Below are 72,089 nucleotides of genomic sequence, written 5' to 3'. Positions count from 1 at the left end.
AAGTGTGTACATAAAATGTATGAAACATGTCTGTAAAACCACAATGAGGACATGACCTACCAAACAAGTTTTCATGAATCATTGGGTACAGTGTACAAAAAACATCATAGTAATCTGAAATAGGGGCATAATTCATGTTCAAATTTACAACATAACATACATAGGCATTTTATAATTAAGACCTTTAGGAAATTCGAACCCTGCTTGCTATAATGAATGAGTTTAATACACCTGGTATTGGATACGGCTGATAAAAAAACTTGCTAATGTGGAAGGACCACCAGAGGGCAGGCTGGGCTCACGGATGGTAGCCCAACAAGGCATGGGAGACAAGTGAACCAGAGGCAATTAAGCACAGCTGACACTACTAATGAGATATTCTCCTTCCCCTATAAGAGAGAGTATGGAACCAGCAAGAGGGGGAACTATCTCTGGAAGATGGCCACCGAGACAGAGGAGCTATCTAGGAAGAACCATTAAGACGGTGACAATGTCGTGACTTTTTGTTGTAATTTAAAGACAATCGTATTGTGTTCCTGTTTTGCTCTGGAGAAGAAGATATATGTTTTATTCCTTTGGAGAGTTTCATTGATTCTGTTGGAGTGTTTGTGTTGTCCAAATGCCCTCAATATAGAACTTTGTTCAATCAAGAAAACCTACTCCTGACTCGTTTGTTCCACCTTCCCGCTTTAGAGTGACGCCCAATTACTTGGTCCGCTCACATTGGTGGAGAATGTGGGCATTAGGTGGACGAGTGACACAAGGATAAGTGAGTAAATCAAGATTCTTCCAGTAGACCAGGAGGAACCATTCAAGTACGATGGATAACGCCCTACTACAACAATTGATCACGGCACAGCATACAACCATAGAACTCCTGCAACAACAGCTGAGCCGGCGAGAAGAACCTAGAGTTAAGCCAAGAGCGGCTGCTCACGCCATCTTACCTCGTCTCTCCAAGGAGGATGATATTGAGGCCTTCCTCATGACCTTCGAAAGGACGGCCACCTTGGAAGAGTGGCCGCCCACAGAATGGGCGAGCGCATTAGCCCCTCTTTTGACCGGGGTGGCTCAGGAAGCCTATTTTGACCTGGACGCCCGCGAAGCTGCAGACTATGGGCGACTAAAAACCGAGATCCTATCCCGGTACCAGCTGACTGCCAGAGATAGGGCCGTAAAGTTCCATCAATGGACCTACACAGCTGACAAACCCGTCCGTTCCCAGATTTTTGCATTAATACGACTGACGAAACAGTGGCTAGAACCTGAAAAGGGAGTAGGACAGGTGATAGAGACTCTTGTAGTGGACAAGATATTGAGGGAATTACCCAGTGACTTAAAAAGGGTTGTGGGGCAAGCCAACCCGTTGTCAGCCGACGACATAGCACAGGCGGTGGAAACATATCGGTCTACAGGGGAGTTGTTAAGAAGTGACAAGGAGGAACGGAAGGATTCTTCCGATCCCGTACCCCGACTCACGCCGGCGCGTCCGCCACCGAAACTTCCAAACCCCCTCCGGAGGTGGGAGAAATCATCCCCCACACAGCAGGGTCGGTGTTATAAATGTCAGTCTCCCAACCATTATGCCCCACAATGTCCTAGCAAGGACGAGCCCATGGTCACAGAGTCATCACTGCCCACCCCCACACCTCTCGGTTTGAGGGGGCAGGGTCAACACTGTTGGTTAGCAGAAATAGCTCCAGCCCCAGAGATTCCAGTTCAAGTCGAAGGACAAGATGTGGTAGCCATTCTCGACTCGGGAAGTATGGTTACGTTAGTAGAGGAGCGGCTGGTGACCTCCGCAACACTGCTACCAGACAAAGTAGCCGTATCCTGTATCCATGGAGACACCCACTATTACCCCACTGTGAATCTGCCGATTCTCACTCCAAAAGGAAGGTGTACAGTCAGGGCAGGGAAAGTGCCCCAGCTGAAGGTACCATTATTGATCGGGAGAGACTGTCCCTTATATAAGGAGCTTCGGCAGATGACGTTATGCGTGGAAAGAAGGGGGACAGGAAAGAAGAGAAAATCCAAGCCCGAGGTAGTAGTCCTACAAGGAGACGTAGCTACGTCCTCGTCCTCTGCAGCAGAGGAAGAAATAGCAACCCAAAGTTTACGACAGATATTCCAGGAAACCACCGATGAAGACACTTGTGAAGGGTTATACACTACACAGGAAGGAAGGAGCAACCAGACGCTAAGGGATATATTTGAAGCTCCATCCGAGGAGGGAACCTGGAAGGGGTTCTCATCGGTCACCCCTGAGGGGGATGGGGAACATCCTCCACATCCCTCTACCGAGGTTGATCTGCCCCAGGAATTAAAGGGACAGTTCGGCACCTCGCAGCATAGAGACCCAGACCTAAGGGAGGCCATGAGGAAGGTGAAGGTGATCGACGGGAGGAACGTCGACGGATCAGGTGAGCCCCCTCTTCCTTACTATGCAATCAGGCGGGGTCTCTTATACTGGGTCGTACGACGAAGGGGGGAAAACCTGGAATTACTAATGGTGCCTAGACCATACAGGGATACAGTTCTACAGTTAGCCCATTCCCACGTCCTAGGAGGACACCTGGCACGAGACAAGACTATTGACAGAATCATGCAGAGATTCTATTGGCCCCGGGTCACCCGGGATGTGGCCAGGTATTGTAGGACGTGTGATCAATGTCAACGTACAGCTCCACGGCCACACCTGCGTAACCCTTTGATTCCTCTCCCCATCATAGAGACTCCCTTTGAACGCATAGCTATGGACCTCGTAGGACCCCTCCCAAAATCCGCCAGAGGACACGAGTACATCCTAGTGGTCATAGATTACGCTACCAAGTTCCCGGAGGCCATACCCCTGCGTAACATGTCGTCAAAGGGAATTGCCAAGGAATTATTCATGATGTTCTCTCGGGTGGGCCTCCCCAAGACGATCTTAACTGATCAGGGAACCCCATTCATGTCGCGGTTGATGAAGGACTTGTGTCGGTTGTATCAGGTTCAACAGATACGTACAAGCATATTCCACCCTCAAACAGACGGGTTGTGTGAACGCTTGAACAAAACGATTAAAAGCATGTTGAGAAGAGTGGTGTCCCGAGACGGGAAAAACTGGGACATGCTTCTCCCACACTTAATGTTTGCCCTGCGAGAAGTACCCCAAGCATCCACTGGATTCTCTCCGTTTGAATTGCTCTATGGCAGACCCTGTCGAGGGATCCTCGATTTAGCCAAGGAGACCTGGGAGACCCAACCATGCCCCTTTCGATCCACAATAGAACATATTACCCTGATGAGAGACCGCCTGTCAGCAGTGTGGCCCATAGTCAAGGAGCATATGGAGAAGGCACAAAGGACCCAAGGCCGGGCCTATGATAAGTCCGCGACCCCCCGTGAGTTCACCGTGGGAGAGAAAGTGATGGTGCTCGTGCCCACGGCCGAACATCGCTTGCTGGCACAGTGGAGGGGACCCTACGAGGTAATGAAAAGGGTCTCACCGGTCAATTACCTCATCAAGCAACCTGATAGAAGGAAGAAGGTCCAACTCCATCACATAAACCTGTTAAAGCCGTACCATGGAAGAGAGGAGGAGGTGGCTTTGATGGCTATGGAGGGAAAAGGAAAAGAGGAGGCTCTACCACCGGTGCGCCGTGGTCAAACTCTCCTGCCGGAGCAGTCAAGACAGCTAGACAAGCTGATTATGAACTTCGGTCGAATATTCTCTCCATTCCCAGGACAAACAGATGTCCTGTTCCACCATATCCACACTGAACCCGGCCAGAAGGTGCATATCCGCCCTTACAGGATTCCTGAGGCTCGCCGAGTCATCGCTAAGAACGAGGTAAGGGAGATGTTGAGGATGGGTGTGATCGAGCCATCGACGAGTGAGTGGTCCAGTCCCATAGTCCTGGTCCCCAAATCCGATGGTAGTATGAGACTCTGCAACGATTTTAGGGCCGTGAATGCCATCTCTACATTCGATGCGTATCCCATGCCCCGCGTGGATGAACTCTTGGAGCGCTTAGGAAAGGCCAAGTTCATCACCACCCTGGATTTGACGAAGGGATACTGGCAAGTGCCGGTGGCTCCGGAGGATCGCCCAAAGACTGCCTTCGCCACACCAGAGGGGCTTTTCCAGTATGTGAGGATGCCCTTCGGACTGCATGGTGCCGCTGCAACTTTCCAACGCCTCATGGATGCCATTCTACGGCCCCATCAAGAGTATGCAGCGGCGTACATAGACGATGTGGTTATCCACAGCGAGGACTGGGATAGTCACCTCCTGCGATTACGGGCGGTGCTCGTGAGTTTGGAAGCCACAGGGTTGACGGCCAATCCAAATAAATGCTGCCTGGGTCTGTCCGAAGCGGAATACCTGGGGTACACCGTGGGGAATGGGAAAATACGGCCACAGGCAGAGAAGACCAGGGCAATTCGAGACTGGCCGCGACCCCGGACCAAGCGGGACGTTCGGGCCTTCTTAGGGATAACGGGATATTATCGCCGTTTTATCCCGGGATATGCAACCATTGCCAATCCCCTCACAAACCTCATCAAGAAAAACTTGCCAAACCAGGTAGAGTGGAACGACGAGACGGAAGAGGCCTTTCAATCGCTAAAAGATGGCCTGTGTTCTGATCCCGTCCTACAGGCTCCGGACTTCTCACAAGAGTTCATTGTGCAGGTCGACGCCTCGGATACAGGGCTCGGGGCCGTACTAGCTCAGGGTAAAGGCGAAGCAGAGAAGCCGATTCTCTTCATAAGTAGGAAGCTCAGCGATCGGGAACAGAGGTATGCTACCGTAGAGAAAGAGGCCTTAGCCATTAAGTGGGCCCTCGATTATCTCCGGTACTACCTACTGGGTCGGAGGTTTGCTTTAGTTACGGACCATGCGCCCCTCACGTGGATGGCTGGTAAGAGGAACAATAACAACAGAATAGCCAGATGGTTTTTGTCTTTACAGCCGTTCTCTTTCCATGTCATCCACAGGGCCGGATCGAGGAACGGGAATGCAGACGCGCTGTCCCGACGCGACCAAGACGGTGCGTCTGGCGCCCGACCCTCCGGTTCGGTCCTGAGGGGGAAGGTATGTGGAAGGACCACCAGAGGGCAGGCTGGGCTCACGGATGGTAGCCCAACAAGGCATGGGAGACAAGTGAACCAGAGGCAATTAAGCACAGCTGACACTACTAATGAGATATTCTCCTTCCCCTATAAGAGAGAGTATGGAACCAGCAAGAGTGGGAACTATCTCTGGAAGATGGCCACCGAGACAGAGGAGCTATCTAGGAAGAACCATTAAGACGGTGACAATGTCGTGACTTTTTGTTGTAATTTAAAGACAATCGTATTGTGTTCCTGTTTTGCTCTGGAGAAGAAGATATATGTTTTATTCCTTTGGAGAGTTTCATTGATTCTGTTGGAGTGTTTGTGTTGTCCAAATGCCCTCAATATAGAACTTTGTTCAATCAAGAAAACCTACTCCTGACTCGTTTGTTCCACCTTCCCGCTTTAGAGTGACGCCCAATTACTTGGTCCGCTCACACTAAATAGCGATTTTCGTAAATTAAATTAAGCTTATGTCGACGGAAGAATGTTTATAGAGCTGTTCTCTTCCGAATAAACCCTTAAAGACCTGGTAATCTTTTATATAAATAGCAGTCAATTATTAATCGTCACCTTATTCAGTCTCATCTGAACATTGTAAAATTCTTGGTTATCTTCACGAACCCTGGCTAACAAGTTGAATCAGCAATACAATTTTTTTTAAATTATTTATTTACTAAATAATCACAAAGAATTACATATACACAGGATGGATCATACATTGATGACTAATTATGTCATACAAGAAAACGTCCCTAGCGGACAGAACCGATATGACGGCTGGTTACACAAAGAAAGGGGGTTAGTTTTGAATGAAAGCGCTAGAAGACTGAGGAACAAATAATTTGGTCTCTATCGGACCTTATGAAGCTATGCTATCGTATATACAGAATCTTATGCATTCTAAATAACCGGCCATTTGGAAAAGGAAAATGAAAGAAATATTTACTCTGAGCTGCGCTTCGATAGATTGGTCGTAGATGGAAAGCTGGGTTGCCCAGCAGAGATCTCTCTTGTCCTTTGAAGAATATGTCTTGTGGTAGAACGGATACATTGTAGTACCCTGTCTTTCTGACCCAAACAAGGGCACCCAAACAAGGGCACTGCGTTCATCCACCTCTGGCCTGCTCGCCTCCCTACCACTGAGGAAGTACAGTTCCCGCTCAGCCCAGTCAAAACTGTTCGCTGCTCTGGCACCCCAATGGTGGAACAAACTCCCTCACGACGCCAGGACAGCGGAGTCAATCACCACCTTCCGGAGACACCTGAAACCCCACCTCTTCAAGGAATACCTAGGATAAAGCAATCCTTCTGCCCCCCCCCCCCCCCCCCCCCCAAAAAGATTTAGATGCACTATTGTAAAGTGGCTGTTCCACTGGATGTCATTAGGTGAATGCACCAATTTGTAAGTCGCTCTGGATAAGAGCGTCTGCTAAATGACTTAAATGTAATGTAAATGTGAAGATTGTCCGTTCTTTCCTAGCCCACGTTTACAGCTGCTGCTGCTAACTCGGCGTCTAGGATGTATCACTTCTTTAGTGAATAAGAGTTCAAAGTTCATACCAAGTTGCCATACTATAAGCTCATGCTATATTCTGGCTGGTATAGTCGAAATTCATCCTTCCAGCGTGTCGATCGTCACCTCCATGTTGAAATTCGCCCTTCTAAACGTATGGACATCAGTCCTCACATCAGCGGGACACAATGTTAATTTCGTTAGGTTGTAGTCGTTCAACCATTCGCAACAGAGCTCACGCTGAGGTTGGCTTAGTTCTGTAGTCGATATTAGCCCTTTTAAACGTATGGACAGCAGTCCTCACGTCATCGGGAACACAAGGTTGACTTTTCGTCAACGGGCTTTTGTAGTGGTGGAGAGAAGGGCGTGATTCATAGTTCAAAACCAATGTCTGTTCACTTGGGTGGGGCCACTGAGTGAGCAGAGTTTACTTCAATGAAAACAATTCTCTCATTTAGAAGCTAAAATTACATTACATTTTTTCACAAATAGTTTCATATTTAAACATTGAAAATGCACAACAATTCCATGTGAATCTGATAACTAGAATGTGTAGACTTTCCAAGATACAGTTTATGTCATCCTATCATCAGTAATAATGTCTCAGACGACAACTGATCTGACATCATATTCTTTAAGTACCAATGGATATTTTCAACTGGTTGGATTACCGAAATATGGTTCCGTTCCCCACCCTTTTGATGTTACCAGACTCTCTCTATGTTAACAAAGGGCTTTCCAAGAGTCAAATCTGTAGTGTAGAGAGAGGAAAGGGGGAAAGGTATTTATGGGGGTCATAAACCTCACCAACAGGGCAACGTCATGACACTTATAAGAAATCCCCTATGCCCTCCGCCGAACCATCAAACAGGCAAAGCATCAATACAGGTGTCATGTTGGTATAAAGAGATCGGGATACAAGCGCAGGAATGCGTAATAGTTTTTTTTATTTCACCCAAATTACAGCGCGCCGTGTGAAGGCATGGGGACGAAGACCAAACAAACACGTATGCAAAACATAGGGTTAAAACCCAAACAAAAGAGCAAGGAGTACCTCGAATATATAACACCAACGTACAATGATTATCACACGGGACGAGACCGGTAATCATCTGCACAATATACGTGGCACGAAAGCCAAAACAACATAGCACAGGTATTCACACAAACCAACAACATTGGAACAATAATAGACAGGACGATGGTAATCAAAGGGCACACTCATACAATTACTAATCAAAGGGAATGGGGACCAGGTGTGTGTAATGACAGTTCCGTGACAACAGGACTAAGATTGAATCATACTACCATGGCTCCGACGCTCGTCAGATGTGGCAGGGCTTACAAACTATTACAGACTACAAAGGGAAGCACAGCCACGAGCTGCTCAGTGACAAGAAACCACCAGACGAGCTAAATTGCTACTATGCTCGCCTCGAGGCAAGTAACAGTGGAATATTCATGAGAGCACCAGCAGTTCCAGACGACTATGTGATCACGCTCTCCGTAGCCGATGTGAGTAAGACCTTTAAACAGGTCAACATTCACAAGGCCACAGGGCCAGATGGATTACCAGGACGTGTGTTCCGGGCATGTGACCAATTGACAAGTCTTCCCTGACATTTTCAACCTGTCCCTGACTAAGTCTGTAATACCAACATGTTTCAAGCAGACCACGATAGTCCCTGTGCCCAAGAACACTAAGGTAACCTGCCTAAATGACTACCAACCAGTAGCACTCACGTCTGTAGCGATGAAGTGCTTTGAAAGGCTGGTCATGGCTCACATCTACAACATTATCCCAGAAACCCTAGACCCACTCCAATTTGCATACCGCCCTAACAGATCCACAGATGATGCAATCTCTATTGCACTCCACACTGCCCTTTCCCATCTGGATAAAAGGAAGACCTATGTGAGAATGCAATTCATTGACTACAGCTCAGTGCCCTCAAATCTCACCACTGAGCTAAGGACCTTGGGACTAAACACCTCCCTCTGCAACTGGATCCTGGACTACCTGACGGGCCGCCAACAGGTGGTAAGGGTAGGGAACAACACATCTGCCACACTGATCTTCAACACGGGGGCCCCTCAGGGGTGCGTGCTGTCCCCTCCTGTACTCCGTGTTCACTCATGACTGCATGGCCAGGCACGACTCCAACACCATCATCAAGTTTGCCGATGACACAACAGTGGTAGGCCTGATCACCGACAACGATGAGACAGCCTATAGAGAGGAGGTGAGAGACCTGGTCGTGTGGTGCCAGGACAACAACTTCTCCCTCAACGTGATCAAGACAAAGGAGATGATTGTGGACTACAGGAAAAGGAGGACTGAGGACTGAGCACGCCCCCATTCTCATCGACCGGGCTGTAGTGGAACTGGCTTCAAGTTCCTTGGTGTCCACATCACCAACAAACTATCATGGTCCAAACGCACTAAGACAGTCGTGAAGAGGGCAAGACAAAGCCTGTTCCCCCTCAGGAGACTGAAAATATTTGGCATGGGTCCTCAGATCCTCAAAAGGTTCTATAGCTGCACCATCGAGAGCATCCTGACCTGTTACATCACTGCCTGGTATGGCAACTGCTCAGTCTTTGACCGCAAGGCACTACAGAGGGTTGTACCTACAGCCCAATACATCACTGGGGCCAAGCTTCCTGCCATCCAGGACCTCTATATCAGGTTGTGTCAATACTCCAGCCACCCTAGTCATAGACCACATATGTCAGAGTCAAGGCCCGCGGGCCACATCCGGCCCGCGAGAAGGTTTTTTACGGCCCCTGGGATGATCTTGATTTATTATTAGAACCGGCCCGCAGACCGCAGCAAGCCGGCAGCCCGCAGATCTTTTACACGCACCAATACTACATTTCCCACAATGCAACGGTGACGCACCGAGCAGTAGGCTGCTTCATTTCAATATTTATTGGCACAGCAGTCGTCAGCATCACAGTAAAATTAACTTTCAGATACCCATCAAAAATGGCAAAACGGAAGGTGGACACTGAGAACCGGGGGTTTCAAACAAGGTGGGAGTCGGAGTATATGTTCACGGAGGTAGCTGGAAAACCTGTGTGTCTTCTGTGTGGAGAAAGTGTGGCGGTACTGAAAGAGTATAATCTGAGACGACATTATGAAACGAAACACGCGGACAAAAACAAGAATATGGACATGGAACAAAGGCTACAAAAGGCAGAGGAATTAAAACGAGGCCTCAAATCTCGACAGGCTCTGTTCAAAAAAGCCAAATCACAAGGCCAGGCTGCTGTCAAGGCCAGTTTTATTTTGGCAGAAGAGATCGCTAAATCAGCCCGGCCATTTACGGAGGGGGATTTCATCAAAAACTGCATGATTAAAGTTTGTGACGAAGTTTGCCCAGAAAAAAGGCAACTCTTTTTAAATGTGAGTCTGAGCAGAAACACCATTGCCGAGAGAGTAGACCAGTTGTCCATCAATCTAAAAGAGCAGCTTGTGAAAAAGGGAAAAGATTTCATTGCATATTCCTTGGCTGTGGATGAGAGCACCGACATTTCTGACATTGCCCAGTTGTCAATTTTCATCCGCGGAGTGGACTCCAGCCTAAGCGTGACAGAGGAGTTTTTGGCTTTACGTCCTATGCATGGCACAACTACGGGGCATGATTTGTATGAAGAGGTGTCAAGATGTGTAAATGAGATGGAGCTGCCTTGGGAAAAACTCGTGGGTTTGACAACCGACGGAGCACCTGCGATGTGTGGACACAGGAGCGGACTGGTGGCGAAGATACGGGAAAAGATGCAAGAGGAAAACGCGACAGGTGAGCTGACAGCTTATCATTGTATCATACACCAGGAAGCGTTGTGCGGTAAAGCCTTGAAAATGGAGCATGTAATGAGCATCATCACGCGCACAGTTAACTTTATCACAGCCAAAGGTTTGAATCACCGCCAGTTCAAGGCATTTCTGACGGAGTTAGAAACGGAGCATGGTGATTTGCCTTATCACACAGAGGTGCGATGGCTAAGCCAGGGAAAGGTGCTTCAAAGATGTTTCGAGCTTCGTGAGGAGATTTGTCTGTTCTTGGACAGCAAAGGGAAAGACACAACACAACTCCGAGACGAAATGTTTCTGTGTGAAATGGCTTTTCTGTGTGACATTACGAGTCATCTGAATGCAATGAACTTGCAGCTGCAGGGTCGGGATCATGTCATCTCTGATATGTACAGTACAGTGAAGGCATTTAAAACCAAACTGACTCTGTGGGAGACGCAGATGCGGAAAGAAAATTTGCGCCACTTTCCCAGCTGCCAGACCATGAAAGAGAAGCTCTCTACCAGTGCGTTCCCGAGCGCACAGTTGGCTGATAAAATAGGTATGCTTGCCGCTGACTTTCGACGCCGATTTGCTGACTTTGAAGCACAAAAAAGCAGGTTGGAACTGCTCGGTAACCCATTTGCTGTTGACGTGGAAAGCTCACCACCAAACCTCCAAATGGAGTTGATTGACCTCCAATGCAATGATGCACTGAGGGCAAAATATGCGGCAGTGGGTGCTGCGGAGTTCGCCCGTTTCCTCCCCGACACAATGCCCCAGCTGCGCATCCAGGCTGCTCAAACGTTGTCTATGTTTGGCAGCACATACCTGTGTGAACAACTGTTTTCTTTGATGAACCTGAACAAAACATCACACAGAAGTCGACTTACTGCTGAACACCTCCACTCAATTCTGAGGATTTCCTCAGCTCAGAGCCTTACCCCGAACATTGATGAACTTGTGGAAAAGATGGGACACCACCAAGTATCACCCTCAACCTCAAACAAGTGAACATTACTGTGCAATCACATATTTAGAGTTTTTACTCAGTTCAAGTTTAAAAGTTAAAGTTTAATATTTGTTTTCACTGCATGTTACTTCTCCTTAAACAAAGTGTTGTTTTTGATTAATAGATTTTTGCACTTTATTTTATTGTATTTCAATCCAATTATATTTTAAAAATATTTCAGTTGAGTGGATGATAGAAAATTGCTATTATTTTTTTTTTCTTTGAAGTAAATTTAGCCCACTTTTGCTAAAATAGAAAATATAGGCTACTGATGGTGCCTTGAATACCGGTTTCTTTCATTTAATGTTCATGTTATGGGGATTTTTATATAAAGGAAATTTGTCTTTTGTGTCTGTTGAAAATTAAAGATTACTGACAGAGCCATAAGAAAATATTGCTTTATTTATCTGATCATATTGGAATATATTTGTTAGGTTTTCAGTAGGTTCAATTAGGTTCACTAGACTATATGCGTCATTTAAAAATTTTTCAATGAACATTCGAACAGTCCGGCCCTCGGCTTGTAGCTAAATTTTTTATTTGGCCCTCCGTCCATTTGACTTTGACACCCCTGTCATAGACTGTTCTCTCTGCTACCGCACAGCAAGCGGTACCGGAGCGCCAAGTCTCGGTCCAATATGCTTCTTAAAACTTGTTAGGGCTAGGGCCTAGTTTCCTTAATTTCCGCCTGACTGATCTGCCCAAAGTAAACTGCCTGTTACTCAGTCCCAGAAGCCAGGATATGCATATAATTGGTAGTATTGGATACAAAACACTCTGAAGTTTCTACAACTGTGAAAATAATGTCTGAGACTATAACATAATTGATATGGCAGGCAAGAATCCAAAGGAAATCCGACCACAATGTTGTTTTCTTCAGCTCCCAGGCTCTTATTATGGAAATCTTTTGCTTATATATGTCTCTGTCACCCAAATTGCAATTCCCATGGCTTCCACTAGATGTAAACAGTCTTATTCAAGGTTTCAGGCTTCTTTTTTGAAAAACGAACAAGTATTTGGAGTTTTTGTTGTAGGACCACCTGAAGCAAATCAGTCTTTCGGCACGCGCTAACGAATTTTCCTTTCCTATTGAACATAGTACTTTCCGTGTGAAATATTATAGTTTATTTACATTTTAGACTACCTGAGGATTGAATAGACATGTCGTTTGACTTGTCTATTCACTTGTCTATTGATTCATAAACAGTTTATAATAGCAATAAGGCACCTTAGGGTTTGTGATGTATGGCCAATATACCACGGCTTAGGGCTGTGTCCAGGCACTCCGCGTTGCGTCATACAGAAGAACAGCCCTTAGCCGTGGTATATTGACCATATACCACACCCCCTTGGGCCTTATTGCTTAAATATACCACGGCTGTCAGCCAATCAGCATTCAGTGCTCGAACCACCCAGTTTATAATATCATTTTGCAGTGGTGGAAAAGGTAACCAACTATCAGAGTTGAGTAAAAGTAAAGATACCTTAATAAAAAATGACTAAAGTAAAGGTCACCCTGTAAAATTCTACTTGAGTAAAAGTTTGGTAAAAGTATTAATAAAAGTATTTGGTTTAAAATATACTTAAGTATCAAAAGTAAAAGTATAAATAATAAAACAATTCTTATATTAAGCGAACCAGATGGCACAATTTTATAGTTTTTTATTTTATTTAAGGAAAGTCATGGGCACACTCCAACATTCAGACATAATTTACAAACGAAGCATGTGTGTTTAGTGAGTCCGTAGTAGGGATGACCAGGGATGTTCGGTTGATAAGTGCGTGCATTTGACCATTTTCCTGTCCTGCTAAGCGTCCTTGACACTTTTGGGTGTCAAGGAAAATGTATGGAGTAAAAAGTACAATATTTTCTTAAGGAATGTAGTGAAGAAGTAAAAGTAGTCAAAAATATAAATAGCAAAGTAGAGTACAGATAACCCAAAAAACGACTTAAGTTGTACTTTAAAGTATTTTTACTTAAGTACTTTACACCGCTGTAATTTTGTTATTTGACGTGTCTGTTTTGACACGCAAATACCCAAACAGCGTTCCATTTCTAGCCACCTATTGCCACACTCAAGATGGCGTCTTTTTCATTCCACTTTCGACTGCGAGGCGCCTCGCAAGTGTCAAAGTTGTGTTGACAGTAGCTGCAGGAGCTGTCAGGGTGAGGTAGGTAACATACCAGAACTGAATGGAGTAGTTATCTCGTTATAATTCTTGAAAACCAACCCACCACATTCATTATAACACTGTAAACAGTATAAACCTCCAACGAAGCCATGACAGAGGACCCGAGTGCTCAAACTTGGTCCATCAACAAGGACGATTATGTGCTCAACGAGGTGATTGGTGAGTATGCGCTAGACACCTAGCTAGCATGCTAACGTCATAGCTAATATAGCTGGTCAGCTAAACCTACAGCTAACCAACCTTACTTTTGATAGCTAGCAAATATATTGAAGTAACGTTAGACATAGGCCAAACATCTGTTTCTCAGTTGTGCGTTTCTTGAATTACTAGCTAGCTAGGCAGCTAATTAGCGTAGCTAGCTTCCCGAAGCTACTGGAGCTAGCGAACTAGGTAAATCAGGACAAGTGAAGTGCTAGCTAGGGGCAGGATGGAGGTGGGTGGTTCCCTTTCTTCGCTGAAAGAAGGCATGATGGGGCTTAATGAGTCACTCATACCTTGTGTTAGTAAGGAGTTGGTAGCTCCTATATTAGTCAAATCTAATTTTATTGGTCACATACACACGGTTAGCAGATGTTAATGCGAGAGTAGCGAAATGCTTGTGCTTCTAGTTCGACCGTGCAGCAATATCTAACAAGTAGTCTAACAATTTCACAACTACTACCTTATACACACAAGTGTAAAGGAATGAATAAGAATATGTACATATAAATATATGGATGAGCGATGGCCGTGTGGCATAGGCAAGATGCAGTAGATGGTATAGAGCAGAGGTGGGACCAAGTCATTGTTTTACAAGTCTCAAGTCTTAGCACTCAAGTCTCAAGTCCTAAACTTTGAGTTTCGAGTCCTAAACAAGTCATAATGTGCTCTTCACCAAATGTAATACCATTTCATAGTTTTTAACAAGAGTAATAGTTAGTATATTACATTCACGCAAATCATGAATGCTTTAAAAAATATCTATATATTTATTACTTAACAAATAAATGTTATATTTCCTTGGAAATACATGGGTAGCCATGAGAAAGATCCCCCTCTCTCACGGTGACAGCGGGAGAGGCGTGGTAGGCTGGATCGGGCCGTGTGGGGTGGTTGCTCTCCTGTAGATTAATTAAGTAGCAGAGTATCTGCTGGCCATCCAACATGGCAATTCACATAGAAATACATCACCTACAACAGCATTTGCTGTGTAGAATAGAGAATCGAGTACAGATCTATATATTGCATTTCTATCTGGAAAACTGTCTGAATGCGGTGCCTCAGATTAAATAAGCCGCCGTTCTTCATTCATTATCCATGGAGAAAGCTCAAAACTGCGGAGGCCAGCAGAGAGAGGGATGGTGGGATTTGTGTGAAGCATAAACACAGAGGTTCAAGCACTCGCCGTAATCAGCAGGTTAGGAAGAGTACACAACCATTCTAGGAGGCATTCTGGCCACATGTGTTCATTTGATCTTTTCCAGCTCCAAACAGCGCAGTGGTGAGTCAATCTGCAAGTCTAATCTAGGCAAGCAGTGAGGAGGGCACATAACAATACAGGCCCCAGACATCACAAGCCAGCAAAAAGAAACCCATGAAACAAACAAGTTACAAACACTCATAAACACACAACCTCGTGTGATGGATAGCTGTCGGCTATATTAGCCACGACTTACTGTTCTTTGTGCAGCTTCAAATGTCGAACAAAGTTGGAAGTTGTTGCGCCTCCGTCTGTAATTTTCTTCCCGCATGTTTTGCAAGTTGCAATCCGTTTTTTGTTGATGCAACGTCGTCTTTATATCCGCAAATAATTATTTTGGGTATCCTCTTTCCAAGTGCTCCATCTGAATTCACCCGCCGACGTTCCTTTGCACTGCCACGTACAATTTGATTGGCTGCTGTACGATTCAAAATGTAATCCGTTAAATGAAGAGTTGATGCGCTGCATACTTTTTAAATGACATCATTTTTATATATTTGGGCTTGGGGAGGGTATCATGTCGAGTCATAAGGCTCAAGTCCAAGTCAAGTCACGAGTCATTGGTGTTAAAGTCGAGTTGCAAGTCATCATATTTGTGACTCGAGTCCAAGTCATGTGACTCGAGTCCACACCTCTGGTATAGAGTACAGTATATACATAGGAGATGAGTAATGTAGGGTATGTAAACATTATATAAAGTGGCATTGTTTAAGTGACTAGTGATACATTTACTACATCCAATTTATTATTAGTAAAGTGGCTAGAGATTTGAGTCAGTATGTTGGCAGCAGCACTCAATGTCATTGATGGCTGTTTAACAGTCTGATGGCCTTGAGATAGAAGCTGTTTGTTAGTCTCGGTCCCAGCTTTGATGCACCTGCATTGACCTCTCCTTCTGGATGATAGCGGGGTGAACAGGCAGTGGCTCGGGTGGTTGTTGTCCTTGATTATCTTTTTGACCTTCCTGTGACATCGGGTGGTGTAGGTGTCCTGGAGGGCAGGCAGTTTGCCCCCGGTGATGCGTTGTGCAGACCTCACTACTCTCTGGAGAGTCTTACGGTTGTGGGCGGAGCAGTTGCCGTACCAGGCGGTGATACAGCCCGACAGGATGCTCTCGATTGTGCATCTGTAAAAGTTTGTGAGTGTTTTCAGTGACAAGCCACATTTCTTCAGCCTCCTGAGGTTGAAGAGGAGCAACATCTTCACCACGCTGTGTGGGTGGACTATTTCAGTCTGTCCATGACTTGTACGAAGAGGAACTTAAAACTTTCCACCTTCTCCACTACTGTCCCGTCGATGTGGATAGGGGGGTGCTCCCTCTGCTGTTTCCTGAAGTCCACGATCATCTCTTTTTGTTTTGTTGACATTGAGTGTGAGGGTATTTTCCTGACACCATACTCCGAGGGCCCTCACCTCCTCCCTTTAGGCCGTCTCTTTGTTGTTGGTAATCAAGCCTACCACTCTAGTGTCGTCTGCAAACTTGATGATTGAGTTGATGATTGAGCATGGTCAGTTCGTGGCTGCTGGCAGACCTCTGACTCATTCCACTCTCATTCACCCCCACTTCACAGTAGAAGCATCAGACAAAGTTCTAAAGACTGTTGACATCTAGTAGAAGCCTTAGGAAGTGCAACATTACCAATATCCCACTGTATCTTCAATAGGAGCTGAGTTGAAAATCGACCAACCTCAGATTTCCCACTTCCTGGTAGGATTTTTTAATCAGATTTTTGCCTGCCATATGAGTTCTGTTATACACAGACATAATTCAAACAGTTTTAGAAACTGTTTTCTATCCAAATCTACTAATAATATGCATATTCTAGCTTTTATGGTTTTGTAGCAGGCCATTTACTCTGGGCATGCTTTTTATCCGGACGTGAAAATACTGCCTACTACCCCAAAGAAGTTAAGGTTGCAGTGACACATCCATAACTTGATCGGAAACCAGATTGCATACTGAGAGAATACTATAGATATCAAGAAAGTCAATCAGTTGATTTATTGACAAGATTTTCCAACACTTTTGATAAACAGGGCAAAATAGAAATAGGCCTATAACAGTTAGGATCAGCTTGATCTCCCCCTTTTAAATAATGGACAAACCTTTGCTGCCTTCCAAGCAATGGGAACCTTCCCAGAAAGGTGAGACAGGCTTGGCGATGATGGGTGCAGCAACCTTAAAGAAGAAAGGGCCTAAACCATCTGACCCAGATGTTTTTTGGGGATCAAGTTTCAGGAGCTCCTTTAACACCTCTGACTTAGTGACTGCCTGCGGGGAGCAACTTTGTAGCGGGGCAGGGGGAAAAGAGGGAGAAGCCTCAGGGATAGTCGCATTGGAAGTTGTGGGAGATGAGGAAATGTTGGATGGGCAGAGAGGCATTTCTGAGTCAAATAGGAATCCTGACTTAATGAAGTGGTGAATAAAGAGCTCAGCCATGTGCTTCTTGTCAGTAACAGCCACGTCATCAACTTTAAGGGACATGGGCAGCTGTGAGGTGGAGGGTTTATTCTCCAGGTCTTGAACCGTTTCCCAGAACTTCTTGGGGTTAGACCCACAGAGAGAGAACTGCTCCTTAAAGTAACTCACTTTTGCCTTTTGGATAGCCTGAGTCCACTTATTTCTCATTTGCCTGAACAGAGCCAGTCAGCCTGAGTATGGGTGTGCTGAGCCTTTCGCCAAATGCAATTCTTGAGGTGGAGTAGCTCTGCAAGATCACGGTCGAACCAGGGGCTGAACCTGTTTTTAATTCTCATTTTCTTTGTGGGTGCGTGTTCATTAACAATACCACTGAAAATTTCAAAAAATAAGTTCCAAGCATCTTTGACAGAGGGGATCAAGCTGATTTTATACCAATTTACAGAGGCCAGGTCATGAAGGAATGCTTGCTCATTAAAGTTTTTTTAGCAAGCGTCTATGACAAATCAGGACAGGTCGTTCAACTGAGCAGCCTTTACGAACACAGGCTGTAAAACAGTGATCACTAAGGTCATTACAGAAAACACCAGACTGGTACCTATCAGGATTATTTGTGAGGATAACATCAAGAAGAGTAGCCTTTTCTGGGTGTTTGGAGTTATACCTTGTGGGATTGGTAATAATCTGAGAGATTTATGGAGTCCCATTGCTTTAGGACTTGGTCAGGTGGTTTAAGCATGTCCCAGTTTAGGTCACCTAGCAGAACAAATTCAGACTTGGTGTAAGGGGCCGGGAGAGTGCTTAGGGCAGGTAGGGTACAGGCCGGTGCTGATGGAGGACGAAAGCACCCATTAACAGTCAACAAAGAGCTATTTGAAAGTTTTTAATACTTAAAACCAGCAAATCAAATTGTTTGGGGACAGACTTGGTGGAGACAACTGAGCACTGAGGGTGATCATTGGTAAAGATTGCCACTCCCCCACCTTTGGAAAATCTGTCTTGCCGAAAAAGGTTAGAACCAGAAAGGTTAACATCAGTATTCAAAACACTCTTCCTCAACCACATCTCAATGATGACCAACACATCTGGATTGGAGCTCTGAACCCACACTTTCAAAAAACATACTTCTAGTGTTAACGTGCAGAAAACCTAGGCTTTTACGGGAGCAGAAATCAATGACGCAGATATCAGAGCAAAAGTCAGAATTGGGGCTATCAACAGTAGATGGGCCAGCGTGTACATGCACTTTTCCAGATATCATCAACAGTAATACAATCAAGGCACGGCAGAGGACAGGGAGAGCTCTGCAGTGATGATTTATGACATCTGAATGTGCATCAGATGGCAACAAGATCACATTGTACAGCAATTTCATCCGGTAACATGAATAAAAAGCCGGCGAGAGGTGGTTAGAATGGGATGGGAGGCCAAAAGTCTGTGTAACCAATAGAGTCAAAGTCCCGAGCATGGGAACAAACAGTCTGTCCCACGGTTGGGTAAAGAAAGTTCGGTGTCAACAAAGCATGCAGGAGTTGTAGCCATAGTTTTTATTAGTTCGAGGCTTATTAGTAGTTGTACAACATTATTATGCTGTTAATGTATATACAGTACCAGTCAAAAGTTTGGACACACCTACTCATTCCAGTTTTTTTTTTTCTTTCATTTTGACTATTTTCCACATTATAGAATAATAGTGAAGACATCAAAACTGTGAAATAACACTTGTAGTAACCAAAGTGTTAAACAAATCTAAAAATATATTTATATTTTAGATTCTTCAAAGTAGCCAACCTTTGTCTTGATGACACCTTTGCACACTCTTGGCATTCTCTCAACCAGCTTCAGCTGGAATGCTTTTCCAACAGTGTTGGAGTTCCCACACATGCTCAGCACTTTTTGGCTGCTTTACCTTCACTCTCCGGCAGTCTTTCCTTTGGAAAATGTGTTGTTGGGGGGTCCGTAGTCCAGGAAACTTCCCCCAGAAAACAAAATATGTTTAAGTACTGAAAAGCTTGGTTCTGGTGACTTTTTAAAAGTGGAAAAACTCAAATAAACCATCTAAAGTATAATTTCCACCCCCAGAAATGAACTCTATAATGTATTGATACAATTATTATAGTATAAAGGATGCAATAACAGAAATGATAATAATTGAAGGGAGAGGGACAAAGAGGATCCTCTTTCACGTTTATATGTTCTTACTCGCTTCATTGCAGAGAAGTCCCTCTCACATATAACGGAAGACACTGTTGTAGTCTGTTCGATTGCTGCCAGCTGGCTAAGGCAGGAGTAGAGCTGTTCCCACTCATCAAACTGCGAGGCCAGCTTTGTCATTGTTGTCAGCTGGTCCACCCCCGAAATACATGAAAAACCAAAAGATGTAAAACATTAAAGAAGAACCAACAGAGTACCTTGAATGCTCCAACTAGCACATGTTGCTTGGAAAGCGGGCCACTCTTGCAACACAGAAGAATTGGCTGGAGAGGAGGGTCAGGTTAAAGGTGTTTATCCTCTCACTAGAGAACGCCCAACACACTGAGGTCCCAATACACTGAAGGCCCCCCAGAATCTCCAGGTGTTGGAACCTCCTGTCTCGGAGGCCAGCAAGTTAAGGATCTATGACCTAATTACAGCACAAAAAATAAATAAGTTATTAATATCTTTTTGTATAACATTGGTTTCATAACAGCATTTGAAAACAGATGTTTTTACCTTCTCTCTGAACCGAGCCCAGAAATCAAATCAAATTTTATTTGTCACATGCGCCGAATAGACCTTACTGTGAAATGCTTACTTACAAGCTCTTAATTAGGACCTCACTCAATGAGCTGTATACGGCCATAAGCAAAAAGAAAAACCTTCATCGAGAGGCGGGGCTCCTAGTGGCTGGGGACTTTAATGCAGGGAAACTTAAATCAGTTTTACCAGATTTCTACCAGCATGTTAAATGTGCAACCAGAGGGGGAAAAACAGACATAGCATCAATACAGGACAAAGATTGAATCGTACTACACTGGCTCCGACGCTTGTCAGATGTGGCAGGGCCTGCAAACTATTACAAACTACAAAGGCAAGCATAGCCACGAGCTGCCCAGTGACACAAGCCTACCAGACGAGCTAAATTGCTTCTATGCTCGCTTCAAGGCAAGTAACACTGAAACTTGCATGAGAGCATCAGGCGTCTTTGACAATTTTTGGGGCTTTCCTCTGACACCGCCTAGTATATAGGTCCTGGATGGCAGGAAGCTTGGCCCCAGTGATGTACTGGGCCTTACGCTCTACCCTCTGTAGCGCCTTATGGTCAGATGCCGAGCAGTTGCCATACCAGGCGGTGATGCAACCAGTCATGATGCTCTTGATGGTGCAGCTGTAGAACTATTTGAGGTTCTGGGGACTACTGCCAAATCTTTTCATGCTCCTGGGGGGGAAAAGGTGTTGTCGTGCCCTCTTCACAACTGTCTTGGTGTGTTTGGACCATTATAGTTAGTTGGTGGACACCAAGGAACTTAATTCTCAACCCGCCTGTAGTCCACTATCAGCTCCTTTGTCTTGCTCACATTGAGGGAGACGTTGTTGTCCTGGCACCACACTGCCAGGTCTCTGACCTCCTCCCTATTGGCTGTCTCGTTGTTGGTGATCAGGCCTACCGCTGTTGTGCCATCAACTTAATGATGGTGTTGGAGTTGTTTGGCCACGCAGTCGTGGGTGAACAGGGAGTACAGGAGGGGACTAAGCATACACCCCTGAGGGGCCCCAGTGTTGAGGATCAGCGTAGCTGATGTTTTGTTGCCTAACCTTGCCACCTGGGGGCAGCCCGTCAGGAAGTCCAATGATCTAGTTGCAGAGGGAGGTGTTTAGTCCCAGGGTCCTTAGCTTAGTGATGAGCTTTATGGGTACTATGGTGTTGAACGTTGTAGTCAACGGTTAATATAGTCCAACTGATGAATCTGGGCCCCTATTTCAATAAAAGGGCGCTTTGACACACCCCTTAGCAGCCTGCCTATGTTGACGGTACAGGCGGCAGAACATTCCTAGACGGGATATAGAGTGTAGTTTAGTGGAATTACTGGTGGCTTGGGCAATACCTATAGCTGCAGATAGCAAGCATTACAACACTTCACATAATGCTGTGGACTAGTACAGACTAAATTTGCACAAACATTTTTACCCCTAGCCTAATTTGACTGACCATGTGGCGTATTATATAGCCGCAGCTTCAGTCTGTACATTTTCAGCCACTTTGGGTCTCACCCGGATTGAAGGTGGTGCACACTTGGCCTTACTCCTCTCTCTTCTTCCACCACTCTCCTTTTATCTACTCTTTCTTCTTCTCTTTGCTCTCCTCTCATTTTCTCCTCCCATCTCCCCTCCTGGCTCTCTCCCCTCAGCTGCATTCTGTCCTTCATGCATTCCTACCTCACTCCTGGGATTCTGCCTCTTCTCTGGCCTCCACAATCACCCGACCTCAACCCAATTGAGATGGTTCGAGATTAGTTGGACCACATAGCAGTGTTTCCTCTGCGTAAAGTAAGCCATACACTTGTTATAAAATGATAGCTTAAGCTTTTAAAGAGTTAGCTAACTAAAGAAAGTTTTATTTAATTCCGGCTGATTTGACGATAGTTAGCTAAGGTGACGTTACCTGACACTCTTGACCCTGCTCCCCCTTTCTCTTTTGATGCTGTGGCTGGAAATACTTCAATAAACTCATCTGGGGGAAAAAATATCTAATCTTGCTTGCACTTGATACATTTCCAAACAAAGTAGCTAGCTAACTTGCTAGACTAGTAATGTTAACCATGTTTCTATCCTCAACATACTTGTGGATATTGGATAGCTTATTGCAGTTACAATTGTGGCAGCAATATTATAGATCTAAATTATGTTTGTTTTTATGTGATAGCTAGCTTGTGTAGTTAGCTAAACATGCAAGCTAACTGCAGTTTCTCACGAAGGTGCACTCTGAGGTGATTCAAGTGAATTGTGTTTCGCGCCGCAGAGTGTCTATCGAACACTGGTCACTCGCGCACTGTGTTTCTTGAGTTGCAGGCTACCTCACAGAGCTAAAAAGCAAATGTGCTTTACGGAACTTTATTGAAGCTATGTTTGGTAGACATAGGATGTTTCTTTTCGTGTGGCGGCATGATTCTGCCGCGGCGCAGCGCCACACTTACGCAGAGGAAACACTACTCTGCAGTCCAACTCATACCGAACCATCTCAATTGGGTTGAGGTCGGGTGATTGTGGAGGCCAGGTCATCTAATGCAGTACTCCATCACTCTCCGACTTGGTCAAATAGCCCTTACACAGCCTGGAGGTGTGTTGGGGTCATTGTCCTGTTGAAAAACAAATGATAGTCCCACTAAGAGCAAACCAGATGGGATGGCGTGTCGCTGCAGAATGCTGTGGTAGTCATGCTGGTTAAGTGCGCCTTGAATTATAAATAAATGACCGACAGTGTCACCAGCAAAGCACCATCACATCACCACCTCCATGCTTTACTGTGGGAACCACACATGTGGCGATCATCCGTTCACCTACTCTGCGTCTCTCAAAGACATGGTGGTTGGAACCAAAAATCTCAAATTTGGACTCATCAGACCAAAGGACAGATTTCCACCAGTCTGATGTTCATTGCTCGTGTTTCTTGGCCCAAGCAAGTCTCTTCTTCTTATTGGTGTCCCTTAGTAGTGGTTTCTTTCCAACAATTCGACCTTGAAGGCCTGATTCACGCAGTTTCCTCTGAACAGTTGATGTTGAGATGTGTCTGTTACTTGAACTCTGTGAAGCTTTTATTTGGGCTGCAATTTCTGAGGCTGGTAACTCTAATGAACTTATCCTCTGCAGCAGAGGTAACTCTGGGTCTTCCTTTCCTGTGGCGGTCCGCATTAGAGCCAGTTTCATCATAGCACTTGATGGTTTTTGCGACTGCACTTGAAGAAACTTTAAAAGTTCTTGAAATTGTCCATATTGACGGACCTTCATGTCTTAAAGTAATGATGGACTGTCATTTCTCATTGCTAATTTGAGCAGTTCTTGACATAATATGGACTTAGCCCTCTTTGGTAAAAAATAATCTTCTGTATATCACCCCTACCGTGTCACAACAAAACTGATTAGCTCAAATGCATGAAGAAGGAAAGAAATTCCACAAATTAACTTTTAACAAGGCACACCTGTTAATTGAAATGCATTCCATACCTCATGAAGCTGGTTGAGAGAATGCCAAGAGGGTGCAAAGCTGTCATCAAGGCAAAGGGTGGCTACTTTGAAGAATCTCAAATATAAAATATATTTTGATTTGTTTAACACTTTTTTGCTTACAACATGATTCCATATGTGTTATTTCATAGCTTTGGTGTCTTCCCTATTATTCTACAATGTCGAAAATAGTAAAAATGAAGAGAAACCCTGGCTTGAGTAGGTGTGTCAACTGTTGACTAGTACTGTATATTTGTATTATTATTTAATTGTTATTATTATTAGATGGTTGCCTTTTGCTCTTATTACTAATTGTTTAGATTTTTTTATTTTATTTGGACACCTCGATTTTTATCCTGCAAAATGTAAAATAATAAATATTTATTTGTAGTAAATGCAGCGGTGTTATAGTGACTTGTTGAGTATTGAAACATTACTGTAGCTAGCTAGTTTTCCTGTAAATGTGCAACTTCCCCAACTGACTTCTTATTGGCTTTTGTTGTAGTTGTCGGGTCAATTACTGTAATTTGAGCCCTATCTATGACTAAAAAGAGAAGACTAATTTACAATTGGAGTTCTTTATATCTCTTTGTTGTCAAACACTGGAGTTAAATGATTAGCTACTGTAATTTGAACCCTCATGGTTTACCTATGTGTGTTACATTCTTCCCCCTCTGTCTTCCTCTTGGTTTTGTTGAAGTTGTCTGGTAACAAAACATTACAATTAGTTAAACACTTATGTGTTCCCAACAGTGTGTGTGTTATGCTCAACCCCCTCCCCCCCTTGGTGTGTCCCAAGTAATGGTGCCACTGGCTTCCCTCTGGATGTGTGTTACATTCTAATTCTTCCTCCTACGTTTCCTCTTCAGGGAGTGGTGCCACGGCTGTGGTGCAGGCGGCCTACTGTGAGCCCAGGAAGGAGAGGGTGGCCATTAAACGCATCAACCTGGAGAAGTGTCAGACCAGTATGGACGAGCTCCTGGTAACACACACACACAGACACAGACACAGACAGATGCATACCACAGATACGCTCCCACACATGCATGCAAACAAACAGACAGGTATGCACGCACTCACATGTTTAGAGCACAATGTCTTTCAGGAGTTGACAGTATAGGAATCAATACTATCTAATAAATACTAGATAATAATTTGATAGCAAGCCCTCTTAAAGGGATAGTGTGATATTTTAGCAATGAAGCCCTTTATCTATTTACCCACAGTCAAAATGAATTGTCAAAATCTCACAATATGGCCTCTGGTATTGGCTAGCTGTAGAGGAGGGGCTGGACAAGGTGAGAGTGCAGCAGCAGACACACATACACACCACACGCACACACACACACACAAAATCAGAGGGAAAGACGTTATGACTGCATTGCTGAGACTGATACAGTCCTCTCAGATTCTCTCTCGCTCCCTTTCTCTTCCTTTTTTTTGCAGAAAGAGATCCAGGCTATGTCCCAGTGCCACCACCCCAACATCGTGTCCTACTACACATCCTTCGTCGTGAAGGACGAGCTGTGGCTGGTGATGAGGCTACTCAGTGGTGGTAAGTACTAATGTTGGAACACATTTACTAATGGCTGCCCCTGCACTGGCCTTTCAAACTGTCTGGGATGACATGTAATTGAGATTGATATCAGGTTGTTGCCAGCTCGACTGTTAATTGAGTGTTGATAATAGTAATGAAATTGTATTTGAAATGGAAGTTTGTTCTTGAACTACCAGACCCCATCTCCATCCCAGGTGCTTGCGTACCAGGCTATTTTGGCCACAGAGCAGCAGCTTTTCTCCAGCTGTGGCCTTGACTCTCAGCCTAGTACTGTCCATCCTCCTGGCATCTCAGCCTAGACTCTCCCTGCTGCCTGTTATGGACACCTCCTTTTTATCTTTATATATTCTGTGCTCTACCTTTGCTTGTAATGAAACGTGTGTGTGATAGCTATTTCTGTCCACAAAATCTAAATAACAAGACCTTTGAAGTTGAGTACAATTGACCTAAAAGGACTTGACCAAGAAATTCATGATTATACTGTTCACCCTCCTATGGCGCATGTTGAATCCTACAGCTAACTGATAGTAACCTCTCATTGCTTCCGTCTCTCTCTCTCTCTCTCTCTCTCTCTCTCTCTCTCTCTCTCTCTCTATCTCTCTATCTCTCTATCTCTCTATCTCTCTATCTCTCTATCTCTCTATCTCTCTATCTCTCTATCTCTCTATCTCTCTATCTCTCTATCTCTCTCTCTATCTCTCTCTCTCTCTATCTATCTATCTATCTATCTATCTATCTATTTTTTTCTTTCTCAGGCTCAGTACTAGACATCATTAAACACATCATATCTCGTGGGGAGCATAAGTCTGGGGTGCTGGATGAGTCGTCCATAGCCACCATCCTTAAAGAGGTCCTGGAAGGACTGGAGTACCTGCATAAGAATGGGCAGATTCACAGGTGCAGTTGCATGTTTTTCTGTTTTTGACCTAAACTTGATTTTGAACTTGAAATATTTAGCATGGACATTAACCTGTGTTTTGTTCTCTGACCAAAGTCAAATTAAAGGTGCATTTTGCAGAGTTGTGACATTCAAGAGCCAGTCAAAGAAATTGGCACACATCCCATTTAATTCTTAACTTCCTCCCTTCATGTAAACTCCCTCATTCATTCAGTCTTTCATTATTTTATTCATTCAACAGCTTCTCCCCAGGAACACACAGTGATTTGTCATCCAGCTGAAACACCACAGTGCCATACAGCTAAAACAGGCCCTAGACACACAGGATAATGACAACATTTTAGTAGTATGCCCTGATCAGCATGTTTGGCTCAGATTGATGGAGTGCATTTATCAGGAGCAAATAAATATTGTTTTTTTCTGTTCACAGGGATCTGAAGGCTGGTAATATTCTTCTCGGGGACGATGGCTCAGTGCAAATCGCAGGTATGGTCATGTGTCCCAAAACCTCAACTCCCTTATGCTTATTTATGCTGGAAAAGTATTATGTTTTTTTCCCTTCTGTTTTTTACCAATACAAATTATACAAAACTTTCTAGCATTTACTCCTCTGGAACAAGTCTATTGGTTGGTTGCCTATCTCTCTGATCTTTCTATCTACCAACTCTCACCTCTCTCCTCCCTTCTGTGTATCCCAGACTTTGGTGTGAGTGCCTTCTTAGCAGCGGGAGGAGATATGACCAGAACTAAGGTCAGAAAGACATTTGTTGGAACGCCATGTTGGATGGCCCCTGAGGTCATGGAGCAGGTGGGTGGCAATCCTCTTTCTGTTTTTCTTTCTTTCTCTCTCTGTTGCTCTCTCTCTCTCTCTCTCTCTCCATCTCTTGCTTTCGCTATCACTCTCCTTATCTTCTATTTCTATCTAACTTCTAGATGAAAACTAATTCACCTCCAAAGAGCGTAGTGGAGACATACACAATTTCCTCTTGCTTCAGATCTTTTGAGAAGTTACAAGCACTTTATCTGTCGCGATTGTTTGTCAGCTACCATTTTATCTGTCTAGCTGTTAGAACAGCTGCTCTTAGAAGATATTTGAAAACATATCTTACAATTATTCTTCCTCTCTCCTCAGGTCAGAGGTTATGACTACAAAGCAGATATCTGGAGTTTTGGGATCACAGCCATCGAGCTGGCTACAGGCGCTGCCCCATATCATAAATATCCACCCATGAAGGTGATTTATACACATTTACTTAGAAAGATGTGGAAGCAGTGTCATCTTTATCCCCCTGAAAATAAGTTTCGGAGACTATCCTGGCTAAATTATATATGAATTAAATTGCCAACTGATGTTGTCTTACATCTTGTGTGTGTAATAACCTGGTCATGACCTGGTGTTGTGTGGGTAGTAACCTTGTGTGTGTGTGTGTGTGTGTGTGTGTGTAGGTGCTAATGTTGACCCTGCAGAATGACCCTCCCTGCTTGGAGACGGGGATCCAGGACAAGGAGATGGTGAAGAAGTACGGCAAGTCCTTCAGGAAGATGCTATCTCTGTGTCTACAGAAGGAGCCTGAGAAAAGGTGACTATCCCAAACTCTCATAATAGAATGTATGCCATTTAACAGATGCTTTTATCCAAAGTGGCTTACAATACAGTAGTTCCATACATTTTAGTATATGGCCCCAGTGGGAATTGAACCTACTACCCCGACGTTGCAGGGGCCACGGTCTAACCGACTGAGTCACATCGGACCACTGACTATGTAACTGACCTGAGAGGGGGTATTTCTGGAGAGCTTCCCCCTTCAGGCTTTTGCTTCAACCCTAACCTAACAAATGTGATTCTAGTAATCAGATGTTTTACAACCAGGTTGGCTCCCTAATTCCACTGACACAATTTCTCCAAGTTAGCGTTGTCCTTTGTATGGCACACCAGAAAGCGGCTATTATTATTATTATTCACCTAGTCGTCTTATTCTGCGTTACAACTTTTCTTCATCCCGTTTGTTGTTGAGTGGATTCTCTTCCCTCATCTGATTTTCCTGCCATGGTGCGTTTAAGGTCCTGCGGAGTAGTAAAGAACTGTCTCACTCTGTCTTTCAGACCAACTGCTGCTGAGCTGCTGAAGCATAAATTCTTTACTAAAGCAAAGGTAAGACAGATACTGTTGATACACTGAGTGGACAAAACATTAGGAACACCTTCCTACTATTGAGTCGCACCCCCTTTTTGCCATCAGAACAGCCTCAATTTGTTCACTGTACACTCTAAGGCGTCAAAAGCGTTCCACAGGGATGCGGACCCATGTCGACTCCAATGCTTCCCACAGTTGTGTCAAGTTGGCTGGATGTCCTTTGGGTGGTGGACCATTCTTGATACACACGGGAAACTGTTCAGCGTGAAAAACCCAGCAGCATTGCAGTTCTGGAATCACTCAAACCAGTGTGCTTGGCACTTTCTACCATACCCTGTCCAAAGGCACTTCAATATTTTGTCTTGCCCGTTCACCCTCTGAATGGCATATGTACACAATCCATGTCTCAATTGTCTCAAAGCTTAAAAATCCTTTAACATGTCCCCTCCCCTCTATTTACACTGATTGAAGTCATTTCAACAAGTCACGTCAATAAGGGATTCACCTGGTCAGTCTGTCATGGAAAGAGTGGCTGTTCCTAATGTTTGGTACACTGTATGTGCATCCGTAATATGTAGGACCTTTGACAAATATAATTATTTTTATTTAACTAGGCAAGTCAGTTAAGAACACGTTTTTATTTACAATGACGGCCTACACCGGCCAAACCCGGATGACGCTGGGTCAGTTGTGCGCCGCCCTATGGGACTCCCAATCACGGCCGGTTGTGATTCAGCCTGGATTCGAACCAGGGTGTCTGTAGTGACGCCTCTAGCACTGAGATGCAGTGCCTTAGACTGCTGCGCCACTCGAGAGCCCAAGTGGCTGCTGTTGCAAAGGAAAATAGAACCATGTTGTCATGTGATTTTAATCTTGTCTGTCTGTCTCTGTCATGCAGAATAATGAATACTTGGAAGAGAAGCTCCTGCAGAAAGGTCCATCGATAGGAGACCGATCCAAAAGGGTACGAGACAACACAATTATAACCCTTGGCAGTGGAATTCTACATGACACACAGTCATAGCTGTTCTATACAATGCAGTTCTATAAAATTGTTATTCAGCGATACAGCCTCCTGAACATTCCCTAGTGCTTATTCCAGGGCAGTGTACGTAGTGGCATCAAACACAGGAATCTACAAAGACACATCATGCTTTGACACAATGACTTCCTTCCTGCTATGTACAGCAGTAGTCTAGGCCTACAGTATGGCAGGGAAATGTTGCATTTTGTGTCTATGGCTTTACGATATTAAAAGTTTGTGTGGATGATTGAGGGACTGGTCCAAGGTATCTTTTTTAACTCAAACCACACAATGCCATGCTAAAGATAAAATAGTGTGTTTAGGTGCGCCGTGTGCCTGGCTCCAGTGGTCGTCTCCACAAGACAGAAGACGGGGAGTGGGAGTGGAGTGATGATGAACTGGATATGGAGAGCGAGGAGGGCAAGGCAGCCGTGGCAGCTCTAAGGGTGAGACTAACCTAGTTACCCTTAACCTAGCCATCCGACCTAGGTAAAAATACTATTAAATCTTCACAATACTTAGCTTTAGGGCTGGTTTCTCAGACACAGATTACGCCTTGTCCTGGACTAAAAAGCATTCTCAATGGAGATTTTCATCGGAAGTGCTTTTTAGTCCAGGATTAGGTTCAATCTGTGTCCGGGAAACCGTCCCTTATGGTTTGCTCTAGTCTGCCTGGAGTGGTTTACACTCTTGCAACTATTCTATTGTTTTCATTGTACCAAGCAAGTTCAATCAAGCACAGATATTGATTATTTTAAATGATATCTGAATCCAGGTCTGCTAGCTGTAACCTTACGTCCTGTAGTGGTTCAATGCCACCTAGGACTCCTCAATCAATCAATCAATCTGTTACTCTGTGGGGAGGGAAAACCTTCCTTGTATGTTCTTCTGACGTCTGTTCATCTTTTGTCGTATCCCATTCTAGTCTCCCAGAGTGAAAGATGGATCCATTGAGGTAAGCCCTGGTGTTGATATAAATCAGAACACCTAAAAACCTTGTTATTCATTGCAGAAACAATAGGATGGCTGGTCGGCTTTAGTTTTGTATGAAAATGTATTAGAAGAGTCATTGGCAAAGACCTGATCTAACTCTTTATTCTGCTCTCCCCCAAAAGAAGTGTATGGACATGCAGATAATGTGGTAACACTTCACTTAAGGCATACAGGTATATAATGCATTATGGTGCAGTCATAATGCATTGTAAGACTTGGCACAAGTATCTATAGCCACGTTCACACGGCACTTTGCCCAGGGCTGACAGCCTCCTGATAGCCTCATGGCCTGAGAGAATACAGTGTAAAAAGGCTTTACATTTACATTTTAGTCATTTAGCAGACACTCTTATCCAGAGTGACTTATAGTCAGTGCCTTCATCTTAAAGGGATGCTTTGGGATTTTGGCAATTAAGCCCTTTATTTACTTCCCCATAGTTAGATGTACCAGTGGATACCAATTTTTATGCCTTTGCGTGCCTAGCGTTAACGCAGTGGCTTACTAGCGTTACCGCAGTGATTGGAAGTCTATGGGTAACTGCTAGCATGCTAGTAGATACCATAGACTTCCAGTCATTGCGTTAACGCTTGTTACCGTTGGCTCGCATAACTACCTCTAACTCCCTTCATACTGGATGCAGAGACGAAAATGGTATCCATCAGTTAATCTGATTCTGAGGCAGTTGATAAAGGGCTTGATTGCCAAAATCCCAAAGTATCCCTTTAAAGGTAGCTTTGGTAATATTACCACATAAGGTTGACAATCAAAACCACATCCACCTTAACAGGTGGATTAATCTCTTTCTGATACAGCATGAGTTTATCTCTTTATCTCTGGTCCACCTCAGATCTTCCCTCCAGAGGATGGTTCTCCCAGTCTGCTCCGTCCAGGAGGGGCAGGGCACGACAAGCCAGCTGAGGCCTCCCTTACCCAGGGAGACGCTGTAGCCCAGGACCCTGCCGCCACCAAAGTCCCCATCAGCCTGGTGTTGAGGTTGAGGTACGCATCCAGTGGTGGGTGACATTGTTTCCGTTAGGAAAATGTGCCACCAAGCATTATACCGGCAGCATTTGAATTTACCGGACATTTAAGAAATTTAGCAGACCCCCATATGCATTGGGTGCATAACTTGATTAGGGCGCCTACCCACGATTAGGGTGTCCACCCACCCAAAGCTGTGGATTATTTTAAATCACATAGCCTACAGCTGGAAGGGCCCTCAATTTGGACCAAATAGATGATTGTTGAGTTGCGACTGTCAGTGAAAAGCAGAGAGACCCAGCCAAGCATATCGCAATATACAAAAATACACACAATCGTGGAAAAACTGTTTTGAAAACAAATGGCTATTGCTGTAAAGAGAAGACAATGAAGAGACTCCAATCTGTCTTTTAGTTATCAAAATTCTCAGCTTATTTGAGGGCAAAGTAGCCTGTCTTATTGGCACCAGCGGAGAACATCGGCCAAATCCTTGGTGAGTGTGCATATTCACTGTCTTTATCATTGGGTCAGTGCCACTTTTTTGTTTGTTTTTGGACAATAATTTCCTCCTCCAGGTTAGATGGGTCTCCCCTTTTCATAGGCCTAATGGATCAGACAATGTCGTTTTTATTGTTTCTGTTTGTCAGTGTCAGCAGAGTAGGCTACCCAGTAATTTGTCGTATTAAAAAATATTCTGTTAATGTCTCCTGTCATATAAAGTGTAATAGAATTGCAATCATGAGTGTCAGGGGTCTAAGGCACTGCATCTCAGTGCAAAACGCATCACTGCAGTTCCTGGTTCGATTCCAGGCTGTATCACATCCGGCCGTGATTGGGAGTCCCATAGGGCGACGCACAATTGGCCCAGCGTCGTCCGGGTTTAGCCGGTGTAGACTGTCATTGTAAATAATAATTTGTTCTTAACTGACTTGTCTAGTTAAATAAAGTAAAAAATGTGTTTACAAAACGCAAACATTTTCCTGTGCAAAGAAAGTGTAACATTTCTTCTCCTATCTGATATAGTGTAGGCCTACTCTAAGCCACTACGTGCGCTGCGTTGACGTTTTTTTTTTCGAACAGTGAGTTTTATTATCCTAAATTATGACCATCCAATCTAATCATCACATTAGGAATATTAGGCTATTTTACATATATCTGCAAATGTGAGGATGCATGGAATGCTTGATTATAAAGGTAAATTTTTATGGTGGAAATGATCTTCCCCATACTTGAAACCCATGTGCCGCCTATGTTAGAATAACTACCGAAATGTACTTTTCCTCAGCCAACAAGACGAGTAACGAACAGCAAAATCACGAGCGTACTGTATGTTAATCTACTATCGCCCATAGTAGAAAACTTTACCTATTCTATTGATCAGCTTGTTGTTATGTGCGAGAAAGAAGTAGCCTATTCCAAACAGACGATAGAGCCCAAATACATACAACTAGTAGGCCTAGGCTACATCCCCTAAACATAAAACAGCAATGAGGCTCATGCAACAGATCAGAACGTTAAACATAAAATGTTGATCATTTATTTTCTCACATAAGCCCAGCAATGTGCACAGGGCAGTAGGCTACGTGCGAATGTTTGTTCCATAATGCAATTCATGAGAACACCAATGTGAGCGGTTTCATGTGATGGAGATGGAAATATCCTTTAGAAATGTTAAAAGAAGGGAGATCTAAATATGCATCAACTAGCAGGGGTACTAATATGACTAGGATTATCATCAACTAGCAGGGTTACTAATATGACTAGGATTATCATCAACTAGCAGGGTTACTAATATGACTAGGATTATCATCAACTAGCAGGGTTACTAATATGACTAGGATTATCATCAACTAGCAGGGTTACTAATATGACTAGGATTATCATCAACTAGCAGGGTTACTAATATGACTAGGATTATCATCAACTAGCAGGGTTACTAATATGACTAGGATTATCATCAACTAGCAGGGTTACTAATATGACTAGGATTATCATCAACTAGCAGGGTTACTAATATGACTAGGATTATCATCAACTAGCAGGGTTACTAATATGACTAGGATTATCATCAACTAGCAGGGTTACTAATATGACTAGGATTATCATCAACTAGCAGGGTTACTAATATGACTAGGATTATCATCAACTAGCAGGGTTGCTAATATGACTAGGATTATCATCAACTAGCAGGGTTGCTAATATGACTAGGATTATCATCAACTAGCAGGGTTACTAATATGACTAGGATTATCATCAACTAGCAGCGTTGCTAATATGACTAGGATTATCATCAACTAGCAGGGTTGCTAATATGACTAGGATTATCATCAACTAGCAGGGTTGCTAATATGACTAGGATTATCATCAATTAGCAGGGTTGCTAATATGACTAGGATTATCATCAACTAGCAGGGTTGCTAATATGACTAGGATTATCATTAACTAGCAGGTTTGCTAATATGACTAGGATTATCATCAATTAGCAGGGTTGCTAATATGACTAGGATTATCATCAACTAGCAGGTTTGCTAATATGACTAGGATTATCATCAACTAGCAGGGTTGCTAATATGACTAGGATTATCATCAACTAACAGGGTTGCTAATATGACTAGGATTATCATCAACTAGCAGGGTTACTTATATGACTAGGATTATCATCAACTAGCAGGGTTACTAATATGACTAGGATTATCATCAACTAGCAGGGTTACTAATATGACCAGGATTATCATCAACTAACAGGGTTACTAATATGACTAGGATTATCATCAACTAGCAGGGTTACTAATATGACTAGGATTATCATCAACTAGGAGGGTTACTGATATGACTAGGATTATCATTAACTAACAGGGTTACTAATATGACCAGGATTATCATCAACTAACAGGGTTACTGATATGACTAGGATTATCATCAACTAGCAGGGTTACTGATATGACTAGGATTATCATCAACTAGCAGGGTTGCTAATATGACTAGGATTATCATCAACTAGCAGGGTTACTAATATGACTAGGATTATCATCAACTAGCAGGGTTACTAATATGACTATGATTATCATCAACTAGCAGTGTTGCTAATATGACTAGGATTATCATCAACTAGCAGGGTTACTAATATGACTAGGATTATCATCAACTAGCAGGGTTACTAATATGACTAGGATTATCATAATCCTAGTCATATTAGTAACCCTGTTAGTTTATGATAATCCTAGTCATATTAGTAACCCTGCTAGTTGATGATAATCCTAGTCATATTAGTAACCCTGCTAGTTGATGATAATCCTAGTCATATTAGCAACACTGCTAGTTGATGATAATCCTAGTCATATTAGTAACCCTGTTAGTTTATCATCAACTAGCAGGGTTACTAATATGACTAGGATTATCATCAACTAGCAGGGTTGCTAATATGACTAGGATTATCATCAACTAGCAGGGTTGCTAATATGACTAGGATTATCATCAACTAGCAGGGTTGCTAATATGACTAGGATTATCATCAACTAGCACAGGTTACTAATATGACTAGGATTATCATCAACTAGCACAGGTTACTAATATGACTAGGATTATCATCAACTAGCACAGGTTACTAATATGACTAGGATTATCATCAACTAGCACAGGTTACTAATATGACTAGGATTATCATCAACTAGCAGTGTTGCTAATATGACTAGGATTATCATCAACTAGCAGGGTTACTAATATGACTAGGATTATCATCAACTAGCAGGGTTACTAATATGACTAGGATTATCATAAACTAACAGGGTTACTAATATGACTAGGATTATCATCAACTAGCAGGGTTACTAATATGACTAGGATTATCATCAACTAGCAGGGTTACTAATATGACTAGGATTATCATCAACTAGCAGGGTTGCTAATATGACTAGGATTATCATCAACTAGCAGGGTTGCTAATATGACTAGGATTATCATCAACTAGCACAGGTTACTAATATGACTAGGATTATCATCAACTAGCACAGGTTACTAATATGACTAGGATTATCATCAACTAGCACAGGTTACTAATATGACTAGGATTATCATCAACTAGCACAGGTTACTAATATGACTAGGATTATCATCAACTAGCACAGGTTACTAATATGACTAGGATTATCATCAACTAGCACAGGTTACTAATATGACTAGGATTATCATCAACTAGCAGGGTTACTAATTGGACTAGGATTATCATCAACTAGCAGGGTTGCTAATAGGACTAGGATTATCATCAACTAGCAGGGTTACTAATATGATTTGGATTATCATCAACTAGCAGGGTTACTAATATGACTAGGATTATCATCAACTAGCAGGGTTACTAATATGATTCGGATTATCATCAACTAGCAGGGTTACTAATATGACTAGGATTATCATTAACTAGCAGGGTTGCTAATATGACTAGGATTATCATCTATTAGCAGGGTTACTAATATGATTCGGATTATCATCAACTAGCAGGGTTACTAATATGACTAGGATTATCATCAACTAGCAGGGTTACTAATATGACTAGGATTATCATCAACTAACAGGGTTACTGATATGACTAGGATTATCATCAACTAGCACAGGTTACTAATATGACTAGGATTATCATCAACTAGCACAGGTTAGTAATATGACTAGGATTATCATTAACTAGCAGGGTTGCTAATATGACTAGGATTATCATCTATTAGCAGGGTTACTAATATGATTCGGATTATCATCAACTAGCAGGGTTACTAATATGACTAGGATTATCATCAACTAGCAGGGTTACTAATATGACTAGGATTATCATCAACTAACAGGGTTACTGATATGACTAGGATTATCATCAACTAGCACAGGTTACTGATATGACTAGGATTATCATCAACTAGCACAGGTTAGTAATATGACTAGGATTATCATCAACTAGCAGGGTTACTGATATGACTAGGATTATCATCAACTAGCAGGGTTACTGATATGACTAGGATTATCATCAACTAGCAGGGTTGCTAATATGACTAGGATTATCATCAACTAGCAGGGTTACTGATATGACTAGGATTATCATCAGCTAGCATAGGTTACTAATATGACTAGGATTATCATCAACTAGCATAGGTTACTAATATGACTAGGATTATCATCAACTAGCAGGGTTGCTGATATGACTAGGATTATCATCAACTAGCAGGGTTGCTAATATGACTAGGATTTTCATCAACTAGCAGGGTTACTAATATGACTAGGATTATCATCAACTAGCAGGGTTACTAATATGACTAGGATTATCATCAACTAGCAGGGTTACTAATATGACTAGGATTATCATCAACTAGCAGGGTTACTATTATGACTAGGATTATCATCAACTAGCAGGGTTGCTAATATGACTAGGATTATCATCAACTAACATGGATTGCTAATATGACTAGGATTATCATCAACTAGCAGGGTTACTAATATGACTAGGATTATCATCAACCAGTAGGGTTACTAATATGACAAGGATTATCATCAACTAGCAGGGTTACTAATATGACTAGGATTATCATCAACTAGCAGGGTTACTAATATGACTAGGATTATCATTAACTAGCAGGGTTACTAATATGACTAGGATTATCATCAACTAGCAGGGTTACTAATATGACTAGGATTATCATCAACTAGCAGGGTTACTAATATGACTAGGATTATCATCAACTAGCAGGGTTACTAATATGACTAGGATTATCATCAACCAGTAGGGTTACTAATATGACAAGGATTATCATCAACTAGCAGGGTTACTAATATGACTAGGATTATCATCAACTAGCAGGGTTACTAATATGACTAGGATTATCATTAACTAGCAGGGTTACTAATATGACTAGGATTATCATCAACTAGCAGGGTTACTAATATGACTAGGATTATCATCAACTAGCAGGGTTACTAATATGACTAGGATTATCATCAACTAGCAGGGTTACTAATATGACTAGGATTATCATCAACTAGCAGGGTTACTAATATGACTAGGATTATCATCAACTAGCAGGGTTACTAATATGACTAGGATTATCATCAACTAGCAGGGTTACTAATATGACTAGGATTATCATCAACTAGCAGGGTTACTAATATGACTAGGATTATCATCAACTAGCAGGGTTGCTAATATGACTAGGATTATCATCAACTAGCAGGGTTGCTAATATGACTAGGATTATCATCAACTAGCAGGGTTACTAATATGACTAGGATTATCATCAACTAGCAGCGTTGCTAATATGACTAGGATTATCATCAACTAGCAGGGTTGCTAATATGACTAGGATTATCATCAACTAGCAGGGTTGCTAATATGACTAGGATTATCATCAATTAGCAGGGTTGCTAATATGACTAGGATTATCATCAACTAGCAGGGTTGCTAATATGACTAGGATTATCATTAACTAGCAGGTTTGCTAATATGACTAGGATTATCATCAATTAGCAGGGTTGCTAATATGACTAGGATTATCATCAACTAGCAGGTTTGCTAATATGACTAGGATTATCATCAACTAGCAGGGTTGCTAATATGACTAGGATTATCATCAACTAACAGGGTTGCTAATATGACTAGGATTATCATCAACTAGCAGGGTTACTTATATGACTAGGATTATCATCAACTAGCAGGGTTACTAATATGACTAGGATTATCATCAACTAGCAGGGTTACTAATATGACCAGGATTATCATCAACTAACAGGGTTACTAATATGACTAGGATTATCATCAACTAGCAGGGTTACTAATATGACTAGGATTATCATCAACTAGGAGGGTTACTGATATGACTAGGATTATCATTAACTAACAGGGTTACTAATATGACCAGGATTATCATCAACTAACAGGGTTACTGATATGACTAGGATTATCATCAACTAGCAGGGTTACTGATATGACTAGGATTATCATCAACTAGCAGGGTTGCTAATATGACTAGGATTATCATCAACTAGCAGGGTTACTAATATGACTAGGATTATCATCAACTAGCAGGGTTACTAATATGACTATGATTATCATCAACTAGCAGTGTTGCTAATATGACTAGGATTATCATCAACTAGCAGGGTTACTAATATGACTAGGATTATCATCAACTAGCAGGGTTACTAATATGACTAGGATTATCATAATCCTAGTCATATTAGTAACCCTGTTAGTTTATGATAATCCTAGTCATATTAGTAACCCTGCTAGTTGATGATAATCCTAGTCATATTAGTAACCCTGCTAGTTGATGATAATCCTAGTCATATTAGCAACACTGCTAGTTGATGATAATCCTAGTCATATTAGTAACCCTGTTAGTTTATCATCAACTAGCAGGGTTACTAATATGACTAGGATTATCATCAACTAGCAGGGTTGCTAATATGACTAGGATTATCATCAACTAGCAGGGTTGCTAATATGACTAGGATTATCATCAACTAGCAGGGTTGCTAATATGACTAGGATTATCATCAACTAGCACAGGTTACTAATATGACTAGGATTATCATCAACTAGCACAGGTTACTAATATGACTAGGATTATCATCAACTAGCACAGGTTACTAATATGACTAGGATTATCATCAACTAGCACAGGTTACTAATATGACTAGGATTATCATCAACTAGCAGTGTTGCTAATATGACTAGGATTATCATCAACTAGCAGGGTTACTAATATGACTAGGATTATCATCAACTAGCAGGGTTACTAATATGACTAGGATTATCATAAACTAACAGGGTTACTAATATGACTAGGATTATCATCAACTAGCAGGGTTACTAATATGACTAGGATTATCATCAACTAGCAGGGTTACTAATATGACTAGGATTATCATCAACTAGCAGGGTTGCTAATATGACTAGGATTATCATCAACTAGCAGGGTTGCTAATATGACTAGGATTATCATCAACTAGCACAGGTTACTAATATGACTAGGATTATCATCAACTAGCACAGGTTACTAATATGACTAGGATTATCATCAACTAGCACAGGTTACTAATATGACTAGGATTATCATCAACTAGCACAGGTTACTAATATGACTAGGATTATCATCAACTAGCACAGGTTACTAATATGACTAGGATTATCATCAACTAGCACAGGTTACTAATATGACTAGGATTATCATCAACTAGCAGGGTTACTAATTGGACTAGGATTATCATCAACTAGCAGGGTTGCTAATAGGACTAGGATTATCATCAACTAGCAGGGTTACTAATATGATTTGGATTATCATCAACTAGCAGGGTTACTAATATGACTAGGATTATCATCAACTAGCAGGGTTACTAATATGATTCGGATTATCATCAACTAGCAGGGTTACTAATATGACTAGGATTATCATTAACTAGCAGGGTTGCTAATATGACTAGGATTATCATCTATTAGCAGGGTTACTAATATGATTCGGATTATCATCAACTAGCAGGGTTACTAATATGACTAGGATTATCATCAACTAGCAGGGTTACTAATATGACTAGGATTATCATCAACTAACAGGGTTACTGATATGACTAGGATTATCATCAACTAGCACAGGTTACTAATATGACTAGGATTATCATCAACTAGCACAGGTTAGTAATATGACTAGGATTATCATTAACTAGCAGGGTTGCTAATATGACTAGGATTATCATCTATTAGCAGGGTTACTAATATGATTCGGATTATCATCAACTAGCAGGGTTACTAATATGACTAGGATTATCATCAACTAGCAGGGTTACTAATATGACTAGGATTATCATCAACTAACAGGGTTACTGATATGACTAGGATTATCATCAACTAGCACAGGTTACTGATATGACTAGGATTATCATCAACTAGCACAGGTTAGTAATATGACTAGGATTATCATCAACTAGCAGGGTTACTGATATGACTAGGATTATCATCAACTAGCAGGGTTACTGATATGACTAGGATTATCATCAACTAGCAGGGTTGCTAATATGACTAGGATTATCATCAACTAGCAGGGTTACTGATATGACTAGGATTATCATCAGCTAGCATAGGTTACTAATATGACTAGGATTATCATCAACTAGCATAGGTTACTAATATGACTAGGATTATCATCAACTAGCAGGGTTGCTGATATGACTAGGATTATCATCAACTAGCAGGGTTGCTAATATGACTAGGATTTTCATCAACTAGCAGGGTTACTAATATGACTAGGATTATCATCAACTAGCAGGGTTACTAATATGACTAGGATTATCATCAACTAGCAGGGTTACTAATATGACTAGGATTATCATCAACTAGCAGGGTTACTATTATGACTAGGATTATCATCAACTAGCAGGGTTGCTAATATGACTAGGATTATCATCAACTAACATGGATTGCTAATATGACTAGGATTATCATCAACTAGCAGGGTTACTAATATGACTAGGATTATCATCAACCAGTAGGGTTACTAATATGACAAGGATTATCATCAACTAGCAGGGTTACTAATATGACTAGGATTATCATCAACTAGCAGGGTTACTAATATGACTAGGATTATCATTAACTAGCAGGGTTACTAATATGACTAGGATTATCATCAACTAGCAGGGTTACTAATATGACTAGGATTATCATCAACTAGCAGGGTTACTAATATGACTAGGATTATCATCAACTAGCAGGGTTACTAATATGACTAGGATTATCATCAACTAGCAGGGTTACTAATATGACTAGGATTATCATCAACTAGCAGGGTTACTAATATGACTAGGATTATCATCAACTAGCAGGGTTACTAATATGACTAGGATTATCATCAACTAGCAGGGTTACTAATATGACTAGGATTATCATCAACTAGCATGGGTTGGTTACTAATATGACTAGGATGATCATCAACTAGCAGGGTTGCTGATATGACTAGGATTATCATCAACTAGCAGGGTTGCTAATATGACTAGGATTATCATCAACTAGCAGGGTTACTAATATAACTAGGATTATCATCAACTAGCATGGGTTGGTTACTAATATGACTAGGATGATCATCAACTAGAAGGGTTGCTGATATGACTAGGATTATCATCAACTAGCAGGGTTGCTAATATGACTAGGATTATCATCAACTAGCAGGGTTGCTAATATGACTAGGATTATCATCAACTAGCAGGGTTACTAATATGACTAGGATGATCATCAACTAGCAGGGTTGCTGATATGACTAGGATGATCATCAACTAGCAGGGTTGCTAATATGACTAGGATTATCATCAACTAGCAGGGTTGCTAATATGACTAGGATTATCATCAACTAGCAGGGTTACTAATATGACTAGGATTATCATCAACTAACAGGGTTGCTAATATGACTAGGATTATCATCAACTAGCAGCGTTGCTAATATGACTAGGATTATCATCAACTAGCAGGGTTACTAATATGACTAGGATTATCATCAACTAGCAGCGTTGCTAATATGACTAGGATTATCATCAACTAACAGGGTTACTAATATGACTAGGATTATCATCTATTAGCAGGGTTACTAATATGACTAGGAGGCAACCAGGTTTTTAGCTAAAATGTCCTGATACTTGGTAAAGTTCATGATGCCGTTGTACCAGTGGAAGCGAAATAGCCCCATAACATTCTCAATCATATTCTCAGTCACAGCTTTATGAGAAGTTGAACAAATGAGGATGAGGAAAATTAAGCAATTATTAGGAGGAGGTCTGGACATTCAGGTTAGGCGGTGTCAACCATTGTCCAATTGTGATTATCTACTCATAAAACATTGTGATATACCCCTATTGGCCAACACTGTTTGTTATATAAATAAAACAACCCAGCTAAAAAACACATTTGGGCTATGGCGCGAAATCGGATGCTACAACTGGACGAAATATGACAAAATGTAATGTTGAAAGCCTGGACAGATACTAAGTTCAGGCAAATATTATCTAATATTCCTTGCTGGTGGAGGAGCTTGGGCATGGAACAGGTTTGTGTCTGTGTGGCACGCACACGACGGAGCAAAGTGACAGTCAACTGATGACGAATGGGCGGTCTTGCCGTAGTGAGTTAGGTTATAAATCATGGGCTGGATAGAAGCAAAGTCTGCCGTCTTCAGAACTGGCTAACCAGTTCTAACTCTCCTCTTCCCAGGAACTTGAAGAAAGAACTGAACGACATCCGATTTGAGTTCATGCCTGGTAGAGGTAAGTGTCTGTCTGTCTCTGTGTGTTAGCTATTTCCTGCTATATCCCTCCTCACACTCACCAACCTTTTGCTGCTCTGTTATGTTAAATTGGAGCCAACAGAGGGAGCTAACTGGCAGACTTTTGGCTGGTCTTGCACTCTTGTTTGCTTGTTAAAACATACAGTGCCTTCAGAAAGTATTCACACCCTTTGACTTTTTCCACATTTTGTTGCGTTACAAGTGGGATTAAAATGGATTTAAACCCGTAGAGGCGATTTCCACGGCCCTGCGGAAATCTAATCCCTATCGAAATCCGACAATTTAGGCTAGAGATGTTTTTTTGCATTGGATGCGTCTTAATCTACCGCAGGTATTCTCAGACTGGGGGGCGTACGCGCAATGCTGTCGGGGGTAGTGCCAAATGATTCACATTTGAAAACATTTTTTACATTTTTTAATTCGTTTTTCTTCACATTTTCAAACAGTACCTTTTTATATTTTCCAACGGGGCTACACATTTGGGTGAGGTGTTTTTCTCGCCTGAGTAGCCTCGTTTCACTGCCAAAAATAAGATTAAACCATCTAGTGTTAAGAGAAATAACAACACAATGTGAAATACAGGTAGCCTAGTCAAATAATGAACATCCAATCACATTAACCGTTTCTCTCACGGGAAACCTTCACTCTTGGGCAGACATTTAGAAACGTAACATGACAATTTGAAAAATAAACCATGAGTTTTTTGAGCGAGAATAAAGACGACTTTCGAGTAGTAAGACATGTATAAAAGCAACAGATACCATTAATAAGAAGGGGCAAGAAGCTGTTTTGAAACAATTACTGCTTTGCATACAAGCCAGTGAATTATATGCATTATAGCTGGATGAGTCAATAGACGTGGCGGGCCTGGCACAGCTCCTGGTATATATCCTTTACGTTTATGGGGGGTCAATTAAGGAAGACATCCTCTTCTGGAAACCAGGACAACATGAGAGGATATTTTTAAAGTACTGGACAGCTTTGTGACATCAAATGGACTTTGGTGGTCAAGATGTGTTGGTATCTGTACTGGTGGCGCAAAAGCCATGACAGGGAGACATAGTGGAGTGGTAACGCGTGTGCAAGCAGTTGCTCCCGACGCCACTTGGGTACACTGCAGCAGTCACCGAGAGGCTCTTGCTGCCAAGGGAATACCTGACAGCTTGAAAGACATTTTGGACAGTACAGTGAAAATGGTTTACTTTGTTAAAGCAAGGACCCTGAACTCTCGTGTATTTTCTGCATTATGCAATGATATGGGCAGCGACCATGTAACGCTTTTACAACATACAGAAGTGCGCTGGTTATCAAGGGGCAAAGTATTGACATAGAGACGAGCTTAATGTTTTCTTTACTGACCATAATTTTCACTTGTCTGAGTCCCTTGTCTTACAGGGACTCTCAGCAACTATATTCAATGTGCGGGGCAAAATTGAGGCTATGATTAAGAAGTTGGAGCTCTTTTCTGTCTGCATTAAGAAGGACAACACACAGCTCTTTCCATCATTGTATGATTTTTTTTGTGTGCAAATGAACTCAAGCTTACCGGACAATGTTGAATGTGATATAGTGAAACACCTGAGTGAGCTGGGTGCGCAATTACACAGGTACTTTCCCGAAACGGACGACACAAACAACTGGATTCATTATCCCTTTCATGCGTTGTCTCCAGTCCACTTACCAATATCTGAACAAGAGAGCCTCATCGAAATTGCAACAAGCGGTTCTGTGAAAATGGATTGGGCTGCGCTCAGAGTATACTGCCTTGGCAAATCGCTCTGTTAAGACACTGATGCCCTTTGCAACCACGTACTAGAGCTGGGCGATATGGCCAAAATCTCATATCCCGACTATAAGTCATTTCATATAACGATGCATATCACGATATAGCGCCTTTTCTGTAAATTCATTGAATAAATAGTTTATATAAAATGACCACACTTTTGGCCTCATGGTGAAATCCCAGAGCGGTTTCCTTCATCTCTGGCAACGGAGTTTGGAAAGATGCCTGTATGTTTGTAGTGACTGAACACACCACCCAAAGTGTTAATATTAACTGCACCATGCTCAAAGGGATATTCAATGTCTGCTTATTCTTTCACCCATCTACCAATAGGTGCCCTTTGCGAGGCATTGGAAAACCTCCCTGGTCTTTGTGGTTGAATCTGTGTTTGAAATTCACTGCTCAACTGAGGGACCTTACAATTATCTGTGTGAGGTACAGAAATGAGGTAGTCATTTATACATCATCTTAAACACTATTATTGCAACTTTATTATGTGACTTGTGCAGCACTCTTGTTGGGGAAAAATGGTTATGTTACAATCTAATGCTATGTAAACGCTTGAGTTGAATCGTACACGGAAGTTTACGTACACTTAGGTTGAAGTCATTAAAACTTGTTTTTCAACCACTCCACAAATTTCTTGTTAATAAACTGTAGTTTTTGCAAGTTGGTTGGGACATCTACTTTGCATGACACAAGTAATTTTTCCAACGATTGTTTACAGATAGATTTTTCCACTTATCACTGTATCACAATTCCAGTGGGTCAGACGTTTACATACACTAAGTTGACTGTGCCTTTAAACAGCTTGGGAAATTTCAGAAAATTATGTCATGGCTTTAGAAGCTTCTGATTGACATAATTTGAGTCAATTGGAGGTGTACCTGTGGATGTATTTCAAGACCTACCTTCAAACTCAGTGCCTCTTTGCTTGACATCATGGGAGAGTCAAAGGAAATCAGCCAAGAACTCAGAAAATAATTGTAGACCTCCACAAGTCTGGTTCATCCTTGGGGAGCAATTTCCAAATGCCCGAAGGTACCACGTTCATCTGTGCAAACAGTAGTGCCCAAGTATAAACACCATGGGAGCATGCAGCCGTCATACCGCTCAGGAAGGCGACGCGTTCTTTCTGTCTCGAGATTAACGTACTTTGGTACGGGAAGAGCAAATCAATCCCATAACAAAAGCAAGGGACCTTGTGAAGATGCTGGAGGAAACGGGTACAAAAGTATCTATATTCACAGTAAAACAAGTCCTATATCGACATAACCTGAATGGCCTCTCAGCAAGGAAGAAGCCACTGCTCCAAAACCGACATATAAAAGCCAGACTACGGTTTGCAACTGCAAATAGGGACAAAGATAGTACTTTTTGGAGAAATGTCCTCTGGTCTGATGAAACAAAAATAGAACTGTTTGGCCATAATGACCATCGTTATGTTTGGAGGAAAAAGGGGGATGCTTGCAAGCCGAAGAACACCATCCCAACCATGAAGCATGGGGGTGGCAGCGTCATGTTGTGGGGGTGCTTTTCTGCAGGAGGGACTGGTGCACTGCACAAAATAGATGGCATCATGAGGAAGGAAAATTATGTGAATATATTGAAGCAACATCTCAAGACATCAATCAGGAAGTTAAATCTTGGTCGCAAATGGGTCTTCCAAATGGACAATAAGCCCAAGCATACTTCCAAAGTTGTGCCAAAATGGCTTCAGGACAACAAAGTCAAGGTATTGGAGTGCCCATCACAAAGCCCTGACCTCAATCCTATAGAAAATTTGTGGGCATAACTGAAAAAGCGTGTGCGAGCAAGGAGGCCTACAAACCTGACTCACACCAGCTCTGTCAGGAGGAAGGGGCCAAAGTTCACCCAACTTATTGTCGGAAGGTTGTGGAAGGCTACCCGAAACGTTTGACCGAAGTCAAACAATTTAAAGGCAATGCTACCAAGTACTAACTGAGTGCATGTAAACTTCTGACCCACTGGGAATGTGATGAAAGAAATAAAAGCTGAAAGAAATAATTCTCTCTGCTATTATTCTGACATTTCACATTCTTAAAATAAAGAGGTGATCCTCACTGACCTTAGACAGGGAATTCTTACTCGGATTAAATGTCAGGAATTGTCAAACTGAGTTTTTAAATGTATTTGGCTAAGGTGTATGTGAACTCCCGACTTCAACTGTATATCACTGGTAATTTTTCACAGCTGTCCAGTACTTTCTTCACACACCGCAACAAAGGAGTGATTTGTTACTGGCTCCTTATCTTTAGGGCACCGAAGGCCCAGCCAGGCTGAATTCCTGTTCAGGATCTAAAGATCTTATCACTCCCCTGTCTTAGACACATAGGCTGTGAGAACCGGTAAGCACCAGTTCTTTTTTGTATAACGCTTTAAGGGATTGCAGCCAAGTACCCCTTATGGCGTATGTAGGGGTAAGCAGTTCTTTGTGTAGGTGAAGTACAGTACCAGTCAAAGGTTTGGACACCTACTCATTCCAGGGTTTTTCTTTATTTTGACTATTTTCTACAATGTAGAATAATAGTGAATCAAATAAAATGTTATTGGTCACATACACATCGTTAGCAGATGTTAATGCGAGTGTAGCGAAATGCTTGTGCTTCTATTTCCGAAGACATCAAAACTATGAAATAACACATGTATTTCCCACTGTAAAGCATGGAGGAGGTGGTGTGATGATGCTTTGCTGGTGACATTTTCAGTCATTTATTTAGAATTCAAGGCACACCTTAACCAGCATGGCTACTACAGCATTCTGCAGCGATATGCCATCCCATGTGGTTTGTTATTAGTGGGACTATCATTTGTTTTTCAACAGGACAATGACCCAACACACCTCCAGGCTGTGTAAGGGCTATTTTACCAAGAAGCAGAGTGATGGAGTGCTGCATCAGATGACCTGGCATCCACGATCACCTGACCTCAACCCAATTGAGATGGTTTGGGATGAGTTGGACCGCAGAGTGAAGGAAAAGCAGCCAACAAGTGCTCAGCATATGTGGGAACTCCTTCAAGACTGTTGGAAAAGCATTCCAAGTGAAGCCGGTTGAGAGAATGCCAGATTGTGCAAACCTGTCATCAAGGCAAAGGGTGGCTACTTCGAAGAATCTCAAATATATTAATTTAACACTTTTTGGGGGTTACTACATGATTCCATATGTGTTATATCATAGTTTTTATGTCTTCACTATTATTCTACAATGTAGAAAATTGTACAAATAAAGAAAAACCTTTGAATGAGTAGGTGTGTCAACTTTTGACTGGTACTTTATATAAATGACTGCGATTCTGTAGATTTGTTTGTTCTTCTGTATGTCCTGAGTGAACTTCCCTGCAATTGTTTTAATTAACTGGATAATGAGCTCTGCCTGATCCTTGGAACAAGTTTTCCTCAACAATCCTGCACTTATTTAGGCTTGCCATAACAAAAAGGTTGACTACTTATTGACTCAAATGATTTTACCCATACATTTTTTATAATTTGTAGACATTTCTTAAAACATAATTCCACTTTGACATTATGGGGTATTGTGTGTAGATCAGTGAAACAAAATATGAATTTAATATATTTTTTAATTCAGGCTGTAACCTTACAAAATGTGGGAAAAGTCAAGACGTGTGAATACTTTCTGAAGGCACTGTATCTAAACAAAAGTCGACCATCGCATTCACCCAAAAGTCTGATTGTTACATTAAACCAGTGACTCCAGATTAGCAAAAAAGTGTGATGGGATTCGCACTCAGAAATATGTTGCATAAAGCTAACTTTTACTTTAACTGCTTCAGAACAGATGTTTCAACTTCTTCATGTAGGTTAAAATCTTTTCCTATCAGAAACAGCATTTATAGGGATCAACAGGTGAGAAGCAGGTGTTTCTAATCAGGGTTGCCAGTCATCTGCATATCAGGGATGTGGCTTTTCTGGTCGACCTGTTAATGGGTTACAATCACATATATGGACCCATCACACTTTTTCTCTTCTCGCATAACTAACCCCTCCTGCTCTGTTTCTCTCCATCTATCTCCATATCTCTCGTTTTTTTTTTCTCACTCACTCACCTACCTTCCCTCAGATTCCTCAGATGGAGTGTCTCAGGAGTTGGTATCCGCAGGTCTAGTCGATGGGAAAGACGTAGTGGTTGGTGAGTATGAAACCAGAGTTTAGAGAGATCTACTGTAGGATAACATGTCCCTGACTATGGTAACTTGACCAAAGCTACTAGAGGTCAGTGAAGTCACAGGTCAGGCTGAAATGACTGGGACAACACATTTTGGTTCTGTGGAAATATAATATTTTATAGTGTCACATTTAGAAAATTGAGTATGCTTTAAATGCCAGGATGTCATACTCATTTTGGCTTTTCATCTAGTAGATTAAGCTGCACACTATTAAGGAAGAGAATCGTATTTTCAGACCCATGTGTGTTTGACAACAGCTGATAATCAAAGAAGGGACAGGCTGTAGAAAAATGAACAAATGGCTGGAAACAACGCATTAGATGACACATTCTCAGTATGGGTGAGCCTAGTGTCGTGTCTTTGGCATCATTAAACTGAAGACTGTTATTTTATCAAATCAGTTCTCTGTAATTATTATTACGTGATTAGACTAATCATGTAAATGTAATTAACCAGGAAGTCGGGGCACCAAGGAAAATCTTCAGATTACAAAGTTATAATTGTCCTAATAACTTTTCAGATATTTTAATATCTGACCAATTAGTCTTCTAATTAATGAGTCATTCTTTACCTCACGTTAGTCTCATTCCAAACATCGTAAGTTATCTGCACAAACCCAGCCTTCACTATGAATCATCCATACATAAATTGTCTTAATCATTTATTTACTAACTAAATAATCACAGAAATGCATAAACAAACAATATAAATGGTTACAAGGAAATGATAAGAGAAGTGGGTGTGGACTGAGAAGGCCGGGAAAGACAAGAGTCACTACACAGTGGATAATTATAATAATTGAAATGCTAATCCTTTGCACATGAACGCTCACTCATTCGGGAATAATTGCAATCAATATATATATTTACGCTCAGTGTGTCATCGTGATCTCTTTTGTTATCGTCCTTTTCTGTTGGAAAGTTCATCCGAGATTCTCTCTGCGTCCCTGGAGTCTTTGGTTAGAATGGATACTTTAGAGTAACATTCAGAAATGTTCTTATAAAATAGATGTTTCGGCGGTTGTCGGTCTTCGAATTCCAGGTAGACATAAATTCTAGCTGCAGACTAGTAATTAGTACCGAAGATTTGCTCTTATTCTGTCGGTATCGATAGTCTCAGAGTTGAACCATTTCCACTAGTGTAGCCAATGTTCTACGTGGTTTAAGAATTCAACAATCGAGGAATGCATGGTCTCTACTCAAACCTTAGCCCTCTCAGTAATCGAGGTACGCTTGGTCTGAAGTGGGCTTCTCCAGGTGGGGTTTATATTCGGAACAGCAGAAAAGGGCTGTCCCATGACACCAGATCAATGTCTGTGCTCATGGGGCGGACCAATGACCTAGTTACATTTTAAAGGGAATTGGATTCTCTTTCATTAAACAGTTTAAAATCACATTATATAATTTCACAAATAGTTGAATCTTTACTCATTCATTTTATACAATAATTAGATGCAAACCTCATAACGGAGACTCTTGTATAAACAGAGTTATGGTAATGTGGCTGTATTGTCTCTCATGAGGTCACAAACATTAGACAAAATGGACCGGTCGTAGCTGGATTCTCCACCGACCATTTACACATTCTCCAAAACATGGATATTGTTCAGTTCTCAAGTTCTGTGAGGTAGAAGAAGTTCCTTTGTTCTACTGTGAACCCTCTCTCTCTCTATACTGTATGAGGGAGAGAGTTTCCTCCAGGAATTTACGACCTGAGATAACAGAGCCTGGGTGTAGGGGGAAGAGAGAGGTGGTGCGAGAGAGAGAGAGTTGGTGCTTGCTATATCTAACGAGGGCCATGTCATGACACTAGTATGTTGATATTTGTTGCTTAGTGCATACGTTTTACTAAACAGTACGTTCTAAATAGTATGTAGAACGATTAGTACACAGTATTTAGTTTTAGTAAGTTGTAGGCAAGACAAATTTCAGACACGGTCATTTACTCCAGAGATGGCAAAAATGATGCTGTTTTTAGGGAGGTTCAGATTCCTTATTCCACATCTGTATTCTTTCCAGTTGCTGCCAACCTGCAGAAGATTGTTGATGATCCTTTCAACAATAAAAATGTAACTTTCAAACTGGTGAGTTCAATATTTTTGGTTTCAATCAAAGCTTCCATTTTTGTCCTGTTGAAACCGCATGCCCTGCTCAACATCCTACAAAGAGAGATGCACTGAACATTTATTTTTCTTTCTTTCTCAGGCATCTGGCATAGACGAGTCGGAGATCCCTGACGATGTCAAACTGATGGGTTTCGCTCAGCTCAGCATCACTTAACTCAATATTCCGTCAACAAAGGAGAGAACAAACAGTATTGCACAGCAGCATAGTTCTAAATTCCAAGACACCACTACTGCCAAAGAAGAGAGCCACAGTGCATTTCTCAACCTGTAGGGTTATTTTCTTGACTGAAACCTGCAGTGTTAGTTAAAATGGGCTCTGAGAATGGGACCAGTGTAACAAAAAGACAACAGTTAGGACAGGAACAGTAAATCACACTTGAAAGAGTTTACAGCAGTGTATCTGGGAGGGAGGACGGTGGGCGTCGCAATCCACATAATCATCATCGACTTAAAAATAAACAACAAATGTTTCTTATTTCGTTTTCTACATTTAGCTCTACAATCCAAAACATATTCTGATATAACTCTCTTGAGTTTTGGAAGTGATAACTTACAGTGCCTTCAAAGTATTCAGACCCCTTGACCTTTTTCCACATTTTGTTATGTTACAGCCTTATTATAAAATGGATGAAATAACAAAAAATCCTCAGAAATCTACACACAATACCTCATAATGGCAAAGTGAAAACAGGGTTTTAGACATTTTTGCATGTTTATTAAAAATAAAAAACAGATATACCTCAGACAAGATTGTGTCGAGGGACAGTTCTAGGGAAGGGTAACAAAAAATGTCTGCAGCATTGAAGGTCCCCAAGAACACAGTGGCCTCCATCATTCTTAAATGAGAGAAGTGTGGAACCACCAAGACTCTTCCTAGAGCTGGCCTCCAGGCCAAACTTAGCAATCAGGGGAGAAGGGCCTTGGTCAGGGAGGGGACCCAGAACCCGATAGTCAGTCTGACAGAGCTCTAGAGTTCCTCTGTGGAGATGGGAGAACCTTCCAGAAGGACAATCATCTCTGCAGCATTCCACCAATCAGGCCAGCATTCCACTCCTCAATAAAAGGCACATGACAGCCCGCATGAAGTTTGCCAAAAAAGCACCTAAAGGCTCTCAGACCATGAGAAACAAGTTTAATGAAACCAAGATTGAACTCTTTGGCCTGAATGCAAAAAGCGTCATTTCTGGAGGAAACCTGACACCATCCCTACAGTGAAGCATGGTGGTGGCAGCATCATGCTGTGGAGATGTTTTTCAGCGGCAGGGACTGGGAGACTAGTCAGGGTTGAGGAAAAGATGAACAGAGCAAAGTACAGGGAGATCCTTGATGAAAACCTGCTCCAGAGTGCTTCGGACCTCAGACTGAGGCGAAGGTTCACCTTCCAACAGGACAACCACCCTAAGCACACAGCTGTAGTAGCTGAGATCCGGAGCACTCTGGAGCAGGTTTTCATCAAGGATCTCTCTGTACTTTGCTCCGAGTGGCTTCGAGATAAGTCTCAATGTTGTTGAGTGGGCCAGCCAGAGCCCGGACTTGAACCCGATCGAACATCTCTGGAGAGACCTGAAAATAGCTGTGCAGCAACGCTCCCCATCCAACCTGACAGAGCTTGAGAGGGTCTGTAGAGAAGAATGGGAGAAACTCCCCAAATACAGGTGTGCCAAGCTTGTAGCGTCATACCCAAGAAGACTCGGCTGTAATCGCTGCCAAAGATGCTTTAACAAAGTACTGAGTAAAGGGTCTGAATACTTATGTAAATGTGATGTTTACGTGTTTTTTTTAAATTTATTTATATAACTTAGTAACATTTTCTAAAATCCTGTTTTTGCTTTGTCATTTCTGGGGTACTGTGTGCAGATTGATGAGGAACCAAAGCAATTGAATAAATGTTTGAATAAGGCTGTAACCTAACAAAATGTGGAAAAAGTCTAGGGGTCCGAATAGTTTCCGAAGGCACTGTAAATGCCTGTTTAACAACTGCCACTGAACCGACGCACAACTGAGTGTTGTGTGTAATAGCCACCACTATTAGGCATTCTTGTACTGTTATCTGAATTATATAAGCTGCCTCCCCAATGGCCACCTTAGTCCCTATATTGCGCACTCCGTTTGAGCAGGGCCCTGTTCAAAAGTAGTGCACTATGTAGGGGAGGGGTGCCATTTCGGATGCCGACTTAGTATATTACGAAGTGTAAAGGAGTTATTTAGTGAGGATCTATTACAGTATGGATTTGTAGAAGAGTGAGTGAATGGCTGATGAAAAGTGACTTCCCTTGATAACCTTATTGATATTGAACTATAGGGGCCTCCAGTCATGAATCAGAAATAGCTGGCATCGTAGTGTATATCATTACATACGCTGACATAAGCTTTCTTAGGTGTCATATGCTTTCCTTGGTCTATCTGTTGACCTAAGCTGTTATAAGCTCTCATAGGTGGTTTAAAAGTTGACATTAACTGTCCTAAGTTCTCTTCCCTGTTATAACCGCTCATTGGTGTATCATTACGTTGATAGTGGTTGTTAGTGGAGCTGTTAGTGGTTCAAGTTACCCCAGACAGACCGATATCATTGCTCTAACAAGGAAGGGGTCTGTTCAGAAGGGAGCAATATTACAGGACATAATGAAACGTTTGGATAGATATGTATTGTGTGGAACAGATAGGATTGCATGTTGTATAGATTTGGGAATCGGGTCTGCTCTATTCATTACGTTTCAGTCTGAAAACCATTCTGAATGATTATCCAGAGTTAATACTCAAAGACAGTAAAACAATAACTTCCTAAGATCTTGATTATGGTCTTGGGACTATGCAATTTTGTCTCTGTGATGTTCATGACCAGCGGTTCACTAGTTATTGGACCTCTGTACTCCCGCTAGCTACCTAGCTAGCTGTCATCGTGATGGCTGTTTCTCCTTCCTAGATGGACAAATTAATTTGTATCATAGCCTTGTGCTCCAATCCATCCACACTCACCTCAAAGTCACTCCTACTTTACGTTCTATGTTTGTTTGTTGGTTGGTATGTGTGTTTCTGTAGAGTTCCAGGGGCTGTGTGTGTGGGTTAGCTAGTTCAGGTATTGTTGTAAATCGGTCTATTTAGCAGATATTGTATTTCCAAAAAGGTACGGTTACATTATAATGGCAAGCTGGTGATGCCACAACACGCACAGCCTTTCAAACGCGCTCCCAAAGGTAGGTATGTGATTAGGAAGCAAGGCAAAGTAATCAACTGTTTCTGGAGTACATTTCTAATGGGGAAAGAATGCTCTTTAGTTCTACAAATGATTGTGGCCGATGAACAACTGGTATACTTGATCAGTAGCTCATCCAGTATCTCTACAGGTTGAAATAATTGCTTGTTTTGTAGATTTTCCCACTAATTCTGAGTTTTGTTGCTAATCGTGCCACGTGATTTGCTGAATTGGTACCTTATTGATATTAACGTACATATTTGCGTTAGTTAAGAATGGCTCATCTTCTAGTTCACATTCTATGCTTTTGTTGTCATGGAGATAGTAATACGCAATTTGTGTTTTGTTTTTTCCCATTGAGACTTTTTTAAATCACTGAAACCTGTCGAATTCTGAGTTTCCTGTAGAAATACAAACTGGGATGATGTTCCTCAAGAAATGTAAAAGTAGGCCGAGCTAACTAACAACAACATGACACAGAACTGACACAATTCCCGCTGGTGTGATATGTTGCTTTCAGACTGAGCAATATGTTGAAGAATGTTAGCCCGTGTGTCAGTCTGTTTGTGCCAACTCCCTGTTACTCATTGTCTTGCCAAACAATACAATTGGCATTGGCAAGAGCATAAACATATCTTGGACACCCAGGCTAGAAGAATGTGTGAGCTGATAGCATAATGTCCTGGGTTTTAATCTATTTTCCCTCTATTGTAAAGCCAATGTTGTCAGGTAGATATCGGTCACAAGGCGAACTCTTTGAATGATTAGTATTTATTATGACACTTACTTGGATCTGATTGAACTTTTATGAGTTTATTTTTATTTGTTGGAAGTTTTTTTATGTTTGTTGGAACGCATATATATTTTCGACATTATGTGTATCATCATAAACTGCGCAAGTGATCAAAATGGAATAATGCTGTTTGTGAAACCTTAGCATTAAATGACAACTTGATGTCAGGATTTAAAAGCACTTTGCAGAATCAATGTTATAAATGGTGGTTAAAATTGCCATCACACAAAAACATGAAAATAAATAATTCTGGTCAACTATTTCTAAAATAGGTGAAAAGGTAAATAAATTCACATGGTTTGAACCAAGTCCCATGAGTTTGTTTTCTTTATATACAGTGCCTTCCGAAAGTATTCACACCCCTAGACTTTTTCAACATTTGGTTGTTAGAAAGTGAGATTAAAATGATATTTTTCTTTTAAATACCTTGTCAAAGTGGAAGAAAAATTATATATTTTTTAATGAAAAATAAAACGTCTTGATTAGATAAGTATTCAACTGCCTGAGTCGATACGTGTTAGAATCACCGTTGGCAATGATCACAGCTGTAAGTCTTTCTGGGTAAGTCTCTAAGAGCTTTGCACACCTGGCGTGTAACAATATTTGCCCATTATTCTTTTAAAGTCTTCAAGATGAGATGTTTCTTGATCAATGCTAGACGGCCATTTTCAAGTATTGCCATAGATTTAAAACCCGATTTTAGGCCACTCAGGAACATCCAATGTATATGTGACCTTGTTTTGTGAAACGGTCCTACTACAAAAGATGCAGGTGCTGATGAGAGGTAATGGGCGACACTATTATAGACTATTAGGCCAGACAAAATGTATTCACTGTTTTAACGGATTCCCCCCCGCCCCCCCCCCCCCCCCCCAGAAAGGGAGGCGAGCGAGCAAAAAAAAAAAAGTGCATAAGGAATAACAGTACATTACCACATTGTCCTAGGCACTTGTACAGGCTGTAGGCCTACTGTGAGCTTCAAGAGTTATATTATTCCATGCGAAAGCCTACACTATTTTTCTTAAAAAGAATGCAGATGTTACAATGTTATAACCATGAGAAATGAAACACAATGGGAAGTATAACTTGCGACAGTTTCTTTATTCCTGTTAAAAAGAAGTGTAATCCAATCTCGTCATTTTATGTGACGTATAGGGTAATAGAGTAGACTAGTTAACATGATTTTCTAATTCAAGAATTATTGACAAATAATTGTAATCAAATTAAAATGTTGACGTATAATGAGTCCATTACCAGAATGCATTTCGATAGCCTATAGGCGTTAACAAAATATTCATACAAATATGATTAGGCTTCTCATAAATCCAGCCATAGTGTATAGCCCATCAAAATAAAACACGTAGTTTATAACATGCACATTTAGAAACATCAATAAATATAGAGCAAGCTTGACTAAATTCGAGCCCAGTAATTTTGCTCACCCCATCCTCCTTCGATTGTCTCGTCTGGCTGCCACGAAAAGCCCCCACCTTGGAGACAGTCGATCCCATCATTGTGAACCTGCTAATCTGCACGAAGTGTGTACGTGCCACTGGCGATGTACTTTGCTGGACATGCTAGCTGTTCTCGGCGGCGCATCTTCACTTCAAACGCATTCCGTCTTGGTGTTATCGGTTGGCCTACTACTACCTGGTAGTACCGGTAAAATGTTATGAATCGCAAATCCCCATACAGCTGACGTACTTCGAGTTGGTTGTCCAAAATACTATCAGTTTGCACTGCGTCTTTGCTGATGAATGTCCTGATCTCTGGCCAGTCAATTGGTTGAATTACATTGTTGTTTCGTCTATTAATCGCTTCTAATAGATATGAAAATAATGCATTAACCATGAATTTAACCGACTGTTTATAATGAGGGACGCCCTACGTTTAACCTGGATACGTAAATAGTAGGAATGTGCGCTGTATTTAGCCAATACCGCATGAGAGAGAAATGAAACATCTGCACGTCGCCTGCAGTTGAGAGCGTGTGTGTTTCACTGTCCAATCTGAGATCGAACATGATCTGAGTGTGTGATCTAGGGCTGTTTGGTCTCTTGCGCATCAATTTGGCAAAGCCTCAAGCGGGAGCGGACAGTGGATTATAAACAAAACGCTGCATAAATTGCCCAACAAAATAACACATCAGATTTTTTTTTTTATTATCGGTGTGGAGAAAAGTAAGGCGGGGCATCCGTTAAACCGAAATTCAACTTTGTCCAGCCTTATAGAGGCTTAGCCTAAATAATTGATAATAGGCAGTGCTTGCCACTCGGTGTGCTCTTGTCTTGGAGAGCTTGTTTCCTCTGCAGGTCTTGACGAGGAAATATTGTCAGCAGACCACTTGGCGTTTCTACATCGGCTGGTTACCTGCATTTGAAGGCGGTGTTTCGAAACAGGCGCAAAACTCCAGGGAGGAGAAACATGACCGCTGCTCCGAGCCCACGAAGAGACGGGAGGGAGGCTACAGGACACAAAGCTCTCCGGCTCTGCTGTTGAGACATGGTCATTTCTGAAGGTAAAGATACCTTCATAGAAAGTTACTCAAGTAAAAGTGAAAGTCACCCAGTAAAATACTGCTTGAGTAAAAGTATGTGGTTTTAAATATACTAAAGTATATTTTAGCAAATACATTTACTTAAGTATTAGAAGTTGGAGTAAAAGTATAAATCATTTCAAATTCCTTATATTAAGCAAAGCAGAAGGCACCATTTTCTTGTTTTAAAAATGTACAGATAGCCAGGGGCACACTCCAACACTCACACCAGTGGAGGCTCCTCAGAGGAGGGGGAGGACCATACTCCTCTGCAAAATTTCATTAAAACAACTAATTGTGAAACATTAAAAAAGTTATAATTTTTAGATAAAACTATATTAAATATATTCACGTCACCAAACAATTGATGACATTTTTTTTTTTTAAATGCATCGAAGGTCTCTAACTTCAACAGCACTGTCTGGGGTAGCTTTATGGTGTAGCCGGAGGACAGCTAGCCTCCATCCTCCTCTGGCTACATTGACTTCAATACAAAACCTAGGAGGTTCGTAGGCCTCACCCCCTTCCATAGACATAAATGGTAATTATGAACACTTCCGAAGGACGTCCTCCAACCAATCAAAGCTTTTGCAGTATGAACTGACATGTTGTCCATCCAATCATAGAATTAGGATCAGAAAACAAACCTATTGAGTTGTATTGGGATTGTGCCACAGAGCATTATGGGGTTTCTATGTGTTGAGGAGCTTGGTGACATTGTTGGATAGAGGTTAAGAGTGAAAAGTGATAGTTGAGCATTTTTGGGATATTATTGAATTCAAATGAGTTTTTCAAATTACAGGAGACTGAGGAGGTATGTTATAAATTGTTTTCTGTTTATTTTTAAACTTTATTTTTGTGTCTATTTAGTGCAATTGATTTATTGCTAACTTCAGTAGCTATCTAACTACTCTACCAGCGCGAGTGTGCAGTTTTCTGCGCAAGAATGGTAGAATGGCCAACGCTGCCAAAATTGTTGTTGACTTTTTGTTGAAGAACCCCTTTCGTTCTCTGGGGTACACGGAACAGGTGTGAATTAAAACCGAGGGTCGACCTCTGCCTGAGATCAGTTTCATGAAGAAGGATGATAAGGTGAGGGCGTTCAATTCCACCTGGTATCAAATGTATAGCTGGTTTCATCAAGCCGCCTGTATTGCTGGCCTTGGCTGCATTTTTGGGCATACAATAATTTGCTTTTACAGGACACGACGAGATGGAAAGTTCCGCCGACAAGGGCAACTACAAGGAGCTTGCAGAGGTAATTGCACGTTACGATGCTTTACTTGCTGAACATATCAAAGTTTCGACTGTCTTTTCTGAGATGTCGAAAACAATTCAGAATGATTTGATAGCGTCCGTCGTATCATCCGGTATTTATTTTACGAAGATGATAACACGTAATCACTCCGGACAGACACAAGCAAAAACTCATGACATAAATGTTGTAGCAGCCTAGGCTACACCTAAACATTAGAGATCTGACATGCTGTATGGGATGAAAACGAGATAATTTTTCAGTCTGATCAACTGTAGACTCCTAATAAGAGCAGCTGCATACAGCCTATGTGCCCTGTCCATCTGGCCAGGGTAAACTAATTGGTTATGTATTTATAGTCCATTTGTGTGTCAGGAGAAAATGTGAATGTGATCAAATTTGGTTTATATTCAAAATTGGGCTGGGTAGGCTGCCTATACGTTTTTAATCCATAATGATTCACTGGAATGAATGAATCAACATAATAGTGATGACCGATGTGAGTAAATGTTTTGTAAGGCCTACAGTTGCATAGGCCTGCATGGTGCAAACATGCATAAAGCAAGCTCAGCCCTGTGAGTTGTAAACTTTCTCCTGACGTGAACTGAAGCTACGTCTCATGGGCCTGTTCATCCACTGGCACATTGAATGTTTCCCCTCCAAGCACCCGTATACATTTTCTCTCATTCCTGTATGTAGAGTCAATCACATACACAATCACATTATTACACATCAATGATTTTACTCCTTGCTTGGACTAACTCATTCTTAGCTCTTTTGTCTAACTGTGTACAGTAGTGTGTTGTGTTATTGTGTTATTGTTCCCAGTCAAATCCTGTCCTGCACTGGTCAAGCCTCTGAACACCTCAACTCATTCCTCATACCCTCATTCAATCACTGCTGGGATCCCTTTCCCACACGGTGTAAGTAGCCCTCTCATTCCTATTCCCCATAATATGGTACTATAAATGTCTTTATTAAATGCTTTAAATTTAAAGAATTAGTCTTTGACGATTTTTGAAACACACTTTGTCGTCTCTATGCGTTACGCTCCTATACCGTGGATCTCCCATCCTCCTCAATGTTTCAAATCACCAGCCGCCACTGACTGACACATGATTTACAAAAGAAGCATTTGTGTTTAGTGAGTCTGCCAGATCATAGGCAAGAGGGATGTGTTCTCTTGATAAGTGTGTGAATTTCACTATTTTCCAGTCCTGCTAAGCATTCAAAATGTAACGAGTACTTTGGGTTGTCAGGGAAAATGCATTCAGTAAAAAGTACAATATTTTCTTTAGGAATGTAGTGAAGTAAAAGTTCTCAAAAATATAAATAGTAAGGTAAAGTACAGATACCCCCAAAAATTACTTAAGTTGTACTTTAAAGTCTTTCTACTTAAGTACTTTACACCATTGCTAATACAGGGTGAGTTATTTCGGCTAAGTCATCCTGTTTACTTTTATACACAACTTATCACTGTCCCTTCAGCCTCCGCATTGCCTGCCAGTCTACTGTCGAGAATGTCGACCTACGGACGTGCAAACAGGCTGCCTCTCCAACACCCAGACACAGACCTTCACCTTGAATCTCAGAATGCCACACCTATCCGTGACAGCAGCCTTCCAGACAATGCTCTCTAGCCCTGCTAAAAGTAATGATCGTCTAATTTGGCCTACCTCAAACCTTGGCGTGAGTGAGCGTAAGTAGCCTTTATGTCTAGTGGGAGAGATGCACAGTGTCAATAGATAGGACCAGTATGGGAGAGTTGAGCATAGTTCAGTGTGTATGTGTGGCGCTCTTTCATGGAGTTGTACAAGCAAGCAGAGCAGAAACTGGATACTCTTTAGTTGACTGATGTAGCTGGCAAGGTAATTGCTGTTTAATTTAACAGAAAGAAACTAAACTAGTGTTTATTCACAGTGCTGAGCTAGTACTGTAACTGGCATGTAACGTTAGCTAATGTTTTATCCCCTCTCGACTGAGATTAATGAAGATTAGTGATTAGTGATGCTAGTCAGGCGGGTGCGGGCAGCGATCGGTTGAAGAGCATGCATTTAGTTTTACTAGCATTTGAGAGCAGTTGGAGGCCATGGAAGGAGTGTTGTATGGCGTTGAAGCTCGTTTGGAGGTTTGTTAGCACAGTGTCCAAAGAAGGTACAGATGTATACAGAATGGTGTCATCTGCGTAGAGGTGGATCAGAAAATCACCAGCAGCAAGAGCGACATCATTGATATGTACAGAGAAAAGAGTCGGCCCGAGAATTGAACCCTGTAGCACCCCCATAGAGACTGCCAGAGATCCGGACAACATGCCCTCCGATTTGACACACTGAATTCTATCAGAGAAGCAGTTGGTGAACCAGATGAGGCAGTCATTTGAGAAACCAAGGCTGTTGAGTCTTCTGATAAGAATACGGTGATTGACAGAGTCGAAAGCCTTGGCCAGGTCGATGAAGACGGCTGCACAGTACTGTTTTTTATCGATGGCGGTTATGATATCGTTTAGGACCTTGATTGTGGCTGAGGTGCACCCATGACCAGCTCGGAAACCAAATTGCATAGTGGAGAAGGTACGGTGGGATTCGAAAAAGTCGGTGATCTGTTTGTTAACTTGGCTTTCGAAGACTTTAGAAAGGCAGGGTAGGATAGATATGGGTCTGTAACAGTTTGGGTCTAGAGTGTCTCCCCCTTTGAAGAGGGATGTTTAGGGATCTCAGACGATACAAAAGAGAGGTTGAACAGCCTAGTAATAGGAGTTGCAACAATTGTGGCAGATCATTTTACAAAGAGAGGGTCCAGATTGTCTAGCCCAGCTGACTTGTCGGGGTCCAGATTTTGCAGCTCTTTCAGAACATCAGCTATCTGGATTTGGGTGAAGGAGAAGCGCGGAGGGTGGGGTTGGGCAATTTGCTGCGGGGGGTGCAGAGCTGTTGGCCGGGGTAGGGGTAGCCAGGTGGAAAGCATGGCCAGCCGTAGAAAAATGCTTATTGAAATTCTCAATTGTCGTCGATTTATCAGTGGTGACAGTGTTTCCTAGCCTCAGTGCAGAGGGCAGCTGGGAGGAGGTGCTGCAGCTATTGTCTCTGTCTACTTGTAGACTGTGCCACAAAATGAGTGATATATCAAAAACTTGGCCAGATAAATTCAAGTCATCAATCTCAATTCAAAGTCGAGTCCCGAGTCTTGAGGCTCCAAGTCAAGTGTCAAATGATTTTATTTTCCATCAAGTCGAGTCTCAAGTTATCACATTTGTGACTCCTGTTAGACTCGAGTCCAAGTCATGTGACTCGAGGCCAATACTCTGTTAAAGTGCATTCTGCAGAAATCAACCTGGTTGCAATCATTTGAATAGTTTGTCTAATTTCAGTTCCTGAAATAAAAAAAGCTAGTACAGTGTAGATTATCATTGTACCATCTAAACCAGTAGATATGTTCTATAGTGCATATAGAACATATCTACCGCTTCATAACTTTTTTTCAATGAGAACGAGAGATCAATAACTCACATTTATATGTGAATTTGGTCAAGGTCGTCCAAAAGGTTACATATTGCAGCTTTAAATAAATAAATATAACATCAATATTGGTCCTTTTATATTAGACAACAAAAAAACAATAGTATACACAGTATCATGGTGCCGGAGAAAATGGCTGACATTTTACGTGCTCCGAACCAACTGTGTTTTATTGTTAGTTTTTTGCGTTGTCCCGGGAACAGGCCCAAATCTGCCTTCTGAGAATTCGTACGCGATCGAATAAACCCCCACCACCTCCCGTTCTACTAGCTAAAATGCAATCATTGGAAAATAAAATCGACGACCTACGAGGAAGATTAATCTACCATCGGACTTAATAAGTACCATGCATATTGTCCACAGACATCTGCATCATACACTGTTGATTCAGTTTATTTCCCCCTAAAAGTATAAGCTCTCAAAACCCACAATGTGAATGAATTGCCAGTAGCTGTTAGTATCAACAAGTTGAATCCAACTACGGAGCGACTGAGGAGTGTACAGTACCAGGTTTCATTCAATGCTGCTCTGAACTCTCACAAACCTCTTTTAGGATTACATCAGCTAAAATAACACACATATACAATATGATTTACGCAGAGAGCAAAGCGATTGTATATGCAGAACGTCGGAAATCATGGAAACAATTAGTAGGAAATACAGGGGAATCCTTTCCATCTCGGTTTGGGATACATCCTAAATGCCACCCTATTTCCTACATAGTGCACTACTTTTCACCAGAGCCAGGCATGTAGGGCAGGGCTCTCCAACCTTGTTCCTGGAGAGCTACCGTCCTGTAGGTTTTTGCTCCATCCCTAATCTACCGCACCTGATTTTAATAGTTACCCGGTTCATAAGCTGAATCAAGTTAGTTTACAACTAGGTAGCTCCCCAAGAACAGGGTTGGAGAGCCCCGAGGTAACTGTAACAACGCTCATTACATGGTCATTACATTTTTACGTCTAAATGGCCATTTAGAGCTAGTTGACTGTAAAAAAAAAAAGGTGTAATGCATTTATCTTCATTCTGTATTATAAAGCAGGACAACAGTGCCCCTGGTTCCAGATCTGGCGCAACATCACAAGTGTCAGTGAATAACAGAGTAATAACACAGACATCAGCAAATGCTCTCATGGAGAGCTCTTACAGGTATTTCACAACAAATACTGTGTGTTTTAATAGGAAAAATGTTTTATTTCTCTTTCATTTCGATTACTTAACTTTTTCGTTATCATGGCAACAATCGTCACTACAATATATTTCATTTCATCAGTCGAAACATTTAAAGGGACAGACAGGGTGTCATCCAGAAGAGGTTAGTTGTTAAATAGACAGACAGATTACTGCTGCTGAGGTAGCTTCCCTCTCCCCCTGCCTCCATAGAAGCCCTTGGTACCGTAGGGTCCTTGGGGCAGACGCACCACCCTCAGGGGCAGAGTCTGTCTCCGCAGCTTGCCCGGGGTCTCCGGGTGGAGTAGGGCCAGGCTAGCAGTCACCTTCTGGCGCTGCACCCAGGGGCAAGACACCTTCTCCTGTGCATGGTCCCCAGAGCACCTGCTCCTTCCCACACCTCCAGACCTTGAGTCCCGGAGCTTAGACAGGACCAGGGGGGTGCGGGATGCATGGCTGTCCGAGGAGGAGGGCCTATCACTTTGTGATGTTTGGCAATGACCCTCCAGGCCCAGGGGGCTGTCCAGTGACTTATGGCGCTGGATCCTTCTGCATGAAAGCCTGGCTGGGGCTGAACCCAGGGTTGGGACTGCGGCCTTGGCCGGGGCAGGGTCAGACTCTAAGCTCTTCAGTAGTTCCGGATCCTTCATAGAGTTGTTTATGAAACATCTAGACAGGACTGGATCCTTCAGGGAGCTGTTGGTGAAACATCTAGATTTCACCTTGGGATTTTTCTGGGACACCTTAGTCACCTCGGGGCCTCCATCTGGCTTGGGGTCCTCCTCACCCTCCTTCTCCGCCGGCCGGTTGGTGGGGTGGGACGAGCCAGGGCTGCCCAGGCTGGCGACACAAACCCCGGCCCCCTCTGCTCCTCCTCTCTGCAGGGCTCGGTAGGCCAACCTGGCCCCCTCCAGGGTCTCAAACTCTACCACAGCACACGTCCTGATGACAAGGAAAGCAACAGTTGAGATATTTTGCCATATTTTCCCAGTTTTGCAATGCATTTCTTTGTAATTATGTATATAGGACAGCGCCCATGTCTGTCAGTCTTGTAAAATTACACCAACAGGTATCTAAAGTAAGAAGCAATGTCAGGACTTCATAGAGGCTGCCCTAATTGAGGACAATATTGATGATCAATAGACAACAAACGCTGCCTTTGGTTTTACCTGCGGCCCAGCTCGGCATGCCTCCTGGCATGACGTCTCAGCTCCACAGGAAGCTCTTTCCCAGGACGGAGGATACGCAGCGAGGCCACGGCAGCATGGGCACTGAACAGCTTCAGAGCTTTCTCTAGCGCTATCTGCTGGTCCAAGCTGCTGAGGGTAGTGATGTCACTTCCGGTGTTTTCCCCAAGCAGGTTCCAGGCTAGTAGCAGCTTGCTGTTGGGGGCACTCAACAGCCAATCAGGCAGAGGCTCTCTGCGCCTCACTTTGGTCCCTTCCCTGTTGACCTCCAGCGAATCAGAGCACAGCGCTGCGGCCAGGGTGGTGCGCCAGTCTCTCGTCAGGTCCTTCATCTGAGACACACAGGTATTTTACCAGGCAGGTCAATCAAGTACAAATTATTATTTACAATGACGAAATAGCAAGATGCAACGTTTTGGAACATTCAGATATAAATATGGGTAGAACAAACATGCCTAACTGACATGTAGAATAAAGAATCACATCATCCTCCACGTCTACATGTCAGTGAGGCATGTTTGTTCTATTCATGGCATTTCTATCTGCAGTGTTCAATATTTGGCTACTAAACATGGCCCAGGTTTGGTTTGTTAAACATGCCGTACGTACAACAGGTTTGCTTTGGGTTGTGTTTTCAAACCTTATGTAACGACTCCCACCGAAGGTGGCTCCCCTCCCTGTTCGGGTGGTGCTCGGCGGTCGTCGTCACCGGCCTACTAGCTGCTACTGACTTTTCCTCCCCCTCCCTTTTTGTTGATTATTTACACCTGTTTGTGGTTAGGGGGATTTGTGGGGCTTTATTACCCAGCAGCCCGGCCTGCTGGGTGTGCGGGATTGTTTTTGTGTACATGCTTGTGGGACACGGTTCGTGTACGTTATTCTCAGTGGTATTTCGTGTTATCGTTTATTGTGGTGGAGCATTCCTTTTAGAGTGGCGTCGTGTTCACCTGGTTGTGGTATTAAATTAGAACGCTACTCTGAACTCTCTGTCTCCTGCGTGTGACTCCTTCCTCCACTACACCCCGGGCATTACAGAATCCCGCACCCCCTAAGTATGGAGTCAGCAGGAGCAGCGGCCAACCCCCTTCCATCTATGGAGGAACGGGTTCTCCACCACACTACCGTCCTCCATCGCATCGGTTCCGCCATGGATCAAATGATGGAGAGAATGGACCGATGGGAAAGGAGTGGTCTGGTTCATCTTAGGCAGGAGAAGAGGAGCGCCCAGGATTACGCGTTAGAGTTTCGGACCTTGGCCGCGGGGTCTGGGTGGAACGACAGGGCCCTCCCAGATGTAGTCTCAGGGAGGATGTCCGCAGGGAGCTAGCGTGCCGGGACGAAGCTCTCTCCCTGGATGAGCTCATTGATATGTCCATCCGGCTGGACAATCTGCTGGCATCCCGCGGCCGTTCGGAGAGGGTCCTGTGCGTTCCACTACCCAACACCCCTGCACCCATTCCCATGGAGTTGGGTGGAGCCGTGCCGAGGGATACCGGAGGAGGAGGCTCCCCCTGCACCAGCTGTGGTCGGAGAGGACACACGGCCGATCGGTGCTGGGGGGGTCCATCTGGGGGTCGAGATGGCAGGCGGAACATTTCTCGGTCACCTCAGGTGAGTAAGCACCAGACTCACCCAGAACCCCCTGTTTGTCATATGTTTGTCTTAATTTTTTTCCTTAAGTTTTTTCCCTCTTCCCAGCATAAGGCACTAGTCGATTCAGGTGCAGCTGGGAACTTTATGGATCGCGGACTCGCCATCAAGCTAGGTGTTCCGCTTTTGCCGATAGATTCTCCTTTTCCCGTACACTCCCTAGATAGCCGGCCATTAGGGGCAGGTTTGGTCCGGGAGGCCACGGTTCCACTGGACATGGTGACGCAGGGGGATCATAAGGAACGTCTTAGTTTTTTCATTATTGATTCGCCTGCGTTTCCAGTGGTACTGGGGATTCCCTGGCTGGCTAGTCACAATCCTACTATTTTGTGGAAACAGGGGGTTCTCCAGCGATGGTCAGAGGAGTGTTCTGGAAGGTGTCTGGGAGTTTCCATCGGTGCCACGTCGGTGGAGAGTTCAGACCAGGTGTCCACGGTTCGCATTCCCCCCGAGTATGCTGATTTGGCAATCGCTTTTAGTAAAAGGAAAGCGACTAAATTACCACCTTATCGACCGGGTAGGGATTGTGCGATAGATCTCAAGGTGGACGCTGCGCTTCCCAAGAGTCACGTGTACCCTTTGTCCCAAGAGGAAACGGTGGCTATGGAGACATATGTCACTGAGTCTCTGGGACAGGGGTACATTCGGTCATCCATCTCACCCGTCTCCTCGAGTTTCTTTATTGTGAAGAAAAAGGAGGGAGGTTTGCGTCCGTGTATTGATTATAGAGGTCTAAATGCCATCACAGTGGGGTTTAGTTACCCACTACCTCTAATTGTTACTGCAATGGAATCATTTCACGGAGCGCAGTTTTTCACAAAACTGGACCTCAGGAGCGCGTATAGTCTGGTGCGTATTCGGAAGGGAGACGAGTGGAAAACCGCATTTAGTACCACATCGGGCCATTATGAGTACTGCGTCATGCCATATGGGTTAAAGAATGCTCCCGCCGTTTTCCAATCCTTTGTAGACGATATTCTCAGGGACCTGCACGGGCAGGGAGTGGTGGTTTATATCGATGACATTCTGATCTACTCAGCCACTCACGCCGCGCATGTGTCTCTAGTACGCAAAGTGCTTGGTAGACTGCTGGAGCATGACCTATATGTTAAGGCTGAGAAGTGTGTGTTTTCCAAACGAGCCGTCTCCTTTCTGGGTTATCGCATTTCCACATCGGGGGTGGTGATGGAGAATGAATGCATTAAGGCCGTGCGTAATTGGCCGACTCCGACCACGGTAAAAGAGGTGCAGCGGTTTTTGGGTTTTGCCAACTACTACCGGAAGTTTATCCGGGGTTTTGGCCAGGTAGCAGCTCCCATTACCTCACTGCTGAAGGGGGGTCCGGTGCGTTTGCAGTGGTCAGCAAAAGCGAACGGAGCTTTCAACAGGTTGAAGACGCTGTTCACGGAGGCGCCCGTGTTGGCGCATCCGGATCCCTCTCTAGCATTCATAGTGGAGGTGGACGCGTCCGAGGCTGGGGTGGGTGCCGTGCTATCACAGTGCTCGGGTACGCCACCAAAACTCCACCCCTGTGCTTTTTTCTCTAAGAAGCTCAGCCCAGCGGAGCGTAACTATGATGTGGGGGACCGGGAGTTGTTAGCGGTGGTCAGTGCTCTGAAGGTGTGGAGACACTGGCTTGAGGGGGCTAAGCACCCTTTTCTCATCTGGACCGACCACCAGAATCTGAAGTATATTCGGGCAGCTAGGAGACTGAACCCACGTCAGGCAAGGTGGGCCATGTTCTTTACCCGATTTCAGTTTACTCTATCATACAGACCGGGCTCCCAAAACATAAAGGAGGATGCTCTATCCCGTTGTTTTGACACGGAGGATCGGCCCACCGAACCTACCCACATCCTTCCCGCCTCAAGGCTTATAGCACCAGTGGTGTGGGAGGTGGACTCGGACATCGAGCGGGCATTAAGGGCGGAACCCGCTCCTCCTCAGTGTCCGTGCCGCTTGGTGTTCGGGACAAATTGATTCGGTGGGTTCACGTCCTACCCTCCTCGGGTCACCCTGGGGTGAAGAGGACAGTGGGGAGCCTTCGGGGGAGGTATTGGTGGCCTACTTTGGCTAAGGATGTTGGGTTTTATGTCTCCTCCTGTTCGGTATGCGCTCAGAGTAAGGCTCCTAGGCACCTTCCTAGAGGGAAGTTACAACCCCTCCCCGTTCCACAACGGCCTTGGTCACATCTATCCATAGATTTCCTGACCGACCTTCCCCCGTCTCAAGGGAATACTACGGTGCTGGTGATTGTGGATCGGTTTTCTAAGTCCTGCCGTCTCCTCCCATTGCCCGGTATCCCTACAGCCCTGCAGACTGCGGAGGCATTATTCACCCACGTCTTCCGGCACTACGGGGTGCCGGAGGACATCGTTTCTGATCGGGGCCCCCAGTTCACGTCCAGAGTATGGAGGGCGTTTATGGAGCGTTTGGGGGTCTCGGTCAGCCTTACCTCTGGTTATCACCCTGAGAGTAATGGGCAGGTGGAGAGAGTGAACCAGGAGGTGGGTAGGTTTCTGCGGTCGTATTGTCAGGACCGGCCAGGGGAGTGGGCGAGATATATCCCTTTGGCCGAAATGGCCCAGAACTCTCTACGCCACTCCTCTACTAACATGTCCCCCTTTCAGTGTGTATTGGGGTACCAGCCGGTCCTGGCACCATGGCATCCGAGCCAGACCGAGGCTCCTGCGGTGGAAGAATGGGTGCAGCGCTCCAAGGAGACATGGAGGGCCGTCCAGGAATCACTTCAACAAGCTAGTGGACGGCAGAAGAGGAGTGCTGACCGCCACCGCAGTGAGGCCCCTGTGTTTGTGCCGGGGGACAGGGTCTGGCTCTCGACCCGAAACCTGCCCCTCCGCTTGCCCTGCCGGAAGCTGGGTCCGCAGTGTGTAGGGCCCTTTAAAGTCCTGAGGAGAATAAACGAGGTGTGTTATCGATTACAACTCCCTTCCTATTATCGTATTAACCCCTCGTTTCATGTGTCTCTCCTCAGGCCGGTGGTAGCTGGTCCCCTGCAGGACGGTGAGGTACCGGAGGTCCCTCCTCCCCCTCTCGACATCGAGGGGTCCCCGGCGTATAGGATACGAGCCATTCTGGACTCAAGACGCCGGGTGAGGGGCCTGCAGTACCTCGTGGACTGGGAGGGGTACGGTCCGGAGGAGCGGTGCTGGGTCCCGGTGGGGGACATTCTGGATCCATCGATGTTGAGGGATTTCCATCGCCTCCATCCGGATCGCCCTGCGCCTCGCCCTCCGGGTCGTCCTCGAGGCCGGTGTCGGCGCGCTGCGGGAGCCGCGCGTCAGGTGGGGGGGTACTGTAACGACTCCCACCGAAGGTGGCTCCCCTCCCTGTTCGGGTGGTGCTCGGCGGTCGTCGTCACCGGCCTACTAGCTGCTACTGACTTTTCCTCCCCCTTCCTTTTTGTTGATTATTTACACTTGTTTGTGGTTAGGGTGATTTGTGGGGCTTTATTACCCAGCAGCCCGGCCTGCTGGGTGTGCGGGATTGTTTTTGTGTACATGCTTGTGGGACACGGTTCGTGTACGTTATTCTCAGTGGTATTTCGTGTTATCGTTTATTGTGGTGGAGCATTCCTTTTAGAGTGGCGTCGTGTTCACCTGGTTGTGGTATTAAATTAGAACGCTACTCTGAACTCTCTGTCTCCTGCGTGTGACTCCTTCCTCCACTACACCCCGGGCATTACACCTTACCAATATCCACATAGCCTGGTCACAGATCTGTTTGTACGGTCTTGTCAACTCCTTTGGTCATTGTAGTTGGCAAGACAGCATAATATTGTTCAGACCAGGCTTACATAATATTCACCATCATCGTCAATTGGCTGTAAGGAATTCTTGAATTCGAAGTTTGAGAGTCATTGGAGTGAGTGAACAGAGTGGCACGTCTTGCTCTTCATTATAATCAGAGGGCTGATATAAATACTATGCATGCCAGTCTCTCTTAGCTAAGAGTTGAGGAGAGACTGACTGCATCACTTCTTCTTTTCATAAGAAACATTCATGTGTTGAAAATTGTTTGCATAGTCAACTTACACACAGTTCTGACACACACACACTTACCCCACCAGACATGCCACCAGGGGTCTTTTCACAGTCCCCAATTTCAGAACAAATTCAACAAAGAGTACAGTATTATATATAGCCATTATTGCGTGGAAGTCCATTCCATTGCATATTGCTCAAAAAAACAGAAAACCTGGTTTCAAAAGACGGATAAAGCAACACCTCATGGCACAACGCCCCTCCCCTATTTAACCTAGATAGTTTGTGTGTATGTTTTGATATGTAGGCTATGTGTGCCTTTAAAAAAATGTATGTATGTAGTTCTGTCCTTGAGCTGTTCTTGTCTATTCATGTTCTGTATTATGTCATGTTTCATGTTTGGAAACAGGAAGAGTAGCTGCTGCTTTTGCAACAGCTAAAGGGGATCCTAATAAAATAGCAAATGAGGGAACCATCTTGATCTCATAAAGCTGGCATTACCTTTTTGAAGGAGGTGAGCAGCTTGAGGCTGACGTATCCCATCCTGTTCCTCTGGACGTGTTTGAGCAGGAAGCCATCCTCTGCCAGGTGTTCATTGGACAGGTAGCACTCCAACTGGGACACGATCTGCCTGCTCAGGTCACATGACCCTGATGTCACGCTGGAGGACTCCGCCGATTGGCTAGCAAGTTTAGTGGAGAGCCTATGGGACAATCAGCTTCTCTTAGCATCTCAATATACAACACAAATCCAAACTACATTATTTCTATATGCATTGACATTCTGATTCTCTACAGACCTGTGCAATATCAATCGACAAGGTACAATGTTTTCTATGTGAGTTGATCGTCTAAAGTCTTACCCATCCTGGCAACTCAGTGTGTCGCTTTTAGAGAGGGCAGTTGGAGACACGGGTATGTCTGGGTAGCGTCCTGGGGTGAAAGGGCTTTGCCTTGGGTTCTCCGAAACACAGGCTGCTGAGGACATGCTGCTTGCGAGGGAGAGCAGCAAGCCAGGTCAAGGGCAGGGGAGGTTCTTCTGAATGTGAAGCCACAGAACATCTTCACAGGATTTAATACCTTCTGGTCGATTGTGACACATTTGAGTTCTGTGATTCCGTACTTCCAATCATCGTCAATCTAGAGCTTAGAGTAAGGGGGGGATTCTACAGCTGGCAATGCAACAATGCCACATTCTATGGCCATCTCACATCTCCTTCTTTTCCAGTGGTGTAAAGTACTTAAGTAAAAAATATTTTTAAGTACTACTTAAGTTGTTTTTTTGGGTATCTGTACTTTACTTTACTATTTATATTTTTTACAACTTTTACTCCACTACATTCCTAATGAAAATAATCTACTTTTTACTCCTTACATTTTCCCTGACACCAAAAGTACTCATTACATTTTGAATGCTTAGAAGGACAGTAAAATGGTCTAATTCACGCACTTATCAAGAGAACATCCCTGGCCATTCCTACTGCGTCTATTCTGGCAGACTCACTAAACACAAATGTTTCGCAGTAAATTGTGTCTGAGTGTTGAACTGTGCCCCTGGCTATACGTAAATTTAAAAAACAAGAAAATTGCTCTCTGGTTTGCTTAATATAAAACATTTTAAATTATTTAAACTTTAACTTTTGATGCATAAGTACATTTAAGACCAAATACTTTTAGACTTTTGCTGAAGTAGTATTTTACTGGGTGACTTTTACTCGAGTCATTTTCTTTTAAGATATCTTTACTTTTACTCCAGTATGAAAATTGGGTACTTTTTCCACCACTATTCTTTTCCCCCTTTGTTCATGTAATTCATGTAAGGGCACATTTACAGAGATATTGAGCATTGACCCCCTAGACATAAGAATGACTAGAACAGGTGTCCCCATTCAAGTAAATAATGGCATAACGGGTGGACTGGCGGCCAATGCGAGTGTACCCATAAGCGCAAAGCAGGAAGTAAAAGCAGGAAGTGTACCCATCAATCTGTGTTGTGATTTGTTGAATCAACTCAAATGACAATACGAAGAGAAAAAAACATTCCATTGCATGAGCCACATCAGTTAGCATCATTTGAATGAACGTTCTACATTA

The 72,089-nt window shown here is 43.0% G+C and overlaps 2 protein-coding genes across 4 annotated transcripts in view; one reads left to right on the top strand and one right to left on the bottom strand.

Annotated features, from left to right (window-relative positions):
* Positions 1 to 13,552: 13,552 nt before the first annotated feature.
* On the top strand, positions 13,553 to 54,987 carry LOC129824398 (serine/threonine-protein kinase OSR1-like). 3 transcript variants are annotated; one of them, XM_055884001.1, is made up of 17 exons: positions 13,554 to 13,776; positions 24,566 to 24,678; positions 25,143 to 25,251; positions 26,010 to 26,151; positions 26,583 to 26,638; positions 26,851 to 26,960; positions 27,285 to 27,386; positions 27,599 to 27,732; positions 28,256 to 28,304; positions 29,185 to 29,250; positions 29,634 to 29,756; positions 30,236 to 30,265; positions 31,152 to 31,303; positions 42,507 to 42,559; positions 48,463 to 48,531; positions 50,587 to 50,651; positions 50,773 to 54,987. In XM_055884001.1, the coding sequence occupies exons 1-17, from the start codon at positions 13,707 to 13,709 to the stop codon at positions 50,845 to 50,847; spliced, it is 1,518 nt and encodes a 505-aa protein (XP_055739976.1). In that variant the 5' UTR covers positions 13,554 to 13,706; the 3' UTR covers positions 50,848 to 54,987. The 3 variants fall into 3 exon arrangements, with proteins under 3 accessions (XP_055739978.1, XP_055739976.1, XP_055739977.1); XM_055884002.1 differs by lacking the exon at positions 13,554 to 13,776 and adding an exon at positions 24,923 to 24,994 and having other exon boundaries at positions 24,606 to 24,678; XM_055884003.1 differs by lacking the exons at positions 50,587 to 50,651; positions 50,773 to 54,987 and having other exon boundaries at positions 13,553 to 13,776; positions 31,152 to 31,317; positions 48,463 to 48,510.
* An 8,172-nt stretch (positions 54,988 to 63,159) lies between these two features.
* Positions 63,160 to 72,089, bottom strand: part of LOC129824504 (la-related protein 6-like) — a 19,833-nt gene continuing 10,903 nt past the window's right edge. The window contains exons 3-6 of the mRNA XM_055884202.1: positions 70,949 to 71,034; positions 70,498 to 70,701; positions 64,325 to 64,674; positions 63,160 to 64,097 (exon numbers count right to left, since the gene is read on the bottom strand). Coding sequence (XP_055740177.1) covers positions 63,326 to 64,097; positions 64,325 to 64,674; positions 70,498 to 70,701; positions 70,949 to 71,034 — 1,412 coding nt within the window. The 3' untranslated portion in view covers positions 63,160 to 63,325. The remainder of the gene's footprint in view (positions 64,098 to 64,324; positions 64,675 to 70,497; positions 70,702 to 70,948; positions 71,035 to 72,089) is intronic.

Source organism: Salvelinus fontinalis, chromosome 26, assembly GCF_029448725.1.
Source record: "Salvelinus fontinalis isolate EN_2023a chromosome 26, ASM2944872v1, whole genome shotgun sequence".
In the NCBI taxonomy this organism is placed as follows: domain Eukaryota; kingdom Metazoa; phylum Chordata; class Actinopteri; order Salmoniformes; family Salmonidae; genus Salvelinus; species Salvelinus fontinalis.
This window is presented reverse-complemented; position numbering and strand designations above follow the sequence as displayed.

Bases quoted from the DNA above. Each gene is read 5' to 3' on its own strand.
- LOC129824398 (XM_055884001.1), top strand. From the start codon at position 13,707: ATGACAGAGGACCCGAGTGCTCAAACTTGGTCCATCAACAAGGACGAT. The intron at 25,252-26,009 runs GTAAGTACTAAT...TTTCTTTCTCAG, and splicing joins GATGAGGCTACTCAGTGGTG to GCTCAGTACTAGACATCATT. The intron at 29,251-29,633 runs GTACGAGACAAC...TAGTGTGTTTAG, and splicing joins TAGGAGACCGATCCAAAAGG to GTGCGCCGTGTGCCTGGCTC.